Source organism: Cricetulus griseus (assembly GCF_003668045.3).
Source record: "Cricetulus griseus strain 17A/GY chromosome 1 unlocalized genomic scaffold, alternate assembly CriGri-PICRH-1.0 chr1_1, whole genome shotgun sequence".
Lineage (NCBI taxonomy): Eukaryota > Metazoa > Chordata > Mammalia > Rodentia > Cricetidae > Cricetulus > Cricetulus griseus.
Window position 1 is genome coordinate 152,511,099 of NW_023276807.1, and position 72,089 is coordinate 152,583,187.

Sequence of the window (72,089 nt, forward strand, 5' to 3'; positions counted from 1 at the left end):
GCTATACAATGGAATAAAGAAAGCATCTTCAACTAGTGGTGTTGGCATAACTGGATGCTGGCATGTAGAAGACTGCAGATAGATCCATGTCCATTGCCATTCACAAAACTTAAGTCAAAATCAATCAAAGACCTCATCAGAAACCCAGCCACATTGAACTTACTAGAAGAGAAATTAGGAAATACCTTTGAACGAATTGGTTTGCGTTTTCTTTTTTTGCCTCTATTTCAATTTTCAAGTTGTGAATTATTAGTTTCACCTGCTTGATTGTTTTTCCTTGGCTTTGAAAAGGAGACTCATTGGTTTCTTCTATTTTTTGTCTTTTCCTTGATTTCTTTTTTCTTCACAGATTTTGCTAAGTTCATTTTACTTTATTGCCTTTTTTATTTAAATTAGAAACCAGATTGTTCACATATCAATCCCAATTCCCAATCCCTACCCTCCTCTCATACCCCCCACTAACTACCTACCTATCCAATACATTTCTGCTCCCTAGCGAGAGTGAGGCCTTCCATGCGGGTTCTTCAAGTCTGTCATATCCTTTGGGATAGGGCCTACGCCCTCCCCCATATGTAAGTCTGAGGGAGTATCCCTCTATGTGAAATGGGATCCCAAAGTCCATTCCTATGCTAGGCATAAGTAATGATCTACTACAAGAGGCCCCATATATTTCTCAGGCTTCCTCACTGACACCCACATTTTTTAGTCTGGATCAGTTCCATGCTGGTTTCCCAGAGATCAGTGTGGGGGCCAAAATCTCCCTCTTGTTCAGGTCAGGTGTTTCTGTGGGTTTCACCAGCCTGGTGTTGACCCCTTTGCTCATCACTCGTCCTTCTCTGCAACTGGATTCCAGTTCAGTTCAGTTTTTAGCTGTGGGTATCAGTTTCCACATCCCTCAGCTGTTGGATGAAGGCTCTAGGACAGTATATAATTTAGTTGTCAATCTTATTATCATTGGAGGGCATTTAAAGTAGCCTCTCCACTGTTGCTTAGATTGTTTGATGGTGTCATCCTGGTGGATCTCTGGACATTTCCCTAGTGCCTGATTTCACTTTAAATGTATAATGGCTCCCTCTTTGATGGTATCTCTTATTTTGCTCTCCACTATTTCCCCCCTACACAACATTCCTGCTCCCTTATGTCTTCCGAACCTCTCTCTTCTCCCCTTCTCATTCTCCTAGCACCTTCCCCCCATGCTCCCAATTTGCTCAGGAGATCTTCTCTAGGGGACCATGTATTTCACTCTTAGAGTACTCCTTGTTGCCTAGGTTCTCTGGTGGTGTGGATTATAGGTTGGTAATCCTTTGATCTATGTGTAAATTCCATATATGAGTGAGTGAAAACCATGTTTGTCTTTTTGTAACTGGGTTACCTCTCTCAGAATGGTTTCTTCTAGTTCCATCCATTTGCCTGAAAATTTCAATATTCCAATTTTTTTTTCCCCCTGAGTAGTACTCCATTGTGTAAAGGTACCACATTTTCTCTATCCATTCTTCAGCTGAGGGACATCTAGGTTGCTTCCAGGTTCTGGCTATTACAAATAATGCTGCTATGAATGTAGGTGAACAGATGTCCTTGTTGTATAAAGGTGCTTCTTTTGGATATATGCCTAAGAGTTGAATTGCTGGATCTTGTGGTAGGCTTATTCCCATTTTCCTGAGGAATTGCTATACTGATTTCAAATCTTTAAGAGAATTTTTTCATTTCTTCTTTAGGGTTCTGTATCATCTTCATAAAGTTATTTTTAATGTGTCTTCTGCTTCTGCTGTGTTGGGATATTCAGGTCTTCCTCTTGTAGGGCTACTAAGTTCTGGTGGTGTCATACTGATCTTTAGGTTGTTAAGTGTATTCTTGTATCTGCATCTACCCATCTCTTCCTCTGATTGGTGAAATCATTGTCTTTGCCTCTTGGTCTGATTGTTGCTGTTGGTTCCTGTGTCTTAGGGATCCTCTCTTGGACAGATCAGTGCAGTTACTGTCTGCATCTCTGGAAACCTCTGAGGTCACAGGGGATGGTTGGTTTTGTGTGTGCAATGGGTCTTATAGATTGCAGAATCCTATGTGAGGGGTGTAGAAGTATGTCTACAGACTGACTTGCTAGTGCATCTGAGACAGGTAGGGTAGGAGCCTGGGATTTTCCCTTGGGCTTAGGGCCTAGAGACTGGGTTGTCCAGCTGGAGGCTCTAGGTCTTCTCTGTGCAGGAGTTTTCTGTGTCTCAGGGAGCAGGTGAGGTTGAGGCAGGATGGGTAGGTATTGTGCAAAGTGGCACCTAAGATTAAAAATACTACGATGTTGTAGGAGGGGACCATTCCTCCACTGTTGGTGACAGTACAGAATTTTACAGCCATTTTGGAAATCAGTATTCTCATTTCCCAGAATGTTGGGAATCAGTCTACCTCAACACTCAGTGATACCAATCTTGGGCTTATAGTCAAAGGATACTCAATCATACCACAAGAACACTTGCTCAACAATATTCATAGTAGCATTATTTATAATAGCCAGAACCTGGAAGCAGCCTAGATGCCCCTCAACTGAAGAAAGGATAAAGAAAAGGTACATTTACACAATGGAATATTACTAAGCCATAAAAAACAATGACACCATGAATTTTGCAGAAAAATGGATAGAACTAGATCAAACCATCCTAAGTGAGGTAACCCAGTCTCAGACAAACATAGTATGTCCTCACTCATAAGTGGATATTAGATGTAAAGCAAAGGATAACCAGACTACAATCTACAGGAGAAGCCAGGTAACAAGGAGCACCCTAAGAAGGACACATGGATTTCACTGGGAAGAGGATATAGATGAGATCTCCTGTGTAAAGTTGGGGAAAGAGGGTTGGTAATGAGGAGGCAATGAAGGATAAAATGAGGGAATGGCATCCTCCATGGAGGTGAGGCAGGGAGGGAGGACAGAGAGGGAGAGCAAGGAAAGATATACCATCATGGAGAGAGCCACTGCGGGGTTAGGGAGAAACCTTGTGCAAGGTAACTATCCCCAAATCCACAACGATGAATCCAACTAAGACTACTAGCACTAGTGGAGAGGGTGCCCAAACTGGCCTTCCCTGTAATCAGATTGGTGAATACCCCAACTATCAGTATAGAGCTTTCATCCAGGAATTGATGGAACCAGATGCAGAGATTCACAACCAAGCACCAGGCTAAGCTCTGGCAATCCAGTCGAAGAGAGCAGGAGGGAATACATCAGAAAGAAGGTCAAGATCATGATGGAGGAATCTACAGAGATAGTTGAACCAAGCCCATGACAACTCTTGACCTATGTCTGTGGTGAGTCCATTGGACCTAACTAGGACCTCTGCATGTGGGACACATTTGTGAAGCTTTGCTATCTGAGGGGTACTGGCAGTATGACCAGGAACTAGCACAGGTTCATGAGCTAGTATGTTGAAGCCCATTCCTTATGGTGGTTTTCCATGCTGAACCTTAGCACAATGGGGAGGGCTTAATTCTGCCCCAACTTAATGTGCTATAATTTGTCAAATTCCCATGGGAGCCCTTACCTGTTGGAAAGAGTGGCTGGGGTGCAGGTAAGTGGGTAAGGAGGAGTGGTGGGAAGGAGAATTTTGGTTGGAATGTAAAATGAAATTAAAAAATAAATTTAATTAAAAATGGTATATCTGAAAATTTACAATATAACTTCAGGGCTTGTATTTTTCTCCAGTAAACTGGTTGATATTTCAGTGATTATCATTATTACTAGAATTATTACATCAATAAATTAGTATGAAATATAATTATATGAGAAAATAAAGTCTTAGAATTGTTAATTTTTAAACTTTCAATGTGTAAAATATATAGATAAACTAAGTAGCCCAATGTCTTCTAAAACAAGAAGGATAGTCAAATACACAGTGTTAGAACTGAATGGAACAATCTTGCACATCATGGTTATAGATCCTATCCATTGTTCTGCAAAAGTCCTATTCTCTTTTTTTCTTTCCAGTCTTTACAAAGAACCAGTAAACAATCAAGCATCACTTTACAGGGAGGAAAGCCATGGATGCCAAGCAGATGACTAGGAATCCAAGCACATCCAGAGAGAGGTACTGGTACCAACTGAGGTTTCAGTCAAGTGGCTTCAGGTGCTTGGCACCTTTGTGGCACATGACAAACTCAATCCAGAAGGTGGCTCTGTCCAGGGGTTTCAAAGGCTGGTCTGGGTGAATGGTTAATAACCACATTGCATTCTCTTTGTATCTAAAGAAAGATACAATGGAAATTAGCTTAAAGAACAAATTAAGAACAGACATATATGTTTTTCACAGGCAGTAAAGGTGATTTCAATACAAAACAAAAATAACAAATTATTGTTTTTTACTCATCATTAAAGAGATCTTAGTATTCAAGCCAAACATGTGCACAAAATGTTGAATACAGATGAAAAAGATAAAATGCACCAATATTTGTAAGAAACAGACTGGACCACTAGAGGTCCAAATGTAAATTAAAAAAATAAGTTGAGCTGAGCTGCCATTTGGGTGTATGAAACTTGAGCAATCCGGTAAGGTATTAGTAGTTTACCAGGTGTGCAAAGTCCACATTATTATCATAATTTAGAGATAGGAGGCAAATCTGTCAAGTCACCACTGTGATGGCTATGTGGGCAAAGCTTCAAGGGAATTTGGATTGTTTGGGACTTTGTATTGATCATTTGTCTGCAATTGATTATGACAATCAATGTGGGCAGTTTGTTTTACATAATGACCCTGATTGTTCCTGCCTGCCCTTTACTCATCTCTTTGAGCTTTTGATTCCTTTGGTAAACTATTATTGTGTAGGAGAATTCATTTTCCTTTTGCAGCTGAGGACAAGGCTAATCCAGCCTGAATTCTAATGTGTGTCATAGGGTAACAGAGCAGAATGACACCGGAGGTAACATCTTTCCCTGATATTACAAATGTCAGAGTGAGAGAATTGTTCCTCATGGGAGAGTGGTAATATTAATGAGTTTTACCACATACCACATCATTTTTGAAACAGAAGAAAACAAACCATTTTCCAGAAAGTCATGGTTTATAAAATCAGTATCTCCTAAATACTAGAAATGTTGTGTATAGATGTGTTTTTATTATCTCTGTACAAACAAAAGTTTTATTTAAAGTCAGTAAGCAGGAAAAATATAGAGAAGGCTTCTGATGAGAAGAGGCTTGACATAATACAATTAATATTAACATATGTACTGAAGATTTGAAAGGTGAATTTTCTGTTTTGGTTAGCTTAGGATTTATTTTCTTTTCAATTTTTTTATTTTTTTAATTTGGAAGGTTTTTTTTCAATTTATATACCAATCACAGTTCCTTCTCCATTCCTTTCCCCCATTCCACTGCCATGCCCTACAATCCCCATCCACTCCTCAGTAAACGTATGGTCTCCCATGGGGAGTCAATATATAATGGTGTTAGTGAGAAATCTGGGGTTAGTTTAGGTTTTAAATAGATGTTTTCCAAGATATAGCTTAAGAAGTATCTATTATTATTATTATTATTATTATTATTATTATTATTCAAATCAATAAAAACCTAAGGATATGCACATATTTAAAACTATCATCATCTCTCCCCTACTCGTGTTAAATGGGTCAAATCAAAAGGCCAAATTACTTGCCATTTGTCAGTAATGGAATCATAATATTTGTTCAAAATACTTGGAAAGCATTAATGACTTTTAAAATGAGAGCTTGATTATGTCTGGTTGGTTAAGAAAATAAATCATCATAGAAGAATTTTTATAAAGCAAAGAAAAATATACAAAATGAGATATTTTATTGTTTCACTAAGATTAGTTTTTAAGAAAATGTAATTATTCTGAAGAGTAGGTTCTATACTTTAAATATACACAGTTCATTTACTTATTTTAAGATTTATTTTATTTAATGCTTCTGAATATTTTGTGTGTGTTAATGTTTTGTTCACTGTGTGAATACTTGTGCACTGAGACAAGAGGAGGGTATCCAATAGTCTGCAAATGAGATTATATAAGGCTGTGAGGAACCCTGTGGGTGCTGGAGACTGAGACCAGGTCCTCTGCAAGAAAAGCAGTTTTCTTAACCACTGACCCATATCTCAAACTGTGAATTATAATATAAATCTCTGTCCTGAGGTCTAATGCAAAAAATCATAGTTATGATAAAAGATTCATATTTCCACTTTACATTAGTTTTTCTCATCAGTTTTTCCCAATTCTTACTTGTAATATGCCCCTTGTCAATCAATATTAGTGATTATTTTCATTACTTATGAAGTATTTGAAATTTTGTACTGTACTTCAAATTCTGGCAGTTTTTCCCAGTGAAAGAAGTAAAAGGAAAATTGTTTCAGGGGTGGTAGTGCATGCCTAGAATCTTAGCACTCAGGAAGATTAAACAAGAAAATAAAAATTTAAAAACATATTTTATCTCTCTACATAGTCAGACCCACCTAGTAAAAAACCCGGGAAACAACAAAAGTAATTCCACTGATTTATCTTTTCTTTGCCATTCATACTTTCACTTTTATTCTTTCAACTGCCCTTTTTTTCATTCAGGAAATAGCTAAGAAATAAATACTAAATAATGAATGTACAAATGAATAGCTAACTAAATGAAATAAGATAAAGACAGAGCTCACTGGTCAAAGCACATGCCTACAATGTGCAAAAGCAAGTTCAAAGGTACAAAAAATAAATCAGTAAATACAGAAGATGTTATACTCCCAGAAGGTTGTTAATGACTGTGTTCAGTGCATTTTGCAAATCTGAAATGGACATTGTATTGAATTCCAACACAATAGAGGCCTCTTTGGCTCTCATGTGAGCAATGTTAGGATTGTTAAGCAGAACAAATTTAACATTGTATGTATAGATATGTGAATTATTTCATCTAAACTCTTGCTTATCTCAATTATTGTTATCAGAGATTCTTTAGTACAATTATAAATTTATGATTTGGTCATATATAAGTTGTATGATAATTTATAAAGCTGTATATAATTAGGATAGTTCCAATGTTTACTTCACTGATGTACACAGTGACTGCAAATTCTGATTACTTTGCATGGATTTAAGTGAACATACTAGGTAGTAATAGTGATACCCATTTTTACAACCATCAACCTCTTGAAAGACTTAAAAATTAGCAAAGAAATAAAGCCCAGAAACTGACCAAGGCTACTACTATGACTTAGTGCCTGGAATTTACCAGCCACCAGCAATTATGGCCCTTACAAGGCCATAAGATAACTGGATACCAAGAATTCCCCGATGGCCACCCTCCCCGAGGGGCTCATGAAGTAAAAAGATTGCCCCACTGGCCAATGTGTCAATCATTAATAATTAAGGGTCCCTGTGAAACAAAGAGATAGCTACCATTAGTTATCACATCCTGAGGTCTGCAGGTTTTACAACTGGTGTGGTCAGGAGGCTATCTGATTCCCAGGCCTCCCCTCAAGACAAAGGGCTTCCTAGGAACCCATGACTCTGGTCAAGTATTCAATGGACAGAGAGTCGAGGCCCTTCCCTAAGCTTATGGTTTTTGCCTTTAAAAATGCCTGAGCCTGGGGGACGGGGCTGCTCTCTGGCCTGCATGCTGAGAGAGCCTGTTTGTACAAACGTCTACCTTTTATTAAAGCCTCTTGCTGTTTGCATCAAGTTTCTTCCTCCTCCCTGGTGGTTGGGGTGGCTGCAGTCCTGGGAAAAGATTCTGGAGGCCTGAGCTTCTGGGGTCTTACATTTGGGGGCTCGTCCTGGGTTTGCGACCACCCGTCACCTGAGTTGAGTCCATCTTGGACGTAAGGTAGAGTGCGAAGCCTATATGTTTGATAATGTGTCATGTTATGTCTCTTGCTATTTTGTTGGTTTGGTGCCATGACTTGGATTTGATCTGTGCCTGCGCAGGCCTGGTATTTGGTAATTTGGACCACAGTGGGAGACAGACGTGTCCCGAGACCCTGGGTTATGCCCTGGATGAAAGTCCAAGGGTTGTTTGATTTGGGCCATTGGGAAAGCAGATGTGCCTCAGAGGTAGACGTGCCCTGAGAACACCTTGGTCCCACCCTGGACAAAAGTCCAAGGGTTGTTTGTAATTTTGGTTTGGTGTCATGTCTGTAATTTGGTCCGCCGTGGGGTTTGTCCTGTCTGTTGTATCTGTCCTGTTGTTCTTGTCATTTGTATCAATCTCTGTTCTCTCAATGGGGCTAGCCATCTGACCCTAGTCTGTGTTACTGTGCTGTCTACCCAAGTTTCACATTTGTGCTGTGTGTTTGTTCTTCTTTGTCTCAGCGCTGTGTTTGTAGTTTGTTTGTCTGTTTGTCTTGTCTTGACGGACGAGAACTTGGGACGGAATCTAACAGGACAGACCCCTTTCCTTTAAAAAACAGACTTTCCTGCCTCAGTGGTTCCAGGTGGGAAGTTACAGCCTGGCAGAGCATAGTACCTTCTGGCTCCTTATGGCTGAGACACACTTTGCCTGAGACCAGCCTGCACTGTCAGCCTCCAGATGGCCTAGGATCAGTCACCATGGCTTCTCAGGAGAGGCAAAAGGCTGCTAATGGCAGGCATTCAGAGCAGGCCGGTGGGGGGTCTTGATGCAGCAGCAGCCCAGAGTGGGACTCGCCTCGCCTCACCCCTCCCTCCCTGCAGGAGGACAATGGCCTCCTGGCATGCGGCATGTGCAGATTGCAGGCATCCTTCACAGAGGCCTCTGTCTATGGCAGGTGCACGGGTAACAAGCCTCTGGAGAAAGATGCCTGTGGGGCATTCACCAGGCTGACCAAATGGCGAGTACCTCCAAGTCTAAGTGCACCCAGCTTGCCATCAATTCCTGGGAAGCTGAGGCCCCAGCAGGCCTAGCAGCCAGCAGGGCCCAAGTGAGCTCAGAGGGTCTGTGACTGCTGGAGGGAAGGGTGGGTGCCATCAATGTTGCTGATCCACCCAGGGAATGTGCCCCAGTGTTGCCCCTGCACTATTGTCCAGTGGAGTGCAGAGAGCAGGACTTCTGCAGGGGTTGCTCTTCTCAGCTAGTGGGACCTAAAGGGCACATGTGAACCTTTAGAAAGCTTGTTGCTCTTAGGAAAGCCATGGTCTCCCAAAGTTGACACTCACTGGCTCACTTGCCTATCAAGGCTCCCTCCCATGCTATCAGATGGGATTCCTGCACCCTGACTTGAAAGTTGCCCACTCCTCGACAAACAGGCTAGGCTTTATGGTGTAAAGTTGCAGCCTGTGGATGCTAGGGTCCTGTTATGACACTGTAGCCAGACTTCCCTCCACTAGGGCTGCTCTGGTCATTCAGATTCAAGGGTTGGTTACAAATTATTATTGGTTAGGGTAATAAAAAGATAAGGCATTCACTTCAGCCAGGCACCCCTGAGTGAGAGTCACTGATAGGAGGGGAAAAGAAAGAGACAAAGAGAAAAAGAGAGGTTTGTCTAAGATAGGGATGTCTGAGGGAATCAGAGAAAAAGAGTAAGGCAATAAAAATTTAAAGAGGATCAAAGAAAGCCATAAAAGTGTCAGAAAAGAATGTAAACTGTTTGCTATGGGCTCTCATATCTACAAATACTAAATTTATAATGATAATATATGTTAAAAAAATTTTAACCATACCAGGTTAATTCTGTCTAAAGTTTTGTTTATGTCCCAAAAGAAAATTATATAAACTTGTTAAAAAGGTTCTATGTTTTCTTGTATAAAAGTAAATTTTGTTACAAGCATAAAGCTAAAACAAAAATGGTTTAAATATTTTTGCTGTCTAATGCTAACAGCAGCCAATCATTTATGGACATAGCTCAGATTTATCTCTGAGCTTTAGTCATTAAATTTGGGTTAACAGGAATTCAGGTGCCTTTCTAGTAAAGATGGTATTAAAACTGTTTTATGGTTAAATCTGTCTAAAATTAAAACTAGTTAAAAAGTTAAAAATAGTAACACTGGGAATTGACAACATAAATTTAATAATCACCCAGGTGATAATGGTTTTAAACACATCAAGGGTGCTTTATTTTTGATATTATTACAAAAAGACATTAAAAGATTTTTAATTGTTCAAATTTATAGGGTTATAAGATATTTATGCTTATGTTATATTGTTAATGTTTGTGCTTAAATCAAAGAGCTAAAATTTAAGATCACAGTCATAAGTTCCATATGCTAACAAAAAAATTGAGCTATTTATTTCTTATGGTACAGTAAGACAATGACCTAAGTATAACAAAGGGCTCAAAATAACTTCTAAGCCCATGGGTCTCAATTCTTTGGAGGTTTAAAAACAAAACTCCTTTATATGAGTAGCCTAGAACCACCTGTATGTCAGATGTTTACATTGATAACAACAGAAAAAATTTGTAATAGAGATTAAAGCATTACATTTTTAAAGATAAACCTGACAATATAAGTCTTAGTTTTATAAAAGCTATGTTGTAAGATGTTAAGAAATACAAGTTACTAGCCATCCTTATAAATACACAAGCTTGTTGATTGTGGTCAAGCTAAGTACTAATGATTAATAACAGGGATAAACCTGACTCAGTCCCCTGGGTCTTTTGTTTCTCCATATAAAGTTGAGAATTGTTCTTTCAAGGTCAGTGAAGAATTGTGTTGGGATTTTGATGGGGATTGCATTGAATCTGTAGATTGTTTTTGGCAAGATTGCCATTTTTACTGTGTTGATCCTGCCTATGCAAGAGCATGGGAGATCTTTCCATTTTCGGGTATCTTCTTTAATTTCTTTCTTTAGAGACTCAAAATTCTTACAGTACAGATATTTCACTTTTTTGGTTAGTGTTACTCCAAGGTTTTTTATGTTGTTTATGGCAATTGTAAAGGGTGATGTTTCTTTGATTTCTTTCTCCACGAATGGGTCATCCATATATAGTAGGACTAGAGATTTTTTTTATTTAATCTTGTATCCTGCCACTTTGCTGAAGGTGTTTATCAGCTGTAGGAGTTCCCTGGTTGACTTTTTCGGGTCACTTATGTAGACAATCATATCATCTGCAAATAGTGAGAGTTTGACTTCTTCCTTTATGATTTATATTCCCTTGATCTCCTTTTGTTGTCTTATTGCTCTAGCTAGAACTTCAAGGACAATGTTTTAAGAGGTATGAAGAGAGTGGACAGCCTTGTCTTGTCCCTGATTTTAGAAGAATTGCATTGAGTTTCTCTCCATTTAATTTGATGTTGGCTGTTGGCTTGCTGTATATTGCTTTTGTTATGTTGAGGTATGTTCCTGTCATCCATGATTTCTCCAGGACTTTATCATGAAGGGATGTTGGATTTTGTCAAAGGCCTTTTAGGCATCTAGTGAGATGATCATGTGATTTTTTTCCTCAGTATGTTTATATGGTGGATTACATTGATGGATTTTTGTATGTTGAACCATCCTTGCATCCCTGGGATGAAGCATACTTGATTGGGATGGATGATTTCTCTGATGTGTTCTTGGATTTGATTTTCCAATATTTTATTGAGAATTTTTGCATCAATGTTCATAAGGGATATTGGTCTATAGTTCTCTTTCTTAGTTGTGTCTTTGTGTGGCTTGGGTATCAAGGTTATTGTGGCCTCATAAAAAGAGTTTGGCAAAACCCTTCTGCTTCTATTGTGTGGAATACTTTGAGGAGAATTGGTGTTAGCTGTAATTTGAACTTGTAGTAGAATTCTGCACTGAAGCCATCTGGTCATGGGCTTTTTTTTGGTTGGGAGACTGTCTAATGACTGCTTCAATTTCATTAGAGGTTATAGCTCTATTTAAGTTGCTTATCTGTTCTTGATTTAATTTTGGAAAGTGAAATCAGTCCAGAAAATAGTCCATTTCCTTTAGATTTTCAAATTTTGAGGAATATAGGTTTTCAAAGTATGACCTGATGATTATCTGGATTTCCTCTGTGTCTGTTGCTATGACCCCCTTTTCAGTCCTGATTTTATTAAATTGCATGTTCACTCTTTGTTATTTGGTAAGTTTGGATAAAGGTTTGTCTATCATGTTGATTTTCTCGAAGAACCAACTTCATGTAATGTTGATACTTTGTATTGTTCTCCTAGTTTCCATTTTATTGATTTCAGCCCTCAGTTTGATTATTGCTTGGCACCTGCTCCTCCAAGGTGTATTGGTGTATTGACTTCTTTGTTTTCTAAAGCTTTCAGTTGTGCTGTTAATTCTCTAGTGTGATTATTCTCCTGTTTCTTCATGTGGGCATTTAGTGCTATGAATTTTCCTCTTATCACTGCTTTCAGAGTGTCCCATAGGTTTGGACGTGTTGTATCTCCATTCTCATTGAATTCTAGGAAACCTTTAATTTCTTTTTTTATTTCTTCCTGGACCCATGAATTGTGAAATTGGGTGTTACTTAATTTCCATGAGTTTGTAGGTTTTCTGTAGCTCTTGTTGTTGTTGAATTCTAATTTTAAAGCATGGTGGTCTGATAAGACACAGGGGGTTATTTCAATTTTTTTGTACTTGTTGAGGTTTGCTATGTTGCCAAGTATGTGGTCGATTTTAGAGATGGTTCCATGTGGCTCTGAGAAGAAGGTAAATTGTTTTGTATTTGTGTGGAATGTTCTATAGATATCTGTTAAGTCCAATTGCGCCATAACTTCTATTAGTTCTTTTGTTTCTTTGTTAAGTTTCTGTCTGGTGTTCCTGTCTAGTGGGGAGAGTGGGGTGTTGAAATCTCCCACTATAAGTGTGTGCGGTTTTATGTGTGATTAGAGTTTTAGTAAAGTTTCTTTTACAAACGTGGATACCTTTGTATTTGGGGCATAAATGTTCAGAATTGAGACTTCATCCTGATGGATTTCTCCTGTGATGATTAGGAAATGACCTTCTTCATCTCTTTTGACTGATTTTAGTTTAAAGTCCAATTTATTGGATATTAGGATTGCTACCCCCGCTTGTTTCTTGGATCCATTTGATTGGAAGATCTTCCCCCAAACTTTAATTCTTTGGTACCATCTGTCTTTGAGGTTGAGGTTTCTTGTATGCAGCAGAAGGAAGGATTCTGTCCTCTTATCCATTCTGCTAATCTGTGTCTTTTTATAGGGGAGTTAAGACCATTAATGTTGATGGATATTAATGACCATTGATTATTGTTCATTCTTGTTTGTTTTTGATTTGGTGATGGTGGCAAGATTATGTGTGGGATTCTATCCCTTTTTTCTTTTGACTGTTGGTAAGTTGGGATTATCTATTGCCTATGTTTTTCTGGTTGTAGTTAACTTCCCTGGGTTGCAGTTTTCCTTCCAGTACTTTCTGTAGGGTTGGATTGGTGGATATATATTGTTTGAATCTGGTTTTGTCATGGAATACCTTGTTTTCTCCATCTATAATGATTGAAAGCTTTGTTGGGTATAGTAGTCTGGGCTGTCATCCATGGTCTCTTAGTGTAGGTAGGATATTGATCCAGGGCTTTCTGGCTTTCCGATTTTCCAAGGAAAAGTCAGGTGTGATTCTGATAGGTTTGCCTTTATAGGTTACTTGACCTTTTACCTTTGCTGCTCTTAATATTTTCTCTTTGTTGTGTATGCTTGGTGTTTTGATTATTATGTGGCGAGGTGACCTTTTTTTTTTTTTTGGTTCAGTCTATTTGGTGTTCTGTAGGCTTCTTGTATTTTCATTGGCATGTCTTTCTTTAGGTTGGGAAAGTTTTCTTCTATGATTTTGTTGAATATGTTTTCTGTGCCTTTTAGTTGGATTTCTTCACCTTCTTCTATACCTATTATCCTTAGGTTTGGTCTTTTCACAGTATCCCATATCTCCTGGATATTTTGTGTTAGGGATTTGTTGGTCTTAAGATTTTCTTTGGTTGATGAATCTATTTCCACTAGTGTGTCTTCAACTCCTGAGATTCTCTCTTCTATCTCTTGTATTCTGTTGGTTATGCTTACATCTGTAGGTCCTGATCATTTACCCAGCTTTTCTATTTCCAGCATTCCCTCAGATTGTGCTTTCTTTATTGTCTCTATTTCAGTTTTTAAGTCTTGAACTGTTTCTCCTATTTTTTTGGTTTGTTTTGTCTTCAATTTCTTTAAGGGTTTTTCTCATGTCCTCTTTGAGGTCCTCTATCATTTTCCTGAAGATGTTTTTAAGGTCATTCTCTTCTGGTTCATCTGCATCGTGATGTTACTGGTGTATGGTTCCTAGTCTCCGATGGTGTCATATGGTTTTCTGTTGTTGGATGTGCTTTTACCTTATCCTCTTCTCATCCTTTCTTCTGGTGGGTGTAGCAAGTGTTTCTTGTCCTCCTAGTGGGTGTGGGACCACGGTTCCCTTCTGGTAGATGCAAACAGATCCAATTCTCTGATGTTGGTCCTCTTCTCATGGATGGAGGTGTCACTGTTACCCAGGTGTCGACAGTGTTCCAGCTTGCCGGGTCCTGTGGGGCCGGCAGTTGGAGGCAGAGGGGTAACCAGGCCTCTGGGTGTTGGATCCCGCTGCCGAACTCCATATGGCACACAGGTCACTTACGTCAGATGATTCTGAACAGCGAAGACAAGCAGGAGCCGGAAACAGCCCCTGGCCTACCTGTGCAGGCAGATGGAGGCCAGGCTGCCTCTGGGTGTTCGTTATTCAGAACCCGCCACCGCTGAACTGGGTCTGGGACACAGGTTGCTTGCCTCAGATGACTCTGTGCAGTGATGTGATGACCAAAAATATAATCTTAATATTGTGGCCTATTTTTCCCATTGAGCAAGAAAAGTGTCTTTGCATATATTAGATAATTACTACCATTAATAAGCATTATAATTTGAAGATAAATTGCTTTCCTCAGGCTTAGTGCTGAAGGGTTTGTTCTCTGGATAATTCTATTGTCTTGAAAGTTTCTGGAAGCTTTAAGAAGACAGCCTAAGTAGAGAAAATATGTAATATCAGGCTTGTCTTGGGAGCTGTACATTGTCCGAGCCCAACTCTACTTCCTGTCTTCAGTGGAAGGAGTAGCTTCTCCCATATAATTCAGCTGTCATCTAACACAGCCTCAGAGTCAAAACTCTCTGAGATGTTTGTGATTTGAACTTCCCTTAGCATTGTAATCCTTCTGTTAACAACAGTTTTCATGAAAGTATAAACCTTGGTCTTTCCTAAGGAGCTTTATGGGAGATGGTGGCAGAAGTCATGCCTATGCTGTCCACCCACACTTCAAACACTTATTTTGGGGTATCCTAACTGTTTTAAAGTATTTTTTAAAATATAATGAATGATATTCTCCGACATGATGGATTTAACTGATTTCATCTTGCTTCATGTTCTGTATATTTCTAAGGTTTCTCATGTTGTTCCCTAATTGTAAAAATGCAGAAATATGTGAGCCTGTAAAAATTTATCCTTTTTGTTGGCAGTATTCAATACCTCACTTCCTATATCTTTTTCACTGAGTGACCTGACAGAATGATGTAGAACCATTTCCAATGAAAATGAAACCAAAGAAAAGGGAACAAAAAGGCATTTATTTACCTTGGGCAAGGGTTTGCCATGTTTTCAGTGATGTCCACTAATAAGATCAAAAGTAGGTAAGACTGTGCGAAGAAACTCCAAATCCCAGTAGGACCTAATAAGCCAGATTTCTGTCTTCTTCATCATTTCAGCTAATTTAGTAGGTCTTCCTAAGTGGAGAAAATGATGTGATTAGGGAGAAGAAGAGAAGAGAGAGGATAATGGTAAGGTGGTCTGCAGAATATGCTAAGATTTCCTGAAAAGTGTTTGAATGATTAGTTCTCATATATAAATTTCATATAAAATGTGTGATATAAACACAACATTTATTCAAGTACAATGTAATTTATGTGAATAATTTTTCTGTGGCTTATGTTGTCAGGAGCCAGCTCTGGTTAGATATAAAAAAGTCCTCCTTTTCAGAGGCCTGGAGACCTCCATGCTCAGCTAACTGCCAATTAGTCAAGCATCCACCCCTTAGGTTCCTGATACCTACTCTGGCCTGAGAGCAATTAACACCCATTCCTCCCCCACTTCCTCTTTCTCTGCTTCCTCCTTTCTCTTTAAAAACCCCTTGTTTATAATCAATAAAGAGACTTCAACAAGGAAAAACTGCCTGATCTTGATTTTCTTTCCCACCCATTATTTTCAGGTTTAGTCCACCTTGGACCCACGAATTACCAGAGCCCCGTGGGCCGGGGCAGGTGGCACCCAGTGTGGGACTCGAGGTACGGACTCTTTGCTGAACAGAGATCCCCCCCCCCCAAGGAAACCATGGCAGTGCACGCCGTCAAGGAAGTCCTGCTTGCCAAATTGCGATGGATGTTGGTCTGGGAACGTCCTCACGGCTCATGAGTGATTGATTCCCTGGTAAGTCCCCCCCCCATTCCATTCCATAATAAGGGCCAAAAGTTGTCTAAGGAGGTCAAAGACTTCCTTTCCAGAAAGAGGAGTTTGAGTAAAATGTAAGGACTTGATTCAGTTTTTTGCCTTTTTGTCAAGAACATGTCCATGGGTCATTTTAGAAAGCCCAGACATTCATCCCCTAACTTGGATAAAGGTCGGAGAGTACCTTAATAGATTGCTCATAGAAAAGGGACCTGAGGCAGTTCCCTTACAGACTTTTAGTTACGGGGCCTTGAGCCTCATTCCCCTAAACACCTTAAAAATTACCCTGTCTTTAGTTCAAACCTCAAACCAGAAACCAATCACCTAAGTCCCAGACAAGGAGGACCTAGAAGCAGCTGCCACTTATCACCACCCAAACTGGCCTCCCTTTGCGGGCTTTATGGCCCCTGTAGGGCCTCCGTACTATGCCTCGGCTCCCCTTCTCCCATCTTCCACAGATGCCTTAATTCAAGCTAGAAAACATCTCACCCAACAAATACCAGAACTTAAAGAGGTCTTACAATTACAGCAGGAGTTTTCACAGCTCTCTCTAGACCTCACATCCCTCCAGGCCACAGTTGGCGGATCAATCTTCGGATTCCCCACTTAGCCCATTACAGCCCCTAAAACCTCCCTTCCATCAGGCGTCAGGCCAAAAATCTCCAAATCCACTAAGCTGGCCTTTCCTGTCATAACCTGCCAGGACCCCAGACATATACCATCCTCCTCTGACCAAGACCCCTCCTCTACTCATACAACTAGGGAGGAGGACGAGGAGGAAAACTCAGAGGATAAAATTAATGAGAGGGATAGGGATGACTCTGAGTCAGATAATGAGGAGCAAGATAAACAAACAAATAACTGAAAACACCTTTAAAAAATTAAAATTTAAAGCCCTTAAGGAACTTAATTCAGTGGTCAAAAACTATCCCACTGCATCTTTCACCCTTGCCTTGCTAGAGTCCCTCTTAGGAGAGGGATACCTCACCCTAGCCGAATGGCACCCTGTCAAACAGGCAGTCCTTAGCCGAGGGCAATACTTATCTTGGAAATCTGAATTTTATGACGTTGCCAAGACCTTGCTACCAAAAATCAACAAAGGCCCTCCCCTCAAAAATGGACCCTTGATAAACTCACCGGTCAAGGAAAATTTATCTCTGAAAATCTCCAGATTAAGCTTCCCATAGGTCTCTTAGGACAAACCTCTCAGGCTGCTACTGGTGCTTGGCAGGCTCTCCCAGGCCAAGGTTCCATGTTCACACCCCTCACATTCAAGGAGCCAATGAACCTTATACAGAATTTGTAGGGAGACTTAAAGAGGCCACAGAACGGGTTTTGGACACAGAAGAAACTGACAACAGACTCCTTAAACAACTAGCTTTCGAGAACTCTAACAGCGTTTGCCACAATATCCTCAGAGGCACCTTTAGAAACAAGTCCCTTGAGGAAATGATTCGGGCCTGCAATGATGTTGACCCTTTTTCTCAAAAACTCTCACAGAGCATTTCCCAGGGGGTCACTATGGCTATTGGTGCAGCTCTACAAACAACAGATAACAACAGAGCTTGCTTTAAATGCCACCAACCTGGACATTTTGCTAAACAATGTTCCCAAAATATGACACCCCGACCTTCAGAGGGCTTCCCGACATTTCAATCCCAAAATGGCATCTTGACCCCTGCCCCTTCACCCTTGCCAAAAACTGTCTCTCCCAGATGCAAAAAGGATAAACATTGGCTCAGGGACTGTAGATCCAAAACTGATGTTCAAGGGAATCCCCTACCTCCTCCTCAGGGAAACGGCTTGAGGGGCCAGCCCCGGGCCCCACAGCCAATCCCCTTCTTGCCAGCATCAGAGCCAAGCCTGCAGGCACAATCCTTCCAACCTGTGCCTCCAAGCTCTACAGAGCCACCACTGGAAGTGCAGGACTGGACCTGTGTGCCGCCACGGACTCAATACTAAACCCTGAAGGGATTGTACAGATTCTCTCCACAGGGATTTCTGGCCCACCACCCCCAGATACTTGTTTCCTCATTCTTGGTCGAGCCTCCTCTACCCCCAGGGCCAGGGGATTGTTGAAAGAGCTCACCAAACACTTAAAAACATGCTGTTTAAACTGTATTCAGGAGGAGGAGTTCTATACCCCACTAAAGGCAATCATATGAACCTACTCAATCATGCATTGTTTGTGCTAAATTTTCTCACATATGATGCTACAGGAAAATCAGCCTCAGATCACCTCTGGCATCCATCAACGGCTCAAAACTATGCTCAGGCCTTATGGAAAGATCCCCTAACTCACAAATGGCACGGACCAGATCCGGTCCTCATTTGGGGAAAAGGACATGCATGTATTTTCTATACTCAGGCCAATAATGCTAGATGGTTGCCTGAATGCCTTTTAAAACTATATAATCCACCCAGGGAAGCCCCTGAGAAGTCTTCTAATTCTGCTTAATTTTAGATAAAAGATGCTGTCTTTTTGGCTACTGGTGTGTTCTCACCTTCGATTGCCGTGGCCGCTGCAAGCCCTTATCAGATCTACAACTACACCTGGATGATCATCAACCAAGGCGGTGATGCTTCCAAAGACTCCACAACTATTGCAACCATCCCCTCCTATTCTCCCCCTGATAGTTGACTTATATGCTTTAGCCTTAGGGGCCTCTACAGACTGGGGGACCCCTGACCATTTTTTCCCCCAGGACCTCCCTCCCCCACTGACCTTATTCTCTCATTAATTAACTCTACTGTTCAGGCCTTTAATCAAGCCAACCACTCCCTCATAGAGGACTGTTGGGTCTGCTATTCTTCCACCCCTCCCATTTATGGGGGAATTGCAAACGCACTTAATTCCTACCTTGCCTGTTCTACTGGATTGACCACTTATATTGTCACCTCTACCTTCTTGTCTAAAAGAAACTATTGTGTTTCAGTTCAGCTGCTACCCTGACAATCCTCCTAAAGGCCTAGATTTTTCGGGCCTTGAACATCAAACCTCTCAGTTCCCTTGGCCTTGGAGACGTCAATGACGGGATTATCGTGATGCCACAGACCAGTCGCCGACTCATCTCACCAGCTGTAGTGCCAATCTCACCAGCTGTAGTTGTAACCCTAACCCCGCCCCCTAACAAGTGGGTACTCACTCACCCGCCATGCCTTTCGACCTTTGCCCTACTGCGCATATGCAATCTTCCCTTTAAAAGGTCCTGCCCCACACCCCTCTTTCTCTTTCTCTCGGCTTCCCTAGGGTTGGCTGACTGCCCATCCCCTCTTTCCCCCCCTCTGATAAATAAACTCCACGTGGCTTGCTTATTCGTTGTTCCTTTCCTTATTAGCAGCTGCAGCTTAAACAAAAGAACAACATTTGGCGCCCTGGACGTGGGAAGGCTCTGCCCTTGGTACCCCCCTCCACGTCCCGCTGGCGGGTACGTGTTGGGCCAAGGACATCCTTATCACTCGAATAAACAATCCACATTCCAGATCACCGGTTTGCTGGATTCTGCATACAACATCGGACCCAATTCGGTAAGGCTACCCCTTTCAGTCAGCGTAAACGTCTCCCTGAACCCGAGGGACTGACCGTTGATCGTCCGGCACCCCTCTGGTGTTCTTGGAGGTGGGGGAGCACCCGGCCACGACCTTCACGGTTACGGTCGACCCCCTTCGCCGACAATCCCTCTTGGCTTACTTCCTAAGGGTGGTCCCATCAGTAGCTACTTGCTCCCTTGGCGATTAGTCGCTGCGCCGCGGGACTGTGGGATTTTCTGTTTTCTTTTTCTTCTTCGGGACAGCTGAGTCCCTGTTCAGACCCAGGGTCTATCGGGCTAAGGCCCCTCGGTACCCCCCCGGGCTGACGCGCATCCGGAGAGTGGCTTTTACCGGTTTTTAACTTTTTCACCCATGGGGAATAAGCCAACTAAGGAAATAAGCCCATCCACACCACTGGGATGTCTTTTAGAAAACTTAAAACCCTTCAACCTAATGCCGTTAATTAAGGCATCTAGACTCACATATCTCAGTACTAAAAAATGGCCTAGGTATTCCTTAGAAAACCAGTCTCACTGGCCCCCAAACGGGACATTAGACCCCGAGGTTTTACGGGATTTATCTAACTTCTGTCAGCAAACCGGAAAATGGAAGGAGTTACCTTATGTACAGGCTTTTTTCTATCTATCTGCTAAACACTCTCTCTCTCCCTCCTCATCCCCAATTCTTCTGGCTATGGAATCTAAGCCTGAATTAAATCTTATAGACTTGGATCCAGCTGATGAACCTCCACCGGTTCGCCTTCACCCTTCAGCTGCGCCTTCTAAAGCTTCTACTAAGATCCTTGAACCTTCCCTCTCTTCTGTTTCAACCGTCCCCGCTCCGGCTTCCTCTGACTCAGCTACTTCTAAACAACCACTCTTGGCTCCTACCTTCACCCCACCTATTACCCGTTCTAGGACCGGATCCAGGGCTACTAAAGCTGATCCGGCCACCATCCTCCCCTTGCGTGAGGTAGCTGGTGTGGACGGCGTGGTTAGAGTTCACGTTCCCTTCCCACTATCAGAGCTCTCTCAGATTCAGCACAGATTAGGATCTTATACTTCTAACCCCACTGCCTTTATAAAGGAATTTCAGTATATTGCACAGTCTTATAGCCTTACTTTTCATGATGTCTTCATGATTTTAAGTAATAACTTACTACATGAGGAGCGCGAGCGAGTTTGGAATTATGCGAGGGCATGTGCAGATGAGATACATCAGACTCAGCCAACTCACCCTACTGGGAATGATGCTGTTCCGGAGAAGGAACCCCACTGGGATTATAACACCCCGGGTGGTATCCTGGCTAGAGACCAATTCGTAACCTGTTTAATGTCTGGTCTCCGTAAGGCTGCCCTAAAGCCCATAAATTATGATAAACTCCTAGATATAGTTCAGGACAAATCAGAGAATCCTTCCCAATTCCTACAGCGTCTTAAACAGGCCTTTTTACAGTATACTAACTTAGACCCTGAGACGCTAGAGGGAAGACAACTTCTCATGACATACTTTTTTGCTCAGAGTTGCCCCGACATTAGGGCTAAACTTAAAAATTTGGAGAAAGGACCCCTAACTCCACAGGATGAGGCCCTAAGAGTGGCGTTTAAGGTGTACCATGGGAGAGATGGCCAGACCCTTAAGAACAGATACCAGATGCTAGCTGAAGCTGTCCGACCGGCCTCAGCATCCGCCCGGGATCCCTTGCCCTCCGGGGCCAGAGTACCGCAGCGTCCATGCTTCAAGTGTGGTCAAAAAGGGCACTGGGCCCGGGGTTGCCCGAACCCCCGCGCACCATGAAAGCCATGTCCTAGATGCCAGGAAGTAGGCCATTGGTCAGTGGACTGTCCCCGTGTCCCAGGTGACAAGAGGACATCAAACACAGGCGGCCTTCCAGTCGATCTCTTAGCTCTGGCTATAGATGAGGACTATGAATGACGGGACCCTGGCTCCCTTGACCCGACCACCATCATCTCTGAAAGGGAGCCCCGGGTGGACATTAAAGTATCAGGGCGGTCTATCTCTTTCCTTTTGGACACCGGTGCCACATACTCAGTCCTAAAGGAGTTTTGGGGACCTACCTCTCCTTCTCGTCTTCCTATTGTCGGGGTAGGAGGACAGCCTTACTTACCTCAGCAGACTCCACCGCTTAGCTGTATTTTTAGGGGGATTCCCCTTACTCATTCGTTTTTGGTTATACCAACTTGTCCGGTACCTTTACTAGGGAGGGACCTCCTAGCTAAAGTGGGAGCGTCTATTTCCTTTGCTCCCCACATTCGCCTAACTCCAGACTCGCCTGCTGCTCCCCTCCTCCTCCTTCTAGCTACTCAACCTACGGGGTCCAATACGTCATTTCCTTTACCAGCCTCTCAGGTAGACCCCAAGGTCTGGGACACCCAGAACCCTTCTGTGGCTAGACACCATCCCCCCATTGTCATTCAGTTACAGGATCCCTCTAAGTACGTTGCTCAAGTTCAGTACCCACTCCCACTCCAAAGCCTTAAGGGACTTAAACCTATTATCTCTGACCTCCTAAGGAAAAAGCTACTTCGTCCTACCTCCTCCCCCTTTAACACCCCTATACTGGCAGTAAAAAAACCTAATGGGACTTTTCGTCTGGTTCAGGACCTCCGGCTAATTAACTCTGCGGTTGTGCCCCTGCATCCTGTGGTTCCTAACCCTTATACACTCCTCTCTACTATCCCCCCGGGGACATCTCACTTCTCAGTTTTAGACCTTAAGGATGCCTTTTTCTCTATACCCCTCCACACCCGGTCTCAAAATATCTTTGCTTTCACCTGGACTGATCCAGATACTCATGTCTCCACTCAGCTCACCTGGACTGTCCTACCTCAGGGTTTCCGGGACAGCCCACACCTTTTTGGTCAGGCCCTGGCTTCTGACCTGCTCTCTCTGTCTTTCCCTAAATCCAAGTTCATACAGTATGTAGATGATATTTTACTTTGTAGCCCCTCCTTGGAAGTTAGCCGGACTGACACTTCCACCCTCCTAAATTTCCTGTCTAGCAGGGGTTACAGAGTCTCACCTTCTAAGGTTCAATTGTCTACCACTCAGGTTACCTATTTGGGACTAACCATTACCCCAACCCACAAAGCTATTACTGTAGACAGGAAAAACTTAATCGGGTCTCTTGCAGTTCCTTCTACTAAAGAGGAGATTTTATCATTTCTGGGAATAGCTGGCTTCTTACGTACCTGGATCCCCTCTTACTCCCTCCTTGCCCGCCCCCTTTATGAGGCAGCTCTCGGACCTCCCCATGAACCCCTCCTTAACCCTGTTACTAAGCCCTTTCAGAGACTTAAACAGGCTCTCCTAAAAGCCCCTGCTCTTCACCTACCAGATTTAACTCGTCCTTTCTCCCTCTATGTAACAGAAAAAGAAGGATTTGCCCTTGGAGTTCTAGGTCACCAGCTAGGACCTTCCTTTGCACCTGTAGCTTATCTGTCAAAGAAGCTAGACCTAACCACCCAAGGATGGGCATCCTGCATACGTGCTTTAGCAGCTGCTGAGCTTCTTATCCATGAGTCAAAGAAACTAACCTTTGGGTCACCCATCACTGTCTTCTCTCATCACAACCTGTCCCATCTCCTAACCTACAGAGGCTTACAAACTCTACCTCCTTCCCGAGTTCTTTCCCTCCAGGTGGCATTAATAGAAGATGCCACACTTACTTTCCAATCTTGCCCACCCCTTAATATCTCAAATCTTCTACCTCAACCTAATGCTAACTATTCTCCAACTCATTCCTGCATTGAAACCTTAGAGGAACTATTGCCCCACCCTTCACACATACAGGAAGGCACACTACCTCAGGCCACCTATACCTGGTACACAGATGGCAGCTCCTTTTTACATGAGGGGACCCGTAAAGCGGGCTATGGCATAGTGTCAGACACCAGGGTGGTAGAAGCACGGGCACTTCCTGCCCACACTACTAACCAACAGGCTGAATTAATAGCCCTCACCCGTGCCTTTCAATTGGCACAGGGACATTCTCTAAATGTTTACACAGACTCTAAATATGCTTTTCATATCCTCCTGTCCCATGCAGCTATTTGGAAGGAACGTGGGCTACTTACTACAAGAGGAGGATCCATAACTAACTCAGATTATATTATGGCTATGCTAAGGGCCTCTCACCTCCCCAAAGCTATAGGAATTATTCACTGTCGGTCACACCAGACTGACAGCTCCGTTATCTCTAGGGGCAACAATCGGGCTGATAGAGCAGCTAGGGCTGCAGCCCTCCGAGGCCCAGATCTACCTCACCCACCACAGGGAGTTCATACACTACAACCCACATCCTCACAGCCACCTCCTAACATGAGACAAATTCTGTCCTACTTACACCAGCTTTTCCACCCTAACAGTAAGGCTCTTTCTCTGTTTGTCAAGGCTCACCTCAAACCTACTTCTGAGGACTTAAATTTCTTAAAAACTATCACTGCCTCCTGTAAAACCTGTCAGATGTCAAACCCTAATTCCAAGTATCGTAACTCCCCTTTTCCCACCCACCAGGCTAGGGGCTCTCTCCCAGGGACTGACTGGCAACTTGACTTCACCCACATGCCCACAGTCAGGCGAGTTAAATACCTCCTGGTACTAGTGGATACTTTCTCAGGATGGGTAGAAGCGTTTCCTACTACTAACAAGAAAGCTCAGACTGTCTCTAACATCCTTCTCAGGGAAATTATCCCCCGGTTTGGGATTCCAGCCTCTCTTCAGTCAGACAATGGTCCTGAGTTTACCTCTCAGATCTCTCAAACCCTGTCTAAAGCTCTCAATATTCCTTGGCATTTTCATATTCCATACCACCCCCAGTCCTCAGGGAAGGTGGAGAGAACTAACCGTTCTTTAAAGACTGTTCTGGTTAAAATGTCACAGGAACTTCACCTTGACTGGGTAAAGCTTCTGCCTCTGGCCCTTTTCAGGCTTAGGGCTCTCCCTAAACAACCACTTTTCATCTCACCCTTTGAACTCATGTACGGGCGGCCGGCTCTAACACCTGGCCTCTCACCTAAACCCTCGCCTCTCCCTGACCGCTTGCTCACACCTTTACTTCATCATCTCCGTTCCCTCCTTTGGGAATTTGCTGACCACTCTCTACCTCGGCCATGTGCCACCCCCTGTACCTCTCCAATTAACATAGGGGATCAAGTACTTCTTTCTCCCCCAGACCAGAGCCCCTCCCCCCTGTCTCCTAAGTGGAAGGGCCCTTTCAAAGTAATTCTTGTCACTCCAACAGCAGCTAAGCTTGAGGGCCTTCCCCACTGGATTCACTTATCCCACCTCAAGCCCTTTACTTCTCCACCTGAGACTCACCCTTCATACACAGTTTCTACAACAGGACCCTGTTCCCTTAGGTTTCAGAGGACACTGAAATCATCCACTTTACCTCCTATTTCAGAAGAATAAGGCTCAAGTTTTACAAGGCTGATTTAAACTTTCCTGCTTCTAATTACACTCTGCTCATTAATTTCCAAAGTATCTCACAATAATTTACTTAGCTGTTGTTACAGGAATGCCAGCCTAAAAACCATGGATCTAAAGATACAAGGATCACCAAGTGTTTGTGCCTTCTGGTTAAAGGTAACCAGAAAGATTTCATACCACCTAGATATGATTTAATATGTCTAATCTTTGTTTTCCCAAACTTTAAGGACTCTTATAAGTTCCAGGGAGCCGAATCAGATCCAAACAGGTCAGATTCACTCCAGGTAATATCCAACCCTTCCCCAGTCCCAATTTCCCTTCCCTCATCTTGGGACTCCTCGGGAACCCCTCCCTCATCTTACAATCTTCCCGTCAAATGACAGGACCTAAGAAAAAATTTTTTTTCTAAACTTAACCTTGTCCTCTATTCTACAAACATCTTGCCAGGACTAAAAGGCACCAGAGTGGCCCGGACTACAATGAAACAACAATCAACTCCAGGACGTGGCAGCACCCCCAACCCCCCAAAGACGATCAACGCCCCAGGCCAGCAGGAAGCAGCCTTAAGACATCTTCGCCCCTACTTCCCTAACCTGCCACGCCCAATTCTCTAACTTTTATAATAAACAACAGCCGGGATTGTAAGAACAAAACACCTGGATGACCCTAACCCCGCCCCCTAACAAGCGGGTACTCACTCACCCGCCATGCCTTTCGACCTTTGCCCTACTGCGCATATGCAATCTTCCCTTTAAAAGGTCCTGCCCCACACCCCTCTTTCTCTTTCTCTCGGCTTCCCTAGGGTTGGCTGACTGCCCATCCCCTCTTTCCCCCCTCTCTGATAAATAAACTCCACGTGGGTTGCTTATTCGTTGTTCCTTTCCTTATTAGCAGCTGCAGCTTAAACAAAAGAACAACAGTAGTGACCTCCATGACAGGATTAGCGTAAGGCCGACCCCAGGGGCCCACTCCAAAGCACTCTCCAGCTGCTAGCCTTATGAAAGTTCCCTGGAGTGCTGGGGGCAGATTCACCTCACGTAGCCTTCACCTCACGTAGCCTAAGACAGAGGTTCTACCCCTCACTATCATATAAGTGACAATATCATAAACATAGGGTCCTGGCTTCGGATGCCCATCACGTAGCCTAAGGCAGATGCTCCATTCTATTATACATAGAAGGGGGAGATGTCAGGAGCCAGCTCTGGTTAGATATAAAAAAGTCCTCCTTTTAAGAGGCCTGGGGACCTCCATGCTCAGCTAACCGCCAAGTAGTCAAGCACCCCACCACTTAGGTCCAGACACCTGCTCTGGCCTGAGAGCAATTAACACCCATTCCTCCCCACTTCCTCTTTCTCTGCTTCCTCCTTTCTCCTTAAAAACCCCTTGTTTAAAATAAATAGAGTCCTTGACAAGGAAAAACTGCTTGGTCTCGCTTTTCTTTCCCACCCATTATTTTCAGGCTTAGTCCACCTTGGACCCATGAATTACAGGAGCCCCACGGGCCGGGGCATTATGTAATAATAATACATGTGTTGTTGGCAAACTGAGAAGACATTCTATGTCCATGGCTACTTCATTAAATAGCCATCATAAAGACTCATTAAGATAAGTCTCCCCTGGGCAGTCTATGGGACCTCTGGTCATGGAACATAATTTATCCCTAGTACATGAATGGGCTTTGGGAACCCATTCCCCATAGATGGATACTCTCTCAGCCTAGAAATATGGGAGAGGACCTAGGCCCTGCCCAAATGATGTGACAAAATATGGTGACCCCCATGGAAGGCTTCATCCTCCCTGGGGAACAGAGGAGGGATGGGATGGGGAGTTGTTGGGGGGCATGGAATAATGGGAGGGAGAGGGAACTGGGTCTGATATATAGAATAAGATTGTTTCTAATTTAAATAAAATGATAAGCCTCCATATAATTGAGCCTGTACATCCTTCCTCCTTAAAGATTTGAATGTATTAGGTAAATATACAAGCAAACACTCAAGCTACAGACGGGTTAATCCTACCATAGCCATAGACACGACTTGCTCCAGTAGTTCTTACCTTATTTCTGAAACATCAGCAGCTTCTCCTTGTTCTTTTGTTTTCCAAGTGATTTCTGAATTTGATGCCTAGCTAAATTAATGATCCCTACCTCTACTTCTGCTTTACAGTAAGACCTTACTAGTTCTTAATATACTTCTATTTTTATTTCAAGAACGTAATAGTATTTATTTATTATATAAAATTAGTCATGACACCTGGAAAATGTACAGAAATTATGAGAATAGAAATTTATATTTACCATTAATGGGGGTTTATTTTTTTTGCATGGAGAAACTTGAGCTTAAACAAATGACAAGCAAATCCATGTCCATCCATGGTTTAGGTGCTTTAATACTCTGAGATGGTTACACAGAGGGAAGGTGTGAAGGAATGCAATCACCAGAATGTTCAAAATACATTCTTTGAGTCTGTGATTGAACAGACTATCCCATAGCAGGGCGTAAATACTTCATGCCATATATAAATTTTTTATATAAAGAAAATATTATCTGAATAATTACTGGGACATGCGCGTTCCAGCAGAAGGGGGGTAAAATTTCCTAACTTTAGGAATTGGTGGCAAGTCACCAGGGCGCTTCCCTGCGTCCCGATGTGCATACCATGTCGAGGCGCAAGCAGGAGAAGCCCCAGCACATCAGCTCGGAGGAGAACCAGGGCGAGGAGCTGCTGCAGCAGGTGAGCCCCGACCTCGCAGAGGCGCCAGCGGCGGAGGAACCGGGTGCTCCAGTGAACTCCCCAGAGAATGGTGATGAAGTGACAGAGGATATGGCCCTGGTGAAGCTCCCGCGGTGGGAGGAGACTCACATCTGTGAGAAGTGTGCTGAGTTCTTCAGTCTCTCTGAGTTCGTGGAACACAAGAAAAGCTGCACTAAAAATCCCCCTGTCCTCATTATGAATGACAGTGAGGGGCCAGTGCCTTCAGAGGACTTCCCCAGAGCTGTCCTGAGCCACCAGTCTGACAGCCCAAGCAATAAGGACAGTCACCAGGACAACAGCAGCAGCTCAGCTCAGCGAGCTCAAAGAAAAAGCTGGGCATGGACTCCATCCTGTACTTAAAAGACAGAGACTACCCTGCCATCTACATCCCAGAACATAAGCTACTTACCCAAAGGCAAAGTGGCCAACACCAATGTGACTCTGCAAGTGCTCCGTGGCACCATGGTGGCAGTGAAGCAGCGGAGTGTGGATGCCCCCTGCAGCCCCCGTGCCAGTTACCCACAGCATCCCATGGGTCCTAGAGCAGATTCTATGTCTGCAGCAGCAGCAGCAGCTCCAGCAGATCCAACTCACCGAACAAATCCGTGTTCAAGTGAACATGTGGGCCGCACATGCCCTCCACTCTGGAGTGGCAGGTGCGGAACATTCTGAAGGCCTTTAAGCAACCATGTGTCTCAATAGGTATCCATATCCCAGCAGGTGTCTGCTGCTGTGACTCTGCTCAGTCAGAAATCCTCAAACCCAGCTCTGTCTCTAGATGCCTTGAAACAAACCAAGGTACCTCATACCAATGTCCCCTCTACAACAGGCTCACTGTCCACGCGGTTTATGCCCTTCACCTTGAAGCCTGATGGGACTCGGGTTCTCCCCAACTTCGTGTCTGGCTCCCAAGTGCCCTGCTACCTCAGTTCTCAGGTTCTGTGCTCCTTCAGAGTCCCTTCTTTCCTGTGGCACTTGACCCATCCAAGATAGGGAAAGGGAAGCCCCCAAACGTCTCTGCAACTGCGATGGATGTCAAGGTCAAGGATGAGACTGTCCTCGGCAAGCAAAAGTGTAAGCACTGTAGCAAGGTTTTTGGGACCGATAGTTCTCCGCAGATCCACCTCCGCTCCCACACTGGAGAGAGACCTTATGTGTGCTGTCTGTGGTCACCGATTCACCACCAAGGGCAACCTCAAGGTACACTTCTATCGACACCCTCAGGTGAAGGCAAACCCCCAGCTGTTTGCTGAATTCCAGGACAAAGCAGCAGCAGGCACCGGCTCCCCCTATGCACCCTCTGCCCCCATTCCTGTAGATGAATCAAGTCTCTCTGTAGAAACCAAGCCTGTCCATGTCATGGAACACCTTCCACTGGGCTACCTTAAAAGCTCACTTCAGGTCCTAACCCCAAGGACCTCATGGGTAGCTACTTGCCCAACAACATGCAGCCAGGGCCTTCTCCAGAAAGTGAGGTGGGACTTCTGCTACTTGGAGGGCGGGGACGCTTGCAAATAATCCCCCAAGGGTTGGGGGCCTCCAGGGGAGTGGGACCCCGGAGTCAGGATCAGAGACCCTGAAACTGCAGCAGCTTATGGAGAACATTGACAAGGCCACTGCCAACCCCAACCAGTGTTTCATTTGTCATCGAGTACTCAGCTGTCAGAATTCCCTCAAGATGAATTACTGGACCCACACAGAGAGACGGGACCAGTGCAAGGTATGTGGCCCGGTCTTCTCCACCAAAGGTAACCTGAAGACGCACCTTGGGGTTCACCAAACCAACATGGCTGCAAAAACACAGCACTCATGCCCCATCTGTCAGAAGTTCACCAATGCCGCCACGTTACAGCAACATATCCGAATGCACATGGGTGGCCAGATTCCTAACACGCCCCTGCTGGAGAGCCCCTGTGACTTTACAGGTCCTGAGCCCATGGTTGTCAGCGAGAATGGCAGTGCCAATGCCGTCTGCCAGGAAGACTCGGTGGAAAGGATGGAAGCAGATGACATCTGCTCGCAGGATATTCCTGGTGGCTCCTCAAAGGACTCCCAATCAGTTCCCGGTACCCACCTGGTATCACCCATTCAGGACTTTTCTGTGATGGCTTCCCTGGATACTCAGGGGAAAGGGCCTCCTCCCCCTTTGGGCCTTTGGTGGTAGAGCAGCCGAGAAAATGTCTCAGTAGAGAGTGACAACTGCCTAACCAATGACTCATGGGTGACCAAGAGTGTCGGAGTCAAAGCCTAGATGCCGAGGAAACCATGTGTTTACAGGCAGTGTCCCCTGCCAACAGCCAAGCAGAAAGTGTCAAGTCCCGGTCTCCCGAGGTGAACAAGGCGGAGGGCATCAAGGTGGAGGCCATTAAGGCAGAGGGCATCAAGGCCGAGGGCATGGAGAGCTGCCACATTGACATGGAAGCTCGTGCTGGCATCCCATCAACTTATAGCCATGCACAGCCCACCTATGTCAAAGTTGAAGTTCCTGGCACCTTTGTGGGACCCTCCAGCATGTCCTCAAGCACAACACCTTTGGTAGCAGTGAGCCACGCCGCCAGGCCAAGCAACACTGCTGTACACGGTGTGGAAAGAACTTCTTGTCTGCCAGCGCCGTTCAGATCCATGAGCGGACACACATGGGAGAAATTCCTTTTGTCTGCAACGTATGTGGGCGAGCCTTCACCATGAAAGGCAATCTGAAGGTACACTACATGATACATAGGGCCAACAACAACACCACCCGCAGGGTCAGGAAGCTGGCCATGGAGAACCCCATGGCTATCCTGAGTGCAGAGGGAAAGAGAGTGTCTGAGGCCTTTCCCAAGGAACTCCTGTCCCCCACAGTGAGCGTGGACCCCCACCACATGGAACCAGTACACGAGCATTCTCAATGGGGGTCTGGCCATGAAGAACAATGAGATCTCTGTGATCCAGAGTGGAGGCATCCCCACCCTGCCGATGTCCCTGGGGGCCAGCTCTGTTGTGAGTAATGCCACACTTAACAAGCTCGAAAGTTCTCAGTCTGCTGTGAGCAGGAACATGGAGAAGCCTGCTGTTCCTGACAGTGTGGACCAAGCACCAGTTCCCCCACTTTCTGGAGGAAAACAAGATTGCAGTCAGCTAAGGAGGAAGAGGAGGGGTGTAGCTGGAGTGAGATCTACTCCATCGTTTAGCTTTCTTAAGAGACTCCTGCTTTTTCTCTTCCTTAAACACAAGTGAACAGAGCCGTGGGCAGGTCCTACAATCTTGATTGTTGCTATGTTGCTTTCCAAGAAAAAGAAAACAAAGGAAAAAAAAATCCAAAACAGACTTTGTGGAAAGAAGCGGGTTTTGTTACTTGGGACAAACAGTACACTAGAGGCTTTGTGTGACCGCCTGGCTGTTTCCAAAGGCTGTCACCTGTTTCAAAGTGAAACAGTGGGGCAAATTGAACCACAGTGGAAGTGACAACTACTTACCTCAATCCAGGGGTGAGGGTACTGTATAGTGACTAATTCGGGTCAGTGGACATCTTTGTAGGGACCTGGTTTATGTGCCTACCGACCCTGTATTCATCTTTTGTTTTTGAATGTACCTTAAGAGAAAGGAAGAAAAGAAACCTCAGAAAACTAAGGTGGTCCAATCAGCCCACTTCCTTAAACCTTAGATCCTTTGTAGGATGCCCACAAAATGACCCTGGTCCCTAGGGAGCCCACCACTTACCCTGCTGCTCATTTAAATGGTTTGGAGCCCCAAAACTGCCTCCTGCCCCACCCCCCACCCCCACATCTCCTACAAACTACTTTCTTCACAGACCCTGGAGTGGACAGGCAACAGAGCTGGTATCTCAGGTGATTTCACCTGGTTCTGCAGTGCTCCCTACATTGTTGAACTGCATGCTCCTCCCTAGGGAGAAACTCCTAGCAGGCAGAAGATTTTCATACCACCCTCTGCCATTATGAGGTTATAGTGTTCAGACAGGCAGGTCTTGGATGTGAGGGCTTATTTATCTACCTCATTTATTTTTATTTTTGTAGCCAAAAAAATATAAGTCTCTATTTTGCTATTTTGTGACCACAAAGTATTCCCAGGTCTTAAATTTAGGAGATAATGTGGTGAGAAGGGCCAGATGTTCAAGATGTCTCCATGCTTGGTTCTGTGCTTTATTTTTTTTGATTATGTTTTTGATTATATTATTTTTTGATTATATGTGTAATCATTTTGAGCAGCTATTGTAACAGTGTTCTGATGGTTTAATGAGGGAGGAGGGACATACTTCTAGCCCTGGGTAGAAGATTTCTTCCTGCCCATGGAATGCCATTGCCAAAATGAGAATGGGAACTCATCCACCACTTTCCCTTCCTCTTTCTTGTTGCACCTGATTTTAGGATCCACAACGTTTTTTTCTGCCAAGTTGTGCCTTTCCTTCTGGGATTGTTAAGTGAGCCCTGTGATAAAGTCTTTGCTGGTTAGCCAGTTCAGCTGTTTACACTGTGAAGTGGATATTGTTACAGAGAACACACCAGCCTTGGCTTTCTCATACACTGTGAAAGAATGTGTGAACTACACTGTAGTTTTACCTGCTGATACTGTCTGTAGAAAAATAAACTTTGAATTTCCCTGCGCAAAAAAGATAATATTATCTATATAAATAATTATTAGACTATAAATTTATGTGATTCCCTGTTCTATACTTCTTTGTTTTCTTAAATATTTTTTTATTTATTTGTTCAAGATAGGGAACAAGCTTGTTTCACATGTAAGTCCCTTCTCCCTCACCCTCCTCTCACCCCATCCCTCCCACCCCAACCTACCCCCCACTCCATCCACCCACCACTCCCCAGGCAGGGTAGGGCCCTCAACAGGGGCTCTGCAGTGTCCACCAAATCTTCCTGTGCTGGGCCTGGGCCCTTCCCCCTGTGTCCAGGGACAGAGTGTATCTCTTCATGTGGGATGGTCTCTCAAAGTCCCTTCTTACACCAGGGAAAAATACTAATCCACTACTAGAGCCTCCATGGAGTGCAGAGGCCTCCTTATTGACGTCCATGTTCAGGGGTCTGGATCAGTCTTGTACTGGCCTCCCAGACAGCATCTGGGGTCGATGTGCTCTCCCTTGTTCAGGCCTACTGTTCCTGTGGGTTTCTCCAACCTGGTACAGACCCCTTCAATATTCATTCCTCCATCTCTTCAACTAAATTCCCGATTTCAGGTCAGTATGTATCTGTGGATGTCTGTCTCTGCTTCCATCAGCCACTAGATGGCATAAAGAGAAGTCATCACTCTCATTTTAGGGGAAGGGCTTTTAGGTTATACTCTCCACCCTTGCATGGATTATCAGATTGTGTCATCCTTGTGGGTCTCTGGAGATCTCCCTAGTTCCAGATCTCTTCTTGAACCTATAGTGGCTCCCTCTGGTATGATATCTCTCATTCTGCTCTCTCTCCTCTATTCTTCCCCCAACTCAATATTTCTGCTCCTCCATTTCCTCTCCTCTACTCGTCTTCTCTTGTTCTTATTGTGGCAGTTCACTCTCCCCTACCCTCATGCTCCCTATTAACTGAGGAGTTCATTCCACTTCCCATTCCCATTTACCACTTAGAGTCCTTCATGTTTCCTAGTTTCTTTGGTGAAGAGGATTATAGGCTGGTAATCCTTTGCTCTATGTCTAAAATTCATATATGAGTGAGTACATACCATGTTTGTCTTTTTGTGACTGGGTTACCTCACTCAGGATGGTTTCTTCTAGTTCCATCCATTTGCCTGCAAATTTCAAGATTCCATTGCTTTTTTCTGCTGAGTAGTACTCCATTGTATGACTGTACCACATTTTCTCTATCCGTTCTTCAGTTGAGGGACATCTAGGTTGCTTCCAGGTTCTGGCTATTACAAGCAATGCTGCTATGAACATGATTGAACATATGTCCTTGTTGTATGAACATGCACTATTTGGGTATACACCAAAGAAGGAATGGCTGGATCTTGAGGTATACTGATTCCCATTTTTCTGAGCAACCACCATACTGATTTCCAGAGTGGTCTTACAAGTTTGCACTCCCACCAGCAATGGAGGAGTGTTTCTTTTCCTCCACATCCTCTCCAGCATAGATTGTCATTGGTATTTTTTATTTTAGCCATTCTGACAGGTGTGAGGTGGTAGTATCTCAGAGTTGTTTTGAGTTGCATTTCTCTGATGGCTAAGGATTTTGAGCACTTTCTTAAGTGTCTTTCAGCCATTTCAGATTCCTCTGTTGAGAATTCTCTATTTAGATCTGTACCCCACTTTTTAATTTCATCATTTGGTGTTTTGGTGGGTACCTTCTTGAGCTCCTTATATATTTTGGAAATCAGCCCTTTGTCAGATGTGGAATTGGTGAAGATCTTTTCCCACTCTGTTTTGTCTTACTGACTGTTTCCTTTGCCTTGCAGAAGCTTCTCAGGTTCAGGATATCCCATGTATTTATTGCAGACCTCAATGTCTGAGCTACTGGCATAATGTTCAGGAATCGGTCTCTGTGCCAGTTTGTTCAAGGGTAATTCCCACTTTCTCTTCTAGAGGATTCAGTGTGGCTGGATTTATGGTGAGATCTTTGATCCATTTGCACTTAATTTTTGTGCATGGTGACAGGTATGGATCTATCTGCAATCTTCTGCATGTCCAAATCCAATTGTACCAGCACCATTTGTTGAAGATGCTATCTTTTTTCCATTGTATAGATTTGGCACCTTTGTCAAAAATAAGGTGTTCATAGGTTCGTGGGTTAATATCAGGGTTTTCAATTCGATTCCATTGGTCTATCTGTCTATTTTTGTGCCTAATCCAAGCTGTTTTCTGAACTATGGCTCTATAGTAGAGCTTGAAGTCGGGGATGGTGATGCCTCCAGAAGATCCTTTATTGTAAAGAGTTGTTTTGGCTAACCTAGGCTTTTTATTTTTCCATATAACGTTGAGTATTGTTCTTTCAATGTCTGTGAAAAACTGTGTTGGGATTTTGATGTGGATTGCATTGAATCTGTAGATTGCTTTTAGCAGGATTGCCATTTTTACTATGTTAATTCTACCTATCCAAGAGCATGGGAGATCTTTCCATTTTCTGGTATCTTCTTTAATTTCTTTCTTTAAAGTCTCAAAGTTCTTTTTGTACAGGTCTTTCACTTTTTTGTTTAATGTTACCCCAAGATATTTTATGTTGCTTGTGGATATTGTGAAAGGTGATGTTTCTCTGATTTCTTTCTCATTGGATTTATCATCTGTATATAGTTGGGCTACTGATTTTTTGAGTTAATTTTGTATCCTGCTACCTTGCTGAAGGTGTTTATCAGCTGTAGCAGTTCCCTGGTAGAGCTTTTCAGTTCACTTATGTAGACTATCATATCATCTGGAAATAGTGAAAGTTTGACTTCTTCCTTTCCAATTTGTATCCCTTTGATTCCCATTTCTTGTCTTATTGCTCTACCTAGAACTTCAAGTACAATATTGAAGAGATATGGAGAGAGTGGACAGCCTTGTGTTGTTCCTGATTTTAGAGGAAACACTTTGAGTTTCTCTCCATTTAGTTTGATGTTGGCTATTGGTTTGGTGTATACTGTGTTTATCATGTTTAGATATGATACTGTTATTGCTGTTCTCTCCAAGATCTTTATCATGAAGGGATGTTAGATTTTGTCAAAGGCTTTTTCAGTGTCTAGTGATTTGATCATGTGGTTTTTCTTTTTCAGTTTGTTTATATGGTGGATTACATTGATGGATTTTTGTATGTTGAACCATCTTTGCATGCCTGGAATGAAGCCTACTTGATCATGGTGGATGATTTTTCTGACATGTTCTTGGATTTGGTTCCTCAATATTTTATTGAGTATTTTAGCATCAATGTTCATGAGGGATATTGGTCTGTAGTTCTCTTTGTTAGTCATATCTTTGTGTGGCTTGGGTATCAAAGTGATTGTAGCATAGTAGAAAGAGTTTGGCAATATCCCATCTGCTTCTATTGTGCAGAACAGTTTGAGGAGTACTGGAATTAGCTCTTATTTGAATTTCTGGTAGAATTCTGCAGTGAAGCCATCTGGCTCCGCCTTTATTTGGTTGGGAGGCTTTTGATGACTGCTTCTATTTCATTAGGGGTTATAGGTCGATTTAAACTGTTTATCTGATCTTGGTTTAATTTTAGTAAGTGATATTTATCCAGAAAATTGTCCATTTTCTTTAGATTTTTGAATTTTGTGGAGTACAGGTTTTCAAAGTATGACCTGAAGATTCTCTGGATTTCCTCAGTGTCCATTGTTATATCCCCCTTTTCATTTCTGATTTTGTTAATTAGCATGCTCTCTCTCTCTCTGCCTTTTGGTTCATTTGGCTAGAGGTTTGTCTATCTTGTTGATCTCAAAGAATCAACTCTTTGTTTCATTGATTCTTTGTACTGTTTTCCTAGATTCTACTTTGTTGATTTCGGCCCTCAGGTTGATTATTTCCTGGCATCTACTCCTCCTCGGTGAGTTTGCTTCTTTTTGCTCTAAATCTTTCAGTTGTTCTGTCCATTCTCTAATGTGACTTTTCTCCAGTTTCTTCATGTAGGCAATTGGTGCTATGAACTTTCCTCTTAGTACTGCTTTCAGAGTGTCCGATAAGTTTGGGTACATTGTGTCTACATTCTCATTAAATTCTAGGAAGTCTTTAATTTCTTTTTTTTTTTTATTTCTTCCTCAACCCAGGAATGGTGCAATTGGGTGTTATTAATTTTCCACAAGTATGCAGGTTTTCTGCAATTCGTATTGCTGTTGAATTCTAGCTTTAATGCATGGTGATCTGATAAGATACAGGGGGTTAATTCAATTTTTTGTATCTGTGGAGGTTTGCTTTGCTGCCAACTATGTGGTCAGTTTTAGAGAAGGTTCCCTGTGGCGCTGAGAAGAAGGTATATTTTTTTGTGTTTGGATGGAATGTTCTATAGATATCTGTTAAACCCAGTTGGGTCATAACTTCTGTCAGATCCTTTGTTTCTTTGTTAAGTTTCTGTCTGGTGGTCCTGTCTAGTGGTGTAAGTGGTGGTTGAAGTCTGCTACTATAAGTGTGAGTGGTTTTATATGTGCTTTGAGCTTTAGTAATGTTTCTTTTACAAATGTGGATGCCTTCGTATTTGGAGCATAGATGTTCAGGATTGAGACTTCATCTTGATGGACTTTTCCTGTGATGAGTATGAACTGCCCTTCTTCATCTCTTTTGATTGATTTTATTTTAAAGTCCAATTTGTTACATATTAGGATTGCTACACCAGCCTGTTTCTTTAGCCCATTTGATTGGAAAATCTTTTCCCATCCTTTTACTCTGAGGTATCGCCTGTCTTTGAAATTGAGGTGTGTTTCTTGTAAACAGCAGAAGGATGGATTCTGTCTTCATATCCATTCTGTTAGCCTATATCTTTTTATGGGTAAGTTAATACCATTGACATTTAGGGATATTAATGTCCATTGTTCTTTGGTTCTTGTTTGTTTTGGATTTATTGTTGGTGTTGTCATTAATGTGGAATTCGCCCTCCTGTTTCTTTCTGTGTTTGGTAAAATTAGATTATCTATTGTCTGTGTTTTTGTGTGTGTAGTTATGTTCGTTGGGTTGGAGTTTTCCTTCCAGGACCCTCTGTAGTGCTGGATTTGTGGATATGTATTGTTTAAATCTGTTTTTTTGACATGGAATATCTTGTTTTTTCCATCTATAGTGATTGAAAGATTTGCTGGGTACAGTAGTCTGGGTTGACATCCATGCTCCCTTAGTGCTTGGATCTATCCAAGACCTTCTGTCTTTCAGAGTTTCCATTGAGAAGTAGGGTGTGATTCTGATAGGTTTGCCTTTATATGTTACTTGGCCTTTTTCCTTTGCTGCTCTTAATATTTTCTCTTTATTCTGTAGATTTGGTATTTTGATTATTATGTGTTGGGGGGACTTCTTTTTGTGGTCCAATCTGTTTGTTGTCCTGTAAGCTTCTTGTACTTTCATAGGCATATCCTTCTGTAGGTTGGGGTAGTTTTCTTCTATGATTTGGTTGAATATGTTTTCTGTACCTTTGAGCAGTGTTTCTTTACCTTCTTCTATACTTATTATTCTTATGTTTGGTCTTTTCACGGTGTCCCATATTTCCTGTATATTTTGTGTTAGGGATTTGTTGGACTTGAGGTTTTCTTTGGTTGATGAATGTATATCCTCTAACAAGTCTTCAATAGCTGAGATTCTGTCTTCCATCTCTTGAATTTTATTAGTTATACTTACATCTTTAGTTCCTGATCCTTTATCCAGCTTTTCCATTTCCAACATGGACTCATTCTGTGTTTTCTTTATTGTGTCTATTTCAGCTTTCATGCTTTGAACTGTTTCAAGAACTTCCTTCACTTGTTTGGTTGTTTTTACTTGGGTTTCTTTAGATTCTTTAAGAGATCTGTTTATTTTTTGAATTTTTCGGTTTGTCTTTTCCTCCATCTCATGTAATTTTTTGCTTGTTTTTTCTTCTATTTCTTAAAGGATTTTCTTGTTTCCTCTTTAAAGGTCTCTATCATCTTGCCAAGATAATTTTTGAGATCCATATCTTCTTCATGCTGTGTGTTGGGCTTTTCAGATCTTGCTGGAGTGGAGTCCCTAGATTCTGGTGGTGTCATATTGGTCTTTCTGTTGTTGAGTGATATCTTATTCTGTCTTCTTTCCATATTTAGTTCTAGTGGGTGCAGGTGGTGTCTGTCTATCTCCTCTTGTGACCCAGTGGTGTGTGGGGGCCAGGAATTCAATGTCCGCAGCTCTTGATGGTCTTGCCTCTCCTGTTTCCTCCCTCTCGTTGTGGATCAGTTGGCAGAAAGGGAAGGAAGAGTGAGGTGTTACCAGATTCAGGGAGCTCTTCCCTGCTTGGGCGTGTCTACCCCAAGCAGGCAGGTACAGACCCCATGGGGTGAAGGATTGTTTGGACAGGGGTTGGGTAAGAGCAGAGGCTCACTCACCTCATTGTGGATCAGTCTGCGAAAAGCTGTTCTATACTTCTTAAGCGTATTTTTTAAATGAGAAATATGTGTAAAATAAATAGGTAATGCCTTATAGTAACCCTGTAAGCTTTGGCTGGTAATCACATGACCTTCCTGAATGTCCTGTATCAATTGTGAACTACATGATTCTATCTTACCAATGATATCTTACAGTCCACTGTGTGTGAAAATGTAATACTAAAATATATTATCAATTGCAACATTAAAAGGCAAATATATCTTATTTTTCATGCATATAAAATAGGATAAATATAATGAAACTTATCCCCCCATCTAGAGATAAAAAGTTAACTTACCCAAAATTTCAGTGTAAAATAGATCCCATTTCTTCTCAGTAAATGGCTGGAAGCAAAAGCCAAAATAAAGCAAGCATATCATCATATTTCCTACCCTCTCCAAGAATGTCATTTGACCACTTAATCCTTTCAAAATAATAGGTACATTTGAGGGAGGGATGAGAAATCTACCACTGTACTTTTCTATTGTGTAGCCAGGAAAATAGCAAATGCTGTACACAAAGGATATATGGAATAGTAACTCAGCTATCAGCTCACCACAGGGATAATTTGCATCTGAAAGAAGGACATCAGACTTTAACAGACTTTAATTCTTGCAGTTTCACCATAAGTAGTTTGTTCAAAACAGCTTCTTTGCAAAGATTTAGCCACAGATCAGAATATTGCCTATACACTTCATCCAGTGATGGAAAATATCTCAAGCATGTATCTTGTGGTACTTCTTTCATCCAGCCAATTACCCACTGTGTGTAAAAAAATTCTAGATCATCTTTACTGATAGATCTAGGAAAAGTCTCAAACTTCAGGCCAGGTGATTTTTGGGGATCAAGAAAGATGGAAGCTGAAGACCTAAGAACCATCACCTCATGACCTCTCTGTGCAAGTTCATCCAGTATTATCTTGATATTCATACAATGACTGAAATCTGTTGGCCATAGTATTCTGGGGCCCAGATTGTATCAGTTTCATGCTACAGAGGCTATCTGTTCCAGACTGATGCCTCTGTAGTGGAGACAGGGGCCAGCCAAATGGTCTCAGGTCCATCTCCGCGTCAGGGATGATGGGGAATGTACTATTGTGTATGTTTATCTTATTGATTGTTAAATAAAATACTGTTTGGCCAATGAGACAGCAAGTTAGATGGGACTAGGAGTCAAAGAGGATTCTGGGAAATGTAGTAGAGAAGTGGTGATCCAAGAAGGAAGTGACATAGCAAGGAGACTCATTTAAGCGAAGGAGAAACAGGAAGGGTCCCTTTTTCCACTTCCTCCTCCAGCATCAGGATGTGAGCCACTGGCAAGGAGGGACGCCGATAAGGCTTCTAATAAGATAAGTCTTATAAAATATATAGATTTATGATAATTAAGACTGAGCTAACAGATGAGGAATCCTAGTCATTGGACAGGCAGCTTTGAAGCTAATACAAGTTTCTGTGTATTCATTTGGGCCTAACTCGGGAGGGTGGTTGGAGTAAAGCATACATGTGGCTGTGGGGCTCGGGTGGCTTTTGGCAGAAAGATTTATCATAACAGAATGGTGTCAGTGAGTGGGATAACCACATGCCCCAAGATTCCCAGACAAAGAGGGAAACCTGCCACCACAACCTGCACTTTCAGGCTGCTGAGAGGCATTGGAGCAGCTTCCATATGCTTGCACTATCAAGGCACTCTTGGGCATTGTACTCAGCACTTCTGAGATGATAAAGACAGATCCAGATAAAGAAAAATCTCTAAAGGTTTACACTACATTTAAAAATATATGTAGGCTTGTGAGAGAAAAAGTAACAGGAGGAAATAGAGTAGCCGCTTGTGGTGGGCAACGCCGGTAGGATTTGCTGAAGGAAGCAGAGGCATGCGGATTTCCACAGAGAAACCCTGTCTCAGAAAAAAAGAAACAAAAGGAAGTAAAAGTAGAATAGTAAAACAGCCACCTAGAGATGAAAAATACACAGAGAATCTGGATACTAAATGCCATACTATTGTCTTTAAATTGTTTGATTGCCTAGGAAAGAATTACTGCTGCTAAAATACATTTGACTATAAATGCTGCTAAGTTAATCCAACGTATACATTTTAAAAATACTTTGACTTCAAAATTTAAGTCTAGGGACAGGCTATTTGGAAAAAGAATTTCTGTTTATGTTTCCACAGAAAATAAAAAGCTATGGATTCCTTCCAGACTAATATGGTTTGATCAAGCAAGACCTCCTGAAGCTGAGATGATACAGCCTTACAGACTACAAAAACAAGGACTTGGTCAGGTTTCTATGTTTCATCATGATTCCAATGGTATGAACATCACCCCTAATCAGCAGGAAGTAGTTTAGAAGGAACGACACACAAAACCCCAAATATTGTTTATAAATGTTTATTTTCATTTAAATGGGGTTAGTTATAATTGATAATGAGCATAGTCAATCTCTTTTTAAAGAAGAAAAAGGGGAATAGAATATAGGAATGAATACTTTGCATTGGTATGGATTTTCATTTATTGATACAACTCTAAGGTCAATTTTGTGATATGTATATATCTCCTCTTGTTTAGGTATTATGTTTATACAGATCTTTTAAAATGATATGCATAATTAAATACAGGTTATATAATCACAAATGATAGTCAGAACTTATATTTAGCTAGGTTTTCTAGATATAGAGATGTATTTGAGATGGTTAGGTATTCTTCAAACCTTTCAAAGACCTACAGAAATATGGCATTTAAATGGTTTAGGGCTTTTCTTGGCAGTAAGACACAACTGCTCCTGGCACACCAATTTTGTCAGAAAGGAGGATGGGCATCTAAGAAACTAGTTATGGAGTTTGCTTTCAACATGGCAAGATTAGCCATTTGGGTAAGAAACTGCTCTTGCCTGGACTGTTTGATGCTGTATAAACTAGACATGCAGGACCACAAGAAAGTAACTGCTGAACTTACAAAACAAGACAATACTGAAGGGTTCCTATTGAAATGGAGAAGTTTGCCAGACACACTATGGCCTGTGAGCTGAAGATGGATGCCCCAATGTTACAGTGGAACTTTGGGTGACTGTCCAGGTATTGAGATGTCTCTGTCAATTCTAGAGTTTATATATTATCCTTCTGTGGTCTTTGATAGAGTTGAAGACAGATAGTTTTCTTCAGCTATTATAAAAGATAGGTTATCCTTCTTTTTATTTAGATAGAAAAGAGGAGATGATGGGGAATGTACTACTGTGTATGTTTATCTTATTGATTGTTAAATAAATACTGTTTGGTCAATGAGACAGCAAGTTAGATGGGATTAGGAATAAAAGAGGATTCTGGGAAATGTAGTAGAGAAGTGGTGATCCAGGAAGGAAGTGACATAGCAAGGATACTCATATTTAAGCGAAGGAGACACAGGAAGGGTTCCTTTTTCCTCTTCCTCCTCCAGCGGCAGGATGTGAGCCACTGGCAAGGAGGGATGCCAATAAGGTGTCCAATAAGATAAGTCTTATAAAATATATAGATTTATGATGATTAAGACTGAGCTAACAGATGAGGAATCCTAGTCATTGGACAGGCAGCTTTGAAGCTAATACAAGTTTCTGTGTATTCATCCTGGCCTAACTCAGGCAGGCCATTGGAGTAAAGCGTATATGTGGTAATGGGGCTCGGGTGGCTTTTGGTGGAAAGATTTATCGCAACACAGGGGTGCAGAACTGGGAAACTCCTAGCTACCCAAAGGTGATAGAGAAGAGACACGGGCATCCTCTCATTTCAGGAGGGCTCTCAGTCCATGCTGGAAACTGGAGTCTCCGGTTTATTCCAGCATCCTCCTAAATAGCTTTCCAATAGTGGGGGTGACCACAGAAGGCATCTACTATCATGTATATAGCTGATATCAAATAATTCAAGAGTCACTTAAACAGTGTTTAGGCACTTAAGCAAGTTCTCTGAATAGGAGCCTGCACTCCTATGGCCTAGGTCTCTAGTTATGCAAACTAGAAGACATTCTACACTGAGGCCAAGCCTGCGGTATCATTTTAGCCAGCATCTGGAAAACAATGAGAGAATCAGGCTCCTGGAAAATGGAGAGTAGGTTTGGACCCTGAGAAACTTTATAATGGATAATTTTTGGTCCCTAACAATACTAACACTTTCCTACAATCCCCAGGTCTGAAGTAGTAATTTATTTGCAGGAGCAGCAGAAGAGACATCCACTTGACAGGCATCCTGGGAAATTACAAGGCTCCTGTTCATGTAATGTTCTCATTATATATCCTGGATATATATCTCTTTGTGCTTATATCTGAGTGGCAACTAAACTGTAAGTTAAAACATAACTTGGGTTGAGCAAATTTGACATAGTAAATGATTACACATAGTATATTGACTGAAGTTACACATTAAATTATTTAATGCCATTGTTAGTGTCTCTAATGTATGTATTGTGATGAAGTGTATTCCCTTACTGTTGTGTGGGAAACTTCTTTTCTGAAAGATACAACACAGGCAAACACATATGTATCATTCATGCCAGAAAAGCAGTTCACAAGAGATCATAGTCATGATTTCACCAAAGTCCAAATTTCAGAACCAGTGAGTATCTTGAGTTGTTTTCAGAGTTGGAAATTATTAAAAAGAGGCAAGTATACTGTGGCAATAACAGTCCTCCAAATGAGATAAAATTACAGTTGCAAATCAAAATAGTAAGTTAGGGAGAAAAAAGGTTCTGTCCTAGAATAAAAATAACTTGAAACAAAGAAGTAAATTTGATAAAGTTACAACAACTGAGTACATGTTGAACATTAAACATGCAAATTTTGCTATTATAGATGACAAAGGAGAAAATGAAAACTTATCAAAAATAATTCAGTACATTAACTTTCGGAAATATTCCCTCATAAAAAGATTGGGATATTCGGTGAAGGAAATTCAGAAGATATGGTATACACTATATCAAAATAAACAGCTATTTTTTGTGATTATCATGTTGTCAACATCCAAAACTGAGAAGCTTTTGTAAGGCAAAGACACTGTCAACAAAATAAAATGACAGCCCACAGAATGGGAAAACTTATTCACCAACCCCACATCTGATATAGGGCTGATCGCAAATATTTACAAAGAACTCATGAGGCTAGTTAAGAATACACCAAATAATCCAATTAAAAAGAGGGGTACAAAACTAAATAGAGAATTCTCATTGGAGGAATCTAAAATGGCAGAAGGACACATAAGAACGTGATCAACATCCTTAGCCATCAGGGAAATGAAAATCAAAACAACTCTGAGATACCATCTTACTCCTGTCAGAATGGCTAAAATCAAAGCCACCAATGACAGTGTATGCTGGAGATGATGTGGAGAAAGGGGAAATACTCCTCTACTGCTGGTAGCAGTGCCAACTCCCACAGCCACTTTGGAAATCAATATGGCCATTCCTCAGGAAAATGGGAATCAGTCTAACATAAGATCCAACAATTATGCTCTTAAGCATATAGCCAAAAGATGCACATTCATACAACAAGGACATCTGTTCAACGATGTTCATAACAGCATTAATTGTAATAGGCAGAACCTGGAAGCAAACTAAATGCCCGTCAACTGAGGAATGAATGGAGTAAATGTGAGAAACTTATACAATGGAGTACTACTCATCAGAAAACAAAACAAACATAAAAATGAAATCTTGAAATTTGCAGGCAGATGGATGGAACTAGAAGAAACTATCCTGACAGAGGTATCACAGTCACAAAAAGGAAAAAAAAATGGTATGTACTCACTCATATATGGATTTTGGACATAGAGCAAAGGAGTATCAGCCTACAATCCACACTGCCAGCAAAGCTACTAAACAAGGAGGACTCTAAGAGTGACATACATGGTCCTCCAGAGAATGGAAAAGGGACAAGATCTCCTGAGCTAATTGGGAGCATGGAGGAGGGAGAGGGAGCTAGAAGAAAGAGAGGGGAAGAACAGGAGGTGAGAGGAGGACATGAGAGACCAGGGGATTTAGTCAGGGGACTAATTGAGGAGATCAAGAGAAGATACTACAATAGAAGGAGCCAGTATAGTTTTAAAGAGAATTCTGGCACTAGGGCAATGTCCAGGTATCTACAAGTTTGACGCCAACTGACAATCTAAGCAGTGGTGAGAGGCTACCTTAAATGCCCTTCTCCTATAAGGAGATTGATGACTATCTTATATGCCATATAGAGCCTTTATCCAGTAGCTGGTGGAAACAGAGGCAGACACCCACAGATAAACAATGAAGTGAACTCTGGAATATTGTACTTGAAGTTGTAGCTAGAGGAATAAGACAAGAAAAGGAAATCAAAGGGAAACAAATTGGAAAGGAGAAAGTCAAACATTCACTATTTGCAGATTATATGATAGTCTACATAAGTGACTCAAAAAAGTCTACCAGGGAACTCCTACAACTGATAAACACCTTCAGGAAAGTAGTAGGATACAAAATTAACTCAAAAAAGAATCGGTAGCCCTACTATATACAGATGATAAATGCAATGAGAAAGAAATCAGAGAAACATCACCCTACACAATATCCACAAACAACAAAAAATATCTTGGGGTAACACTAAAAGAAAAAGTGAAAGACATGTACAGTAAGAACTTTGAGTCTTTAAAGAAAGACATTAAAGAAGATATTAGAAAATGGAAAGCTCTCCCATGCTTTTGGATAGGTAGGATCAACATAGTAAAAATGGCAATCTTGCCAAAAGTAATATACAGACTCAATGCAATCACCATCAAAATCCAACACAGATCTTTACAGACCTTTAAAGAACAATACTCAACTTTACATGGAAAAACAAAAAACAAAAAACAAAAAACCCCAGGGTAGCCAAAACAACTCTGTACAATAAAGGATCTTCTGGAGGCATCACCATCCCTAACTTCAAGCTCTAATATAGAGCCATAATTCTAAAAATAGCTTGGTATTGACACAAAAATTGACAGATAGACCAATTGAAAACCACACACCTAGAAACACCTTAGTTTTGACAAAGTTGCTAAATCTATACAATGGAAAGAAGATAGCATCTTCAACAAATGGTGCTGGCACAACTGGATGCAGACATCCAGAAGATTGAAGATAGATCCATATCTGTCACCATGCACAAAACTTAAGTGCAAATGGATCAAAGATTTCACCATAAATTCAGCCACACTATATCTTCTAGAAGGGAAAGAGGGAGATACCCTCGAACGAATTGGCACAGGAGACTGCTTACTGAACATTACATCAGTATTAATGACATTGAGATCTGCAATTAATAAATGGGTCCTCCTGAAACTGAGAAGCTTCTGTAAGGCAAAGGACACAATCAGTAAAACAAAACGACAGCCCACAGACTGGGAAAAAATCTTCACCAACCCTACGTCTGACAGAGGGCTGATTTCCAAAAAATATGATGAAGTCAATAAGCTCGCCATCAAACATTAAACAATGAAATTAAAAAGTGGGGGGTAGAACTAAATAGAGAATTCTCAACAGAGAAAACTGAAATGGCTAAAAGACACATAAGAAAGTGCTCAAAATCCTTGGTCATCAGAGAAATGCAAATCAAAACAATTCTGGGATACAACCTTATAGCATCCAGAATTGTTAAAATCAAAAACACAAATGACAATCTATTCTGGAGAGGATGTGGAGAAAAAGGAACACTTCTCCATTGCTAGTGGGAGTGCGAACCTATAAGACCACTTTGGAAATCAGTATGGCAGTTGCTCAGAAAAATGGGAATCAGTCTATCACAAGATCCAGCAATTCTTCCCAAATGAACACTTTCATTACTAATGTATCCACCAATTGACCTATTTTGTGATGTGATCTTCAAATTCCTGTTTCATCAAATAAATACAAAAAAATCTAAAACTTAAAGAAAACCAGTTTGTTGGGATCAGTAATAACCAAGATTACCTAAGGATCTCAGTACAAGTTCGTCAAGTTCAATCAGGCTCTCTCAATAGTGATCTGATGGCTGTATTCCATGTCACATCCCCACTCTTATACAACTTCCTGAGTTAAAGTAAGATGTCACTGGCATCTTACTTCAGCAGAAGAACTGAAGTAAGCTTTGTAGATAGCTTGGTGCAATGTAAATGCTTTTTTTTAATATTTGTTGTCCCTATGAACTCATGCATACATGCAACAATAAATCAATCAAGAAGTTAATGTGTAATTCCTACACTTCAAAGTTCACAATAAATGGGTAGCATCTGATGGTGTGGAATGTAGTTGTTCAATCAGAACTTTGGTGACCTAAAGGTCCCAAACCTTTGTTTTGCATCCTTTTCATTTCTAATAAGGACACCACCAGAGTCCAGGGACTCTACACCAGCTAGATCATTGCAACACAGAACAAGCAGAAGAGAGCAACCTTAAAAACAACTTCATGCAGACGATAGAGAACATAAGAGAGGAAATCAGAAAATCCTTCAGAGAAATGGAAGAAAAGACAAACCAAAAAGATGCAAGAAATTAAGGAAAGCCAAAAGCCAAGAAAATACAATTAAACAGCTGAAGGAAACAGTTCAAGACCTGAAAACTGAATTACAGACAATAAAGAACACACAAACTGAGGGAATGCTGGAAGTGGAAAAGCTGAGTAAACAATCAGGAGCCACAGATGCAAGCATAAGCAATAGATTAAAAAAGAGGGAATACAGAATCTCAGACGCTGAAGACAAACTAGAGGAAATAAACTCCTCAAACAAAGAAAATCTAAAGTTTAACAAATCCATTACATGAAATATCCAGGAAATATGAGACACCGTGAAAAGTCCAAACATAAGGATAATAGGTATAGAAGAAAGTGAAGAAACCCAACTCAAAGGTGCAGAAGACATATTCAACAAAATCAGAGAAGAAACTTTCCCAACCTAAGAAAGACATGCCAATGAAAGTACAAGAAGCTTACAGAACACCAAATAGACTGGACCACAAAAGAAAGTCCCATCATCATATAATAATTAAAACACCTAACGTGCAGAATAAAGAAAAACATATTAAGAGCAGCAAGGGGAAAAGGCCAAGTAACATATAAAGGCAAACCTATCAGAAATACACCAGACTTCTCCATGGAAACTCTGAAAGCTGGAAGGACCTGGATAGATATTCTACCAACTCTGACAGAACATGGGTGCCAGCCCAGACTACTATAACTAGCAAAGCTTTCAATCACTATAGATGGAGAAAACAAGATATTCCATGACAAAACAAGATTTAAACAATATGTAACCACTAATCCCGCCCTAAAGAAGGAAAACTCCAACCTAAGGAAATTAACTACACTCACATACACATACACATAGGCAATAGATAATCCCACTCTACAAAAACACAAAATAAAAGGCAGGGTAAATCCACATACAATACCTGTACCAACAACAAACCAAAAACAAACAAGAATAAGCACTGAATGGATTTTAACTTTCCTCAATATTAATGGTCTTAACTCGCCTATAAAAAGACACAGGCTAACAGATTGCCTACGAAGACAGAATCTATCCTTCTGCTGCATACCAGAAACACACCTCGAATTCAAAGACAGACATTACCTCAGAGTAAAGGGTTGGGATAAGATACTCCAATCATATGGACCCAAGAAACGAGCTGGGGTAGCTATCCTAGTATCTAAAAAGATAGACTTCAAACTAAAATCAATCAAAAGAGATGAAGAAGGTCATTTCTTATTCATCACAGGAAAAATCCATCAGGAAGAAGTCTCGATCTAAACATCTATGGCACAAATACAAAGGCACCAACATTCATAAAAGAAACATTATTAAAACTCAAATCACAAATAAGGCCTCACACAGTTATAGTGGGAGACTTCAACACCCCACTCTCACCACTGGACAGGACCACCAGACAGAAACTTAACAAAGAGACAAAGGAACTAACAGAAGTTATGACCCAATTGGGATTAACAGACATTTATAGAACTTTCTATCCAAACACAAAAGAATATACCTTATTTTCAGCATCACATGGAAACTTCTCAAAAATCGACCACATTCTCGGCAACATAGCAAACATCAAAAGGTACAAAAAAAATTGGAATAATCCCCAGTGTCTTATCAGAACACCACGCTTTAAAGATAGAAATCAAAAACAAATCAAAGTGCAAAAAACCTACCAACTCATGGAAATTGAACAAAATGCAATTGCAACATTCCTGGTTCAAGGAAGAATGCAACATTCCTGGTTCAAGGAAGAAATAAAGAAAGAAATTAAAGACTTCCTAGAATTCAATGAAAATGTTGACACAACATGCCCAAACTTATGGGACACTATGAAAGCAGTACTAAGAGGAAAGTTCAAAGCTCTAAGTGCTCACATGAAGAAACTACAGAAAAGCCACACCAGAGATTTGACATCACAGCTGAAAGCTCTAGAAAAAAATGGAAGCAAATTCACCCAGGAGAGCAGATGCTAGGAAATAATCGAACCGAAAAATCAATAAACTCGAAACAAAGAAAACAATTCAAAGAATCAATATAACAAAGAGTTGGTTCTTTGAGAAAATCAACAAAATAGACAAACTGTTATCCAAACTAACCGAAAGGCAGAGAGAGATCATGCTAATTAACAAAATAAGAAATGAAAATGGGGACAAAACTATGGACACTGTGGAAATCCAGAGAATCTTCAGGTCATACTTTGAAAACATGTACTCCACAAAATTTGAAAATTTAAAGGAAATGGATAATTTTCTGCACAGTTAACACTTACCAAAATTAAATCAAGAACAGATAAGCAACTTAAACTGACATATAACCTCTAAGGAAATAGAAGCAGTCATCAAAAGTCTCCCAACCAAAAAAATCCGGGGGCCAGATGGATTCACTCCAGAATTCTACCAGAAATTCAAAGAAGTGCTAATACCAATACTCCTCAATTTGTTCCACAAAATAGAAGCAGAAGGGACATTGCCAAACTCTTTTTACAAGGCTACAATAATCTTGATACCCAAGCCACACAAAGACACAACTAAGAAAGAGAACTACAGACCAATATCCCTCATGATTATTGATGCAAAAATTCTCAATAAAATCCTGGCAAATCAAATACAAGATCATATCAGAAAAATCATCCACCATGATCAAGTAGGCTTCATCCCAGGGATGCAAGGATGATTCACCATATGAAAATCCATCAATGTAATCCATCATATGAACAGACTGAGAAAAAAAAAAAAAAAACACATGATCATCTCAGTAGATGCGAAAAAGCCTTTGACAAAATCCAACACCCCCTCATGATAAAGGTCTTGGAGAAATCAGGGATAACAGGAACATACCTCAACATAATAAAAGCAATATATAGCAAGCCAACAGCCAACATCAAATTAAATGGAGAGAAACTCTATCCAATATTTCTAAAATTGGGGACAAGACAAAGCTGTCCACTCTCTCCATACCTCTTCAATATTGAAGTCCTAGCTAGAGCAATAAGACAACAAAAGGAGATCAAGGGAATACAAATCAGAAAGGAAGAAGTCAAACTCTCACTATTTGCAGATGATATGATAGTCTACATTAGTGACCCAGAAAACTCAACCAGGGAACTCCTACAGCTGATAATCACTTTCAGCAAAGTGGCAGGATACAAGATTAACTCAAAAATATCCATAGCCCTACTATACACCTATGACATATTGGTGAAGAAAAAAATCAGAGAAACATCACCCTTTACAATTGCCACAAACAATATAAAATACCTTGGGGTAACACTAACCAAAAATGTGAAAGACCTGTACCATAAGAATTTTGAGTCTCTAAAGAAAGAAATTAAAGAAGATACTAGAAAATGGAAAGATCTCCCATGTTCTTGGATAGGTAGGATCAACATAGTAAAAATGGCAATCTTGCTAAAAGCAATCTACAGATTCAATGCAATCCCCATCAAAATCTGAACACATTCTTCACAGACCTTGAAAGAATAATTCTCAACTTTATATGGAGAAACAAAAGACCCAGGATAGCCAAAACATCCCTATACAATAAAGGAACTTCTGGAGGCATCGCCATCCCTGACTTCAAGCTCTATTACAGAGCTATTGTCCTGAAAACAGCTTGGTATTGGCACAAAAATAGACTGGTAGACCATTGGAATAGAATTGAAAACCCTGATATTACCCCACACATTTATGAACACCTGATTTTTGACAAACAATCCAAATTTATACGATGGAAGAAAGAAAATATCTTCAACAAATGGTGCTCGCATAACTGGTTGTAGACACATAGAAGACTGTAATTAGAACCAAGCCTATCGCCTTGCACAAAACTTAAGGCAAAATGGATCAATGATCTCAACATAAATGCAGCTACTCTGAACCTATTAGAAGACAATGTGGGAAATACCTTTGAATTAATCTGTACAGGAGCCTGCTTCTTGATCATTACACCAGTAGCACAGACACTGAAGTCAACAACTGATAAATGGGACCTCCTGAAACTGAGAAGCTTCTGTAAGGCAAAGGAGACAGTCAGCAAGAACAAACGGCTACCCACAGACTGGGAATAGATATTCACCAACCCCACATCTGACAGAAGACTGATCTCCAAAATATACAAACAACTCAAGAAGCTAGCCTCCAAAACACCAAACAATCCAATTAAAAAGTGGGGTAAATAGACAATTCTCAATAGAGGAATCTAAAATGGGTGAAAGACACATAAGAAAGTGTTCAACATCCTTAGCCATCAGGGAAATGCAAATCAAAACAACTCTGAGATACCATCTTACTCCTGTCAGAATGGCCAAAATCAAAAACACCAATGACAGTTCATGTTGGAGAGGATGAGGAGAAAGGGGAACACTTCTCCACTGCTGGTGTGAGTGCCAACTTGTCCAGCCACTTTGGAAATCAGTATGGCGACTCCTCAAAAATTGGGAATCAGTCTTCCACAAGATCCAGCAATCCACTCTTAGGAATATATGCAAAAGAAGCACATTCATACAACAAGGATATCTGTTCAACAATGTTCTTAGCAGTATTGTTTTTAATAGCCAGAAACTGGAAGCAGCCTAGATGCCCCTCAACTGAAGAATGGATAGAGAAAATGTGGTACATTTACACAATGGAAATTACTACTCAGCAGAAAAAAACAATGGAATCTTGAAATTTTCAGGAAAATAGATGGATCTAGGAGAAACCATTCTGAGCAAGGTAACCCAATTGCAAAAAGACAAACATGGTATGTACTCACTTGTATGCGGATTTTAGACATAGTGTAAGGATTACCAGCCTAAAATCCACACTGCCAAAGAAGCTAATAAACATGGAGTTCCCAAAGAGAGACATACATGGTTCCCTGGAAAAAGGGAGAGGTTCAAGGTTTGCTGAGCAAATTGGGAGCATGGGAAAAGGCGGGAAGGAGCTAAGAGAATGAGAAGGGGAGAGGAATAGGGATGCCAAGGATATGAGGGATCAGAAAATATGAGACAGGGGAAGAATACACGATAACAAGAATGGAGATATCATAATACAGGGAGACATTTTTGGTTTACAGAGAAATCAGGCACTAGGGAAATGTCTGGAGATCTACAAAGATGACACCAGCTAAATATCTCAGCAACAGAGGAGAGGCTACTTTAAATGCCCTCCCTTGATTATGAGATTGATGACTGACTTATAGGCCTTCATCCAGCAGCTGGTGGAAGAAGCAGCAGACACCCATAACTAATCACCGATCTGAACTGGAACCCAGATGCAGAGATGGACCAGTGAAGTGCACAGAGGTCCAGACCACGCTGGTGAAACACACAGAAACATTTGACCTGAACATCCAGAAACTCTTGCTCCCCAATCTGATAGCTGGAAAACCAGCATGAAACTGATCCATTCCCAAGGAACATGGGTTTCTGTGAGGAAACCTCAGAAATCTATGGGACCTCCTGTAAAAGCCCAGTATTTATCCCTAGCATAGGTGTGGACTTTGGGAGCCCAGTCCATATATAGGAATACTCCCTGAGTCAAGACACACAGGGGTGGGTGTAGTCCCTACCCCAAAGGAAACGAAAGACTCTGATAACACCCTATGGAAGGCCTCACCATCCAGGGGGAGCAGAAAAGATATGTGACAGATAAGGTTTTAGTTGGGGGGGGGTCATGTAATGGTGGACGGGTGGGAGAAGGAAACTGGGATTGTCATGTAAAACAATCATGTTTCTAATTCAAACAAAAAATGTTAAAAAAAAGAAAGAAGAGAGAATCTATCCTTCTGCTGCATACAAGAAACACACCTCAACTTCAAAGAAACATGGTACCTCAGAGTGAAGGGTTGGGATAAGATTTTCAAATCAAATGGACCCAAGAAACAAGCAGGAGTAGCAATCTTAATATCTACCACATTAGACATTAAACTAAAATCAATCAAAAGAGATGAAGAAGATCATTTCATATTCATCACAGGAAAAGGCCATCAAGAGGAAGTCTCAATCCTAAACATCTATGCCCCAAATACAAAAGCATCCATGTTCCTAAAAGAAAGAACATTACTAAAATTCAAATCACATGTAAAATCTCACACACTTATAGAAGGAGACTTTAACACCCCACTCTCACCACTAGACAGGAACACCAGACAGAAACTTAACAAATAAACACAGGAACCAATAGAAATTATGACCCAATTGGGATTAACAGACATCTATAAAATGTTCCATCCAAACAAAAAAAGAATATACATTCTTCTCAGAGCCACATGGAACCTTTTCAAAAATCCACCACATACTTGGCAACACAGCAACCTCAATAGGTACAAAAGAAATTAAAATAACTCCCTGTATCTTGTCAGATCACCTTACTTTATTTAGTTTATTTTTTATTTCTTCCTTTACCCAGGAATGGTGCAATGGGGCATTATTCAATTTCCATGAGTTCATAGGTTTTCTGTAATTTGTGTTGTTGTTGAATTCTAACTTTAATAAACAAAAGATTTCCTAGAATTCAATAAGATTGAGGAACTAACATACCTGAACATATGGAACACTTTGATAGCAGTGCTAAGAGGAAAGTTCATAGCACTAAGTGGGCACATGAAGAAACAGGAGAATAATCACACCAGAGAATACACAGCACAACTGAAATCTCTAGAACACAAAGAAACCAATACAACCCTGAGGAGCAGATGCCAGGAAATAATCAAATTGAGGGCTGAAATCAATAAGATAGAAACTAGGAAAAATACAAAGAATCAATGTAACAAAGAGTTGGTTCTTTGAGAAAATCAACAAGATAGACAAACCTTTATCCAAACATACCAAAAAGCAGAGAGGGAATATGCAAATTAATAAAATCAAAAATGAAAAGCAGGACATAAAAACAGACACTAAGGAAATCCAGAGAATCATCAGGTCATACTTTGAAACCCTGTATTCCTCAAAATTTGAAAATCCAAAAGAAATTGAAAATTTTCTGCATAGATTTCACTTACCAAAATTAAATCAAGAACAAATAAGCAAATTAAATTGACCTATAACCCCTAATGAAATAAAAGCATTCATCAAAAGTCTCCCAACCAAAAAAGATCCCAGGGCCAGATGGCTTCAGAATTCTACGAGAAATTCAAATAATTTCTTCTTTGAGCTAATACCAATTCTCCTCAAAATATTCCAGACAAAAAAGGCAGAAGGGTCATTGCCAAACTCTTTTCATGAAGTGTTAATAACCTTGGTGCCAAAGCCACAACTAAGAAAGAGAAATACAGACCGATATTCCTCATGAACAATGATGCAAAAATACTCAATAAAATACTGGCAATTCATCCAGCAGCTGATGGAAGTAGAATAAGACACCCACAACTAATCATTGAACTGAACTGTAATCTAATTGCACACAAGAAAGAGTGATGAGCGAAGGGATCCAGACCAGGCTGGTGAAACCCACAGGAACAGCTGACCTGAACGACTGATAGTTGGAATACCAGCATGGGACTGATCCAGAACCCAGGAACATGGGTTTCAGTGAGAAGACCTCGGAAATCCACAGGACCTCCTGTAGTAGTTCAGTACTTATCCCTAGCATAGGTGTGGACTTTGGGAGCCCAATTCACATAGAGGGATACTCCCTGAGCCAAGACACGGGGGGGGGGGCGGCTAGGCCCTATCCCAAAGGATATGATAGACACTGATGACCCCTATGGAAGGCCTCACCCTCCCTGGGGAGTAGAAAGGATACTTGCTAAGTAGAGTTTTATTTGGGGAGGGTAGTAGGGGAGGAGGGGAGGGAGAGGGAACTGGTATTGACATGTAAAACAATTTTATCTTTAATTCAAAAATAAATAGATGGACAATCCTTTAATAATACCTCAAAAGAAAAAAAATAAGTAAAATAGTATCAAATAGAATCCAAGACTACATTAGAGAAATCATTCATCATGATCAAGTAGGGTTCATGCCAGGGATACAAAGATGGTTCAACATCCAAATTCCATCAATGTAAACCACCATATAAACAGACTGAGAAAGAAAAGCCACATGATCTTATCACTAGATGCTGAAAAAGCCTTTGACAAAATCCAATGCCCCTTGATCACAAAGGTCTTGGAGAGAGAGGGGCATTGGTGGCACATGCCTTTAATCCCAGCACTCAGGAGGCAGAGGCAGGTGGATCTCTGTGAGTTCGAGGCCAGCCTGGTCTCCAGAGCGAGGGCCAGCATAGGCTCCAAAGCTACACACAGAAACCCTGTCTTGAAAAACCAAATAAATAAATAAATAAATAAATAAATAAATAAATAAATAAGTCTTGGAGAGATTAGGGATAACAGGTACAAACTGTACCAGAAGGACCCAAGAAAGGTGACTGCCAAATTGTGCCAAGGTAGGAAAGTCCTTCAAAATTCCCTCCTTCACAAGAAAGTCTGTCAGATGTACTAGGACTGTAGGCCAGAGTTGGATGCCCTGACATTACAGATGAACTTTGGACAAGTGTCCACAAGCCTGATGTCCCTATCATCAGGTACTATTTCATCATTCTGGGGGTCTTTGATGGAGTGAAAGACTAAATAATTAAACTTATTTTTCCTTAGTAATGATATAAAGCAAATTAGTTATAAAACTTTGAACTCACAAAGATAGGATAGGTAATGGAGTATTTTCTCCATTTTGCCAAATAGAAATGTACTGAATATAGTAAATGTAATGCTTACTTAATAACTGTTTTTGTTGTATATAATTTTACTATGTTAAAATGAAAACCTTCCTTTTTAATTAGACAAAATGGAGAAATGCTGTGGAATAATCCATTTTTTACACTGTAAATATGTATTGCTCTCATTGTTAATATAAAGCTGACTGGCCAGTACCTGGGCAGGAAAACATTGGGTGAGAAGCCTGAGACAGACAGAGTGCTGGGATGAAGGAGGGTAGAGACAAAGGAGTCACCAGCTAGATGGAGAACAAGTCAGACAAACGAAATGAGATTGAGGTAAAAGCCAAGAGCCTCAGGGTAGCACATAGGTTAGTAGAAATGGGTTAAGATGTAAGAGCTAGTTAGTAACAAGCCTGAGATATTGCCTGAGCATTTACAGTTTATATTAAATATCTGAGTCAGTTATTTAGGAAGGGGCTGCTGGTTTTTTGGGAGCAGGCAGGCAGGACTGGCAAACTCTGCCTACAGTGAAAGCTGATTTTTTTTTGTTAAGAAAATTTTTGTGGTTTTATTGTATGATGAGGCAGTGAAACATCTGAACAAATCAATATCTGGGCGGTGAGGCAGCCGCTTTCTCCTTCACTTCTTTGGGTTACTAGAGCAACTTGTCAGTAGATTAAAAAACAAAATGAAACCAAAACAAAAACCGACAATCTTTTGCATTAATTAAGTCTTTCCAAGGCATGCGCTGGTACAACACATACTTCTCCTGTCAGATGAACTACTCTAGCATCCAAACAAGATGCACAACACCGTGGTGACAGAAGCGCACCGCACCCACTCCCACATCGGCCCTGCTCATTTGTGTATGATATTTGGAGCATCTGAAGGAGTGAGATAGTATTGGGAAGAGGAGGGAGGAGGAACCAGCCTGAGGATCTGGCCAGGTGGAGGTCAGCCGAAGTTGTGCAGGGCAAGCCTGAACATGTCATTGGTGCAAACCCAAGCATCGTTGATGTTCTTTAATAGAAACATCTGGTGGAAACCCATGATGGGATCTTCAGCGGCCTTGAGCTGGCCTACAACCATGCCGATGATACAGATATCTGTTGTAGACTGATGGTCCTGCGCCGTGATACTCTGCTGGATTTTCTGGAAGGGAAGGCTAGACAACTCCACAATGACAGCTTTCCCCTGGAAGTGCTGTCCTTCCCACGTAAAAGATGATGCATCAATGTAAATTGTGCCTAGTTGGGTTCTGTCGTTATCAAATAACTGGTAGTAATGTTGAATAAAGCTGGATCCAATCTGCTCCCAAATTGGCTTGTCTCCCATCCTGGAGAGTCACCCACCTCACCAAAACCAGTTGGGCTGGCACGATGGCGGCAAACTGAAAGCTGATTTTTTTCCAACTTTTTTTTAATTTGAATTAGAAACAGGATTGTTTTACATGACAATCCCAGTTTCCTTCCTCCACCCGTCCTCCCCTACCCCCTCCAACTAAAACCTTATGTGTCACATATTTTTTCTGCTCCCCCTGGATGGTGAGGCCTTCCATAAGGTGTCATCAGAGTCTCTCGTATCCTTTGGGATAGGGCCTAGGCCCACCCCCGTGTATCTTGGCTCAGGGAGTATTCCTCTGTATGGAATGGGCTCCCAAAGTCCACACCTATGCTAGGGATAAATACTGGGCTTTTACAGGAGGTCCCATAGATTTCTGAGGTTTCCTCACAGAAACCCATGTTCCTGGGGTCTAGATCAGTCCCATGCTGGTATTCCAGCTATAGACTGGGGAGCAAGAGTTCCCCGATGTTCAGGTCAGCTATTTCTGTGTGTTTCACCAGCGTGGTCTGGACCTCTGTGCTCTTCACTGGTCCTTCTCTGCATTAGGTTTCCAGTTCAGATCGGTGATTAGTTATGGGTGTCTGCTGCTACTTCCCCCAGCTACTGGATGAAGGCATATAAGTCAGTCACCAATCTCATAATCAGGGGAGGACATTTAAGGTAGCCTCTCCTGAGTTGCTGAGATAGTTAGCTGGTATGACTAACATTGTAGATCTCCAGACATTTCCCTAGTGCCTGATTTCTCTGTAAACCAAAATATCTCCCTCTTTATGATATCTCCATTCTTGTTATCATGTATTCTTCCCCTGACTCATGCTTTCTGCTCCCCGATGTACTCGGCATGCCTCTTTTTCTCCCCTTCTCATTCTCCAAGCTCCCTACCCTCTCTTCTCATGCTCCCAATTTGCCCAGCAGATCTAGAACCTCTCCCCTTCTCCAGGGGACCATGTATGTCTCTCTTAGGGATTTCCTTGTTTATTAGCTTCTTTGGCAGTGTGGATTGTAGGCTGGGAATCCTTACTCTATGTCTAAAATCTGCACATGAGTGAGTACATACCATGTTTGTCTTTTTGCGATTGGGTTACCTCGCTCAGAATAGTGTCTTTTAGATCCATCCATTTTCCTGCAAATTTCAAGATTCCATTGTTTTTTTCTGCTGAGTAGTATTCTATTGTGCAAATGTATCACATTTTCTCTATCCATTCTTCAGTTGAGGGGCATCTAGGCTGCTTCCAGTTTCTGGCTATTACAAACAATGTTCCTATGAACATCATTGAACAGATGTCCTTGTTGTATGAATGTGCTTCTTTTGCATATATGCCTAAGAGTGGATTGCTGGATCTTGTGGCAGACTGACAACCATTTTTTTGAGGAGTCGCCATACTGATTTCCAAAGTGGCTGTACAAGTTGGAACTCCCACCAGCAGTGGAGAAATGTTCCCCTTTCTCACCATCCTCTCCCACATGAACTGTCATTGGTGTTTTTGAATTTGGCCATTCTGACAGGAGTAAGATGGTATCTCAGAGTTGTTTTGATTAGCATTTCCCTGATGGCTAAGGATGTTGAACACTTTCTTATGTGTCTTTCAGCCATTTTAGATTCCTCTATTGAGAATTGTCTATTTAGTTCTGTACCCCACTTTTTAATTGGGTTGTTTGGTGTTTGGGGGATTAGCTTCTTGAGTTCTTTGTATATTTTGGAGATCAGCCTTCTGTCAGATGTGGAGTTGGTGAATATCTTTTCCCTGTCTGTCAGCTGCCATTTTGTCTTGTTGATATTCTCCTTTGCTTTACAGAAGCTTCTCAGTTTCAGGAGGTCCCATTTATCAATTGTTGACCTCAGTTTCTGTGCTACTGGTGTAATGTTCAGGAAGCGATCTCCTATAACAACTTTGTCTTCTAATAGGTTCAGTGTTGCTGGGTTTATGTTGAGATCTTTGATCCATTTTGCCTTAAGTTTTGTGCAAGGCGATAGGCTTTGGTCTAACTGCAGTCTTCTACATGTCTGCAACCAGTTATGCCAGCACCATTTGTTGAAGATGTTCTGTTTGTTCCATTGTATAAATTTGGATTGTTTGTCAAAAATCAGGTGTTCGTTGGTATGTGGGTTAATATCAGGGTTTTCAATTCCAATCCATTGGTCTACCAGTCTATTTTTGTGCCAATACCAAGCTGTTTTCAGGACAATAGCTCTGTAATAGAGCTTGAAGTCAGGGATGGCGATGCCTCCAGAAGTTCCTTTATTGTATAGGGATGTTTTGGCTATCCTGGGTCTTTTGTTTCTCCATATGAAGTTGAGAATTATTCTTTCAAGGTCTGTGAAGAATGTGTTCAGATTTTGATGGGGATTGCATTGAATCTGTAGATTGCTTTTAGCAAGATTGCCATTTTTACTATGTTGATCCTACCTATCCAAGAACATGGGAGATCTTTCCATTTTCTAGTATCTTCTTTAATTTCTTTCTTTAGAGACTCAAAATTCTTATGGTACAGGTCTTTCACATTTTTGGTTAGTGTTACCCCAAGGTATTTTATATTGTTTGTGGCAATTGTAAAGGGTGATGTTTCTCTGATTTTTTTCTTCACCAATATGTCATAGGTGTATAGTAGGGCTATGGATATTTTTGAGTTAATCTTGTATCCTGCCACTTTGCTGAAAGTGATTATCAGCTGTAGGAGTTCCCTGGTTGAGTTTTCTGGGTCACTAATGTAGACTATCATATCATCTGCAAATAGTGAGAGTTTGACTTCTTCCTTTCTGATTTGTATTCCCTTGATCTCCTTTTGTTGTCTTATTGCTCTAGCTAGGACTTCAATATTGAAGAGGTATGGAGAGAGTGGACAGCTTTGTCTTGTCCCCAATTTTAGAAATATTGGATAGAGTTTCTCTCCATTTAATTTGATGTTGGCTGTTGGCTTGCTATATATTGCTTTTATTATGTTGAGGTATGTTCCTGTTATCCCTGATTTCTCCAAGACCTTTATCATGAGGGGGTGTTGGATTTTGTCAAAGGCTTTTTCGCATCTACTGAGATGATCATGTGTTTTTTTTTTTTTTTCTCAGTCTGTTCATATGATGGATTACATTGATGGATTTTCATATGGTGAATCATCCTTGCATCCCTGGGATGAAGCCTACTTGATCATGGTGGATGATTTTTCTGATATGATCTTGTATTTGATTTGCCAGGATTTTATTGAGAATTTTTGCATCAATAATCATGAGGGATATTGGTCTGTAGTTCTCTTTCTTAGTTGTGTCTTTGTGTGGCTTGGGTATCAAGATTATTGTAGCCTCGTAAAAAGAGTTTGGCAATGTCCCTTCTGCTTCTATTTTGTGGAACAAATTGAGGAGTATTGGTATTAGCACTTCTTTGAATTTCTGGTAGAATTCTGGAGTGAATCCATCTGGCCCCCGGATTTTTTTGGTTGGGAGACTTTTGATGACTGCTTCTATTTCCTTAGAGGTTATATGTCAGTTTAAGTTGCTTATCTGTTCTTGATTTAATTTTGGTAAGTGTTAACTGTGCAGAAAATTATCCATTTCCTTTAAATTTTCAAATTTTGTGGAGTACATGTTTTCAAAGTATGACCTGAAGATTCTCTGGATTTCCTCAGTGTCTCTATTTATGTCCCCCTTTTCATTTCTGATTTTGTTAATTTGCATGATCTCCCTCTGCCTTTCGGTTAATTTGGATAACGGTTTGTCTATTTTGTTGATTTTCTCAAAGAACCAACTCTTTGTTATATTGATTCTTTGAATTGTTTTCTTTGTTTCAACTTTATTGATTTCTGCCCTCAGTTTATTTCCTGGCATCTGCTCCTCTGTGGTGAATTTGCTTCCATTTTTTCTAGAGCTTTCAGCTGTGATGTCAGATCTCTCATGTGGTTATTCTCTACTTTCTTCATGTGAGCACTTAGAGCTATGAACTTTCCTCTTAGTACTGCTTTCAAAGTATCCCATAAGTTTGGGTATGTTGTGTCAACATTTTCATTGAATTCTAGGAAGTCTTTAATTTCTTTCTTTATTTCTTCCTTGACCCAGGAATGTTGCAAATGAGAGGTGTTCAATTTCCATGAGTTGGTAGGTTTTTTGCACTTTGATTTGTTTTTGATTTCTATCTTTAAAGCATGGTGGTCTGATAAGAAACAGGGGATTATTCCAATTTTTTTGTACATTTTGAGATTTGCTATGTTGCCGAGAATGTGATCGATTTTTGAGAAGTTTCCATGTGATGCTGAAAATAAGGTATATTCTTTTGTGTTTGGATAGAAAGTTCTATAAATGTCTGTTAATCCCAATTGGGTCATAACTTCTGTTAGTTCCTTTGTCTCTTTGTTAAATTTTTGTCTGGTGTTCCTGTCCAGTGGTGAGAGTGGGGTGTTGAAGTCTCCCACTATAACTGTGTGAGGCCTTATTTGTGATTTGAGTTTTAATAATGTTTCTTTTATGAATGTTGGTGCCTTTGTATTTGTGGCATAGATGTTTAGATCGAGACTTCTTCCTGATGGATTTTTCCTGTGATGAATAAGAAATGACCTTCTTCATCTCTTTTGATTGATTTTAATTTGAAGTCTATCTTGTTAGATAGTAGGATAGCTACCCCAGCTCGTTTCTTGGGTCCATTTGATTGGAGTATCTTATCCCAACCCTTTACTCTGAGGTAATGTCTGTCTTTGAATTCGAGGTGTGTTTCTTGTATGCAGCAGAAGGATGGATTCTGTCTTCATATCCAATCTGTTAGCCTGTGGTTTTTTGTTTTTGTTTTTGTTTGTTTTTGTTTTTTTGTTTTTTTTTTTTACCAATTTGGTTGACATTTCTTCCTTTTTTTATTTTATTAGTTCTAGTTAGGGAACAAGCTTATTTCAAGTCCCTTCTCTCTCTCCCTCCCCTCACTCCCAACCTTCCTCCCCCACCCCCAGCCCACCCCTTTCCCATCTACCCACCACTCTGCAGGCAGGGTAGGGCCCTCAACGGGAGCTCTGCAAAGTCCACCAAATCTTCCTATGCTGGTCCTGGGCCCTTCCCCATGTGTCCAGGGCCAGAGTGTAACCCTTCACGTGGGATGGGCTCTCAAAGTACCTTCTTGCACCAGGGAAAAATACTAATCCACTACCAGAGGCTCCCTGGAGTGCAGAGGCCTCCTTATTGACATCCATGTTCAGGGGTCTGGAGCAAGAGAAGAGGCATAGGGGAGAGGAAATGGAGGGGCAGAAACATTGAGTTGGGGGAAGAATAGAGGAAAGAGAGCAGGATGAGAGATACGATATCAGAGGGAGCCACTATAGGTCCGAGAAGAGATCTGGAACCAGGGAGATCTCCAGAGACCTACAAGGATGACAAGATCTGACAATCCAGGCAATGGTGGTGGATAACCCAAAAGCCCTTCCCCTAAAATGAGATTGATGACTTTTCTTTATGCCATCCTAGAGCCCTCACCCAGTGGCTGAAGGGAGCAGAGACAGACATCCACAGATATATACTGAGCCGAAATCGGGAATTTAGTTGAAGAGAGGGAGGAAAGAAGAACGAAGGGGTCTGTACCAGGTTGGAGAAACCCACAGGAACAGTTGACCTGAACAAGGGAGAGTACATAGCTCCCAGATGCTGTCTGGGTGCCTGTGTCTTTTTATAGGCGAGTTAAGACCATTAATATTGAGGGAAGTTAAAATCCATTCAGTGCTTATTCTTGTTTGTTTTTGGTTTGTTGTTGGTACTGGTATTGTATATGGATATACCATGCCTTTTATTTTGTGTTTTTGTAGAGTGGGATTATCTATTGCCTATGCGTATGTGAGTGTAGTTAATTTCCTTAGGTTGGAGTTTTCCTTCCAGTTCGTTCTTTAGGGCGGGATTAGTGGTTACATATTGTTTAAATCTGATTTTTTTCATGGAATATCTTGTTTTCTCCATTTATAGTGATTGAAAGCTTTGCTGATTATAGTAGTCTGGGCTGGCACCCATGTTCTGTCAGCGTTGGTAGAATATCTATCCAGGTCCTTCTAGCTTTCAGAGTTTCCATGGAGAAGTCTGGTGTAATTCTGATAGGTTTGCTTTTATATGTTACTTGGCCTTTTTCCCTTGCTGCTCTTAATATTTTTCTTTATTCTGTATGTTTTATGTTTTAATTATTATGTGATGAGGGCACTTTCTTTTGTGGTCCACTCTATATGGTGTTCTGTAGGCTTCTTCTACTTTCATTGGCATGTCTTTCATTAGGTTGGGAAAGTTTTCTTCTATGATTTTGTTGAATATGTTTTCTCCACCCTTGATTTGGGTTTTTTCACCTTCTTCTATACCTATTATCCTTAGATTTGGTCTTTTCACAGTGTCCCACATTTCCTGGATATTTTGTGTTATGGATTTTTAGATTTCAGATTTTCTTTGCTTGACAAGTTTATTTCCTCTAGTTTGTCTTCAGCATCTGAGATTCTGTCTTCCATCTCTTGTATGCTATTGGTTATGCTTGCATCTGTGGTTCCTGATTGTTTACTCAGCTCTTCCACTTCCAGTATTCCCTCAGTTTGTGTTTTCTTCATTGTCTCTAATTCAGTTTTCAGGTCCTTAACTGTTTCCTTCAGCTGTTTAATTGTATTATCTTGGCTTTCCTTGATTTCTTGCATATTTTGGTTTGTCTTTTCCTCCATTTCTCTGAAGGACTTTCTGATTTCCTCTCTTAGGATCTCTATCATCTGCATGAAGTTGTTTTTAAGGTTGCTCTCTTCTGCTTCTTCTGTGATGGGATGAACATGTCTTGCTTGTGTAGAGTCCCTAGACTCTGGTGGTGTCATATGGTTTTCCTGTTGTTGGATGTGTTCTTACATTGTTGTCTTCCCATTTCTTGATCCAGTGGGTATAGTTGGTGTCACTTCCTTTCCTGGTGTGTATGGGACCGGTGTTCTCTTCAGGTGTGAGCAATTGACTTTGATACTCTGATGGGTTTCAAGTTGGGTGCAGGCAGGTCTGAGGCACTGTCTCTCCAGGTGGGTGAGAGCAGCACTGGCACAGATGTCAGACTCTGGGTTGCTTGGTCATCAGGGTTTCAGTTGTCCTGTCAAAGATCCCTGGACAGGGTTTGCCAGGGTGGGCTGATGGAAGTTGGGCCCAAGGCAAGGGCTGAATCAGCTCCCCTCTGCACACTCTGCACCCTGTGGGGTCCCGGAATGGCCCAAGGATCTCAGCAGAGACAAGATCCCAGGGTCCTCAGGGAAGGATTCAGTCTGCCTGCAGTTCCCAGGTCAGGATTTGCCAGGGCAGGCAGGTGGAAGTTGGGACCAAGTTAGGGGCCAAATCAGCTCACCTCTGGACTGTCTGCACTCTATGGGGGCCCGGAATCGGATTCTCTCTTCTTATCCATTCTGTCAGCCTGTGTCTTTTTATAGTTGAGTTAAACGCATTAATACTGAGGGATATTAATGACCATTGATTGTTCATTCTTTTTGTTTTGGATTTGGTGGTGATGATGGAGTTGTGTGTGGATTTCCACCCAATTTTTGTTTAGGCTGTTGGTAAAGTGGGATTATCTGTTGCCTATGTTTTTCTGGATGTAGTTAACTTCCTTGGTTTGGAACTTTTCTTCCAGAACTTTATGTAAGGCTGGATTAGTGGATATATATGGTTTGAATCTGGTTTTGTCATGGAATATCTTGTTTTTCCATCTATATTGATGGAAAGGTTTGCTGGGTACAGTAGTCTGGGCTGGCATCCATGGTCTCTTAGTGTCAGTAGAATATCTCTCCAGGACCTTCTGGCTTTCAGCGTTTCCATGGAAAAGTCAGGTCTCATTCTAATAGGTTTGCCTTTATGTTACTTGACCTGATTCCTTTGCTGCTCTTAATATTCTTTGATTATTCTTGTATGTTTGGGGTTTTGATTATTATGTGGTGAGGAAAGTTTTTGTGGTTCACTCTATTTGATGTTCTGTAGACTTCTTGTACTTCCATTGACATTTCTTTCTACAGGTTGTGAAAATTTTCTTCTTTGATTTTGTGAATATATTTTCTGTACTGTCCCGACCTGCAGGATGTCAACCTGGGGCAAGAGAGTAAGGGATAGGGAATGGGGACAAGAGATGCAGAAAGAACGACCACAAGACAGGGTTCTGATCAAGTGGCAAACTTTACTTTTCTCAGGCTAGCTTATATTGTCAGGATATGGGGAGGGGCAGAATGGGTTGTTTGTGCACCAGGTGTTGGTATAGGCAGGATATTAGGAAGCCACAAAGAGGATGTATGACAGGGTAAAGAGTTCATGAATAAGAGGTCCAGGAAGAAGTTGCCTAGGTGACTGAGCCTGTGGGTGGAGGACTGGGTCAGGTTGTTTCTTTTCTTGAGCTGAGGTTCTTAGGAGCTGCTATGTAAAGGTTAACTATGTGGCCTGCCAAACATGGCCTAGGATCTCATGCCAAACCCTGAGATTTGGCTCCCAACACTGTACCTTTGAGTTGGATTTCTTTACTGCCTTCTATACCTATATTCTTAGGTTTGATCTTTTCACAGTATCCCATATTTCTTGGATATTTTGTTTAAGGGATTTGTTGGACTTAAGATTTTCATTGTTTGATGACTCTATTTCTCCTACTTCTTCAACTCCTGAGATTCTCCCTTCCATCTCTTGTATTTTCTTAGTGATTCTTGCATCTGTAGTTCCTGATAATTTACCCAGCTTTTCTATTTCCAGCATTCCCTCAGATTGTGCTTTCTTTATTGTCTTTATTTTAGTTTTAGGTCTTAAGCAGTTTCCTTGAGAGATTTGTTTTTTTGTAATTTATTTTTGTTTTCTCTTCCAGTTCTTTAAGGGATATTCTCATATCCTATTTGAGGCCCTCTATCATTGTTATGAAGGTAGTTTTAAGGTCATTCTCTTCTGCTTCATCTGTGTTGTGATGTGTAGGTCTTGCTGGTGTAGAGTCCTTAGACTCTAGTGGTGTCATGTTGTTTTTTCTGTTGTTGAATGTGTTTTTATATTGTCTTCTTTCCATCCCTTCCTCTGGTGGGTGTAGAAGGAGCCTCTTCCTCTGTTGGTGTGTATGGGACCAAGATTCCCTTCTGGTGGGTGCAAACAGGTCCAATAGTGTGATGTCTTGCCTCTTCCCATGGAGGGAAGCAGGACTGGTACTGTTACTGTCTCTGGGTGGGCTGGATCCCTCTGTGATGGGATATGCCATGAACAGTCCCTGGCCTCAAGTGTCCTCAAGCAGGGCAGAGAAAGGCTGCCAGAAACAGGCTCAAGCTTACCTACTCCCATGGATGGATGCAGGACTGGTACCAGGGCCTTGGAAGTCTCTGGGTGGGTTGGATCCTACCGGGATGGGACCTGCCATGAGTAGTCCCCAGGCCTCAGGTGGCCACGAGAAGGGCAGAGGCACATTACTAACTATTAATCTGTATTTTTAAATTATGCATTGCATTTTAAATGAGCTGTATAAACACAATATACAATGTAGAAATATGCATACAGTATAAGAAAATAAACTTCAAATTTGGATCAATAAACCAAAATTCATACAAATGCAAACTATTTAAGAATAATAGTTTTTTGTGGATTAAAGTAGATATTCTACCCATTTTTCTATCATTTCTATATCCCCCCTTTTCTTTTTAGAATGTGATCCGTGAATCTAATCTCCTTTGTTCATCTTTTTTTCCTGACCATTACTAATAGCAACTTAAAACCAGACCCCCTTAAATGATAATAAACATCCATAACCAATATTTTGATAATGTGGGCATTGCTTTCTCTAGACTGCTTCCTGTTGATTGGGGCACTGGTAATCTTTGGGAGACCCTGAGAAAATTTAGGACTATGATCAAGTCCTGACTGTAGGTTTTTTGAGACTGGACCATCTCAGCCAGCAGCTTTGAAGCTGTTATCAATGCAGAATTTTGAGAAGACTGTAACTGAGGCATTTTGAGGCACTGGATCACCTGAGCCATTTATTTTCATTCATGTCTGGTTTACTTGTTCTGAAAATACATAAAGTTTTAAAGGTAACATACAATTTGCATCAATATAGATATAGACTGTGCATTCTACACAAGTCATCCCTAGATGGGTTTTTGCTATGTGTTTACACAGGTAAAATATACATCATGTGTCTCATAGTTTTTTATGCATATTTCTTCATGTTGGCACTTAGGATTTCAGGGGATCTTCCTCAATCCAACCTGATTTTCTTTAACATGGAATGAATCCACAGTCTCTCACTTCTTGGGGAAATAAAAGCATAATCTCTTCTCTAACATATCTTTTAACTTAAATTTTTAAGTCAACACAGTTTTGAAATAATACATTGATTTAATCTAGCAGGATTTATAATCCTGTATGTTTTAGCAACTGTTGCTCCTTCTTTACCAAAAGGTAATTTATTCTGGAGCCAAGTCTTAGTGAGCATAGTACAGGAACACAGATTTGTGTGGTGAAATTTCATCTTCCATCCCTGTAAGAGGCTAATGATAACACAACTAATAAAGTGATAACTCAATGTGTCTTTCAAATACCTAAATAAGACAAGATGGGTGATTGTGATGGATAAAATGCCACCAACTGTATGAAGCAGGAAATTTTGTACCCAAGGATTGTAGATAGAAGTGAAAATCAAAATATAAAATCAAAGGAAGTATTATTTAAATGCCCAGAGAAGAAAACATCACTATGTAAAATAAAACTGATGAGAAGAAAAAGATGAGTTCTTTCCATCAGAAATATGTTATAGGAATTTATCTATGTTGTCTGTGTTCAGTGTCCAAAGGAGTAGAATGTTGGTTTGAGAGGCAGGGTTCACATTCAGCTGACTGAAGTAGATCATGAAATTCTGTGGCAGATGTAGGAAAGAAAAAGAAGGACCTTGGGAAGAGGAAGAGGTAAGGCTGGGGGTTGAGTGTATTTTGAGCTGGGGAGTGGTCTTTGGGTGTGTGCTGTGGTTCCTTCTCATTGTCTCAGGCTTTTGTCTTTAATATTTATCTCTTAGTTTTATTTTGTAATAAACAGTAAGTGAAATATCTATATCTGGTGCCCACCCAGGGCGTAATTAAACCATGAAAAGTTGGTGTGATTCCACCACACCACCCTCTGTGGCCAACACTGTGGTTGCAGCAGAGAGCATAGTCCCTCTTTGCTCAGCCCCTCCTTACCTGCTTTTCTTACCATTTACTGTTTTCCATTGCTGCCTTCTGAGGCCCAAACTTCCAGCTCCTCTTTGTTCATCTATTTGTGCCCCCAATGCCCACCCAGCACCTTGGCAGAAGCTACTCTGGCTGCCTTGACAATCCCTGCCCGCCTCTCTCAGTGCAGTCCACTGGTCATCACTGCCCTGACTGGAGCACATTCAGTCTTAGCTTCCTGAGTCAGAGATGCTGGCTTCTTCTTTGTTTTTTGTTCCCCCTCTTTTGCAACTCGGTTTCTCAGTATCAGCTCTCCTCCTGCCTTGGGCATGTCTGCCCATGCTTTCCAAACATTATAATTACATCTGATTACTTTTGAACAACCCCATCCTTCAAGCATTGATGACAGAGCTGGGAATTTTTAAGGGATAAATTGGGCTATTAAATAAACAAATAAAAACAATATTGTAATTAATTAAATATAAATAAAAGAAGTGGGGAAGGACAATCTTAAAATTTTCCCAAGTTAAAAACTTGTCACTAATACAGGGTAATTAGGACCCTGTTTACTGTTACTAAGGATGTGAGGGAAACAGAAAAGATAAATGAGGAGGTAATCAAGTTAGCTGGGATCAACTCAATGTTGGTTATAATTTTTATCAGTTTGGTAAATCATATTTTATTCTTACAAGTGGTTTGGTAATTGTGACAATTATTAGAAATTGACTGTTAACTTACAAAACTTAGAAAAACTTACCATTCATAGATAGTAGCCTTAGGAAAAAAATGTTACTACAAATAAAATACAAATCTTACAAGTACTTACTAATAAAAACATTAAAAATTTGACTGATAAGAGAAAGACTTGGAAAAACTTACTGATAGAAATAATAAAAATATTCAGACGTAGAGGAATTTAAAGCAGAACCCACCTCACCTTTACAATATGAAACTGGAGGAGTGGCCCAAGATTATTTAATATGCCATGTATGATTTCAGACTTGACTCTGAAATGAGTATTTAGGTATTAAGCCTGTGTATCCTGGGTATATTTAATAGATTATGGTGTTTACATATCTCTGAGATCTGCTGCATATGACGTTTAAAATGTTTAAGTTTTCTTTAATAAACCCAACAGTGATCTTTGAAGTGTCCAAAAGACAATGGGGCCCCACAATGTGCAGCTCCTACAGAACAAGGGGTTTGATTCCCTGCATTCACACTGAGTCTCTAAGCTCTGTGGACTCCTGTATTCATGCACACTTACAAACTCCAAATACATAATTAAAAATAAATAAATCTTTTCATTAGTTCAAATTAGAAACAAGCCTGCTTCACATGTCAATCACTTCTCCCTATCCCTCCCCTCCTCCATCACCCCCCACCAGACCCTCACCCCATCCACCCTCTGGTTCCCAGGGAGGATAAGACCCTCCAATGGAGGATCCCAAAGTCTGTCATATCATCCTGGGCAGGGCCTAGGCCCTCCCTCATGTGTCCAGGCTGAGAGAGCATCCCTCTACGTGGAATGGGCTCAAAAGTCTTTTCTTATGCCAGGGATAAATACTGATCTACCACCAGAGGCCCCATAGAGTGCCAAGGCCTCCTCATTTATATCCATGTTCAGGGGTCTGTGTCAGTTCCTTGCTGGCCTCCCAGACATCAGTCTGTGGTCCATGATCTCACCCTTGTCCAGGTCAGCCAATTCTGTGGGTTTCACCAGCCTGATCTTGACCTCTCTGTTCTTCACTCCCCCCTTCTGCAACTGAGTTCCAATTAATTTCTTTATCATTTTCTCTGAACTATTTTATATTCCCTGAATCAGACATTAGCACACACTGTCCACAAGAGGTCAGTGTAGCCCGTCAAAATATGAAAAGAAAGCATGCATCTTATACTTAAAAGATGGCTAATAACAGGGTCTCTCTTTGCAGCCCCGGCTGGCCTGCAACTCAGTATGTAGGCCTGAAACAGAGTACCTACCTCTGACTCCTAAGTGCTGGTATTAAAGGTGTGTGTCACTATTAGCCTGATTTCAAAATTAAAAAAAAAAATAAAAGGCTAGTATATACCACCAGTGAAATAACCCAGGGTTGTTGGGCCATTTCACCATAGGGGTCTGCTGACCAGCTTATGACTAGGAGCTTACCTAGCAGGTACATACTGTTTTCTTTCTTCCTTGAAGGCCTGAGTGCAAGTTCCTGTTATCCTGTTATTCGCCCATTCAGGATTGCCTGTTGGGCCTGGGAACCTGAACTTGTGATCTGGGTAGATTTCCACCATGCCTGCTAACTGGTATATAATCCCTCACTCTTGTTGGAATAAATGGCATTCTCCCTGCAATAAAGACCTGCTGTCTTGTCTTTATTTAAATCCTCAAGCCCCTCACCCTATACTGTGGAAGTGTTGTAGTGCAGGCACTACACAGGGTACCTCAAATTTTCTCAACTACTGGTAGACAGAAACCAATGTAATACACTTGCTTTTCTAATCTTAATTATTACAAATAATAAAAATCTTGTATTGAAATTCATAATTCTGTGGTTTTCAATAGTAAATGCTGATTTATGAGACAGCCACACAGGTAGTCTCTAAGAACAGCTAGCAAGAAAAAAAGGGTCTTGGAATCCACAGCCATGGGGGTAACTGAATTTTTGCTGCAGCCAGAATGAACTTGGAAAACACAAGCTGTGGTCAGACTCAGCATCGGGTGATCTTGGTGACTTACAAGAGCAATCTCAGTATTTGGGAGATGGCAGCAGTTGAGAGTTCACAGCCAGCCATAGCTACAAAATAAGTATGAGACCAGCCTAGGCTCCATGGAAAAAAAGAAGAGGGAAAGCAAGAGGAAGAGGAAGAGGAAGAGGAAGAAGAGGAAGAAGAAGAAGAAGAAGAAGAAGAAGAAGAAGAAGAAGAAGAAGAAGAAGAAGAAGAAGAAGAGCTTAGCCTCATTTATTTCAGCCTGTGATAGCCAAAACAAATCTTGTCAGAACCTGTGAGGCAACAAATGAGATGTTACAATATATCCCTAACCATATTTCCATTGGTACAGAATTTGGTTTTGGCTCCAAGAAAACATCTTTGCTATTTTTTTGTTTGTTTATTTTGTGATTTTCTGATGATATTCATCCAACAGCCCTCACGGCTGGCCACTCTTCCCCCTCTCAACAAAGTACCACAATTATCTCCTGCTTATTTCTGTTTCTTCTTGAAATTTGATGTGTCCTTAGGTCACCTCAGGACCCCTTCCATGCCCTGACAGCCCACATCACTCAGTGGTGGTGGCTTTCTGGATCTCTAGCTGCTGGTCTGTGCTTGCTTTAGCTTTAACCCCCGGAACAGCTTCTAAGGCTCTACAACAAACCATGGTGCCTCTCATCTCATCCCTAGGAAACTCTGAACAGCTTTCCTAGGAACCCACTGAGTCAAAGCTCATACCTAGGCAAGTAGTGGGTGTGGGCAGATGACTGTTTTTTGCTTTTTGTTTTTA

The 72,089-nt window shown here is 41.3% G+C and overlaps 1 protein-coding gene and 2 pseudogenes across 1 annotated transcript; 1 reads left to right on the forward strand and 2 right to left on the reverse strand.

Annotated features, from left to right (window-relative positions):
* Positions 1 to 4,094: 4,094 nt before the first annotated feature.
* LOC113831427 lies at positions 4,095 to 43,252 on the reverse strand (annotated as a pseudogene).
* Positions 27,959 to 31,178, forward strand: LOC100758049 (annotated as a pseudogene).
* A 13,781-nt stretch (positions 43,253 to 57,033) lies between the features above and the next one.
* Positions 57,034 to 57,534, reverse strand: LOC100757758 (nuclear transport factor 2). The gene has a single exon (XM_027389274.2). The coding sequence runs from the start codon at positions 57,485 to 57,487 to the stop codon at positions 57,107 to 57,109; it is 381 nt and encodes a 126-aa protein (XP_027245075.1). The 5' UTR covers positions 57,488 to 57,534; the 3' UTR covers positions 57,034 to 57,106.
* Positions 57,535 to 72,089: the final 14,555 nt, after the last annotated feature.

Coding starts and splice junctions, on each gene's coding strand:
- LOC100757758 (XM_027389274.2), bottom strand. CDS start 57,487: ATGGGAGACAAGCCAATTTGGGAGCAGATTGGATCCAGCTTTATTCAA.